Source organism: Nuphar pumila, chromosome 6 (genome assembly GCF_984573655.1).
Source record: "Nuphar pumila chromosome 6, dmNupPumi1.hap1.1, whole genome shotgun sequence".
NCBI lineage: Eukaryota > Viridiplantae > Streptophyta > Magnoliopsida > Nymphaeales > Nymphaeaceae > Nuphar > Nuphar pumila.
In genome coordinates, this window is record NC_143254.1 from 47,286,931 (window position 1) to 47,359,019 (window position 72,089).

Sequence of the window (72,089 nt, forward strand, 5' to 3'; positions counted from 1 at the left end):
TATTTTCTCAAACCCTGGATGATTTTCCCAAATATCCATTTTTTTTCAAAACTCCAGGTGTTTTTCCATTCTCCTGTTCCACTGGATCTCGAATTTCCAGCTGCATTTTTATCCTGCCTATAAATTTTTTTTAAATCATATGTTTTCTCTCATTGGATTTTCAATCCTTTTGTCTATTTGCAAAATCCTTCACCTTATTTTCCTCGTGCATACCTTGACTATTGCAGTGGAAATTGTTTACCCACTTACCTTATCCTTATCCTAAATCCGTTTGCGGATTGTTTTTCCAAGAGATATCTCTTTCTTTCAAAATGGTGTTTTCCTCATGGTTGACGACCTCGCCTAGGTAACAAGGCACATTTTCTATTGTCCATTTCTCTTGCAAAGAATGACAACACAATTGTCATGATTTCAGCAGCGACTCCATCCCTAGTAATGGGATATTCTTTCAATTGTCTACCATATCATTTTTCTCCTAATCCAAAATTTCCTCAAAGTCTAATCAAGACTTTGCCCTGCAGAGAGCCTTCTTTAAATTTTATTCCCTCTTCCCAGTTACACTGGGGCATCTTTTGAAAATTTGTTTTCAAACATTCTGTATGCAGGCAGGATAAACCAATCTCTCATTTTGCATGTATATGCACCCACTTGCATTAATTTTGCATTCATTTACATTTTATTTTGCGTTAATTCCGCATCCATTTTCTTCCCCTTCAGGTTAAGGGATAAACCTGAATCATTTTCCAGAATTCTTCAATTTCGACCCTCGGGTCATTCAATTCTTCAATTTCAACCTCCGAGTCACCCAATTTCCAATTTTTAAATTACCAAAATTCTCAATTTCGACCTCCAGGTCATCCAATTTCCATTCCCCGTTCAGGATAAGGGGATAATCCTGAAACCATTCATAGAAGCGATCCAACTCTCTATAATGGTCCATGTTCTTCATTGAACTGATAGTGTTCCCAAGTGAACTGATAGTTGTTCTTCATTGAACTGATAGTGTTCCCAAGTGAACTGATAGTCGTTCTTCATTGAATTGATAGTGTTCCAAGTGAACTGATAGTGTTCCAACTGAACTGATAGTGTTCCAAGTGAACTGATAGTTGTTCTTTATTAAACTGATAGCGTTCCCAAGTGAATTGATAGTTGTTCTTCATCGAACTGATAGTCGTTCTTCATTAAACTGATAGTGTTCTAAGTGAACTGATAGTCGTTTTTCATCGAACTGATAGTGTTCCAAAGAACTGATAGTCGTTCTTCATTGAACTGATATAGTTCCCAGCGAACCGATGATCGTTCTTCATTGAACTGATATTATTCCCAGCAATGGTCGTTCTTAATTGAACTGATATTGTTCTCAGCGAACTGATAGTCGTTCTTCATTGAACTGATAGTGTTCCCAAGTGAACTGATAGTCATTCTTCATTGAACTGATAGTGTTCCAAGTGAACTGATAGTCGTTCTTTATCGAACTGATATTGTTCCCAAGTGAACTGATAGTCGTTCTTAATCGAACTGATATTGTTCCCCCAAATGAACTGATAGTCGTTCTTCATTGAACTGATAGTGTTCCAAGTGAACTGATAGTCGTTCTTCATTGAACTGACAGTGTTCCAAGTGAACTGATAGTGTTCCAAGCAAACTGATAGTCGTTCTTCATTGAACTGATACTGTTCCAAGTGAACTGATAGTCGTTCTTTATTGAACTGATAGCATTTCCAAGTGAACTGATAGTCGTTCTTCATTGAACTGACAGTGTTCCAAGTGAACTGATAGTGTTCCAAGCAAACTGATAGTCGTTCTTCATTGAACTGATACTGTTCCAAGTGAACTGATAGTCGTTCTTTATTGAACTGATAGCATTTCCAAGTGAACTGATAGTCGTTCTTTATTGAACTGATAGCGTTCCCAAGTGAACTGATAGTCGTTCTTCATTGAACCGATATCGTTCTAAGTGAACTGATAGTTGTTCTTCATTGAACTGATAGTGTTCCAAGCGAACTGATAGTCGTTCTTCATCAAACTGATATTGTTCCCAAGTGAACTGATAGTCGTTCTTAATCGAACTGATATTGTTCCCCCAAATGAACTGATAGTCGTTCTTCATTGAACTATTATAGTTCCCAGCGAACCGATGATCGTTCTTCATTGAACTGATATTGTTCCCAGCGAACCGATGGACATTCTTAATTGAACTGATATTGTTTTCAACGAACCGATGGTCGTTCTTAATTGAACTGATATTGTTCCCAGTGAACTGATAGTCGCCTCCTTTGGGGAAAGGAGAGGATAATTTTCGTCACAAATTCGTTAAGCCAGACCTTAAGTTCTCTCTTTCACCAAGGATTTTAAGAATATGTTGTCAATTTGTCAATCAAATTATTTGTTGATTTCAGATTTTTTATTGCATAAATCTTTACCTCATTTCACCTTCAGCATTACTTCCAAAAAAGTGAAGATTTTCCAAAAAGAGATCCAAAACTCAAATTCTTTTTATTGGCCAACCAAAAGGATGAAGGATAAATCCTCGATATGGCCAGAAAAGAAGATTCAATATTATTGAAAAGCCATAGATGATTGATATTGATCGCAGTCAATGGCACATCTTTAAAGATTATTCTTGTAAAATGAGGCAGTGAAGATATCCTGAGTGCGAGAAAAGAGAGCATTTATCCAAGCCTTGTCCCCTCAAAATCATTTAAGCTGTAATTAAATATCCGCAAAAGGGATCTCTCAATTGTCGTCAAGATGAAGGCGAATTAAGCGAGTAGACCCCCGGGGCCAAAGAAGATTTGAAACATCTACAAGATGACGAAGTTTGTGACGGATCCTTCCAGGGAAAGCCCAAAGCACTGTCGAGATGAAGGCAGATGCGATGAACCTACCGACAATCCCTAAAAGATATTTAATTTCAGCTATCCTTCAAAGATCTCTAACCCATGAGCCAACATCGTCAAAGAAGGATCAAAACATCTCCAAGTTGAAGGAGTTTGTGACGTACTCTTCCCAAAAGAGAGCAAGAGAGGGAAATGAAAAAGAGAAAAAGTCAGAATATCTTCAAAATGAAGAAGAATGTAGCCAAAACCCAAGAAAGCCAAAAGAGTGCAGAAAGATTATCATGAGAGAAGCTCCTAGTATATCAAACTGCCAAATCTGTCAAGAATCCTCTTTAACTTTGTGAAATTTTATTATCAATATCCTTTCATCAATTGCTTTCATAATATCAAACTCTCTTTCATGTTCATATCAAGGAAATTGATAGCTTCCTTGAAGAAGGTCAATCATAAGTAATTTGGATTCCCAATCTTGATTCTACGAAGGGAATCTCGTTTGGAGGTAGTGCTTCAGGTAGAAAAGAAAGAATGTTTTTGCCAAAATATGCATCATTTTCAAATGAACAACAAAGTTCTCAACATTTTGACAATATTTTCTAGCTATCCGGATGCGAAGTGAGAGCGTGATGTCCGTCTTTGATACATCCAGACACCAATTTTAAATCCCTCTTAAAGACTTGATTCTCGCCCAATCAGGATAAGGGTACAAACCTGAGCCTCAATCAAAGAGGCATTCCATTTTCCGCCCAATCAGGATAATGATACAAACCTGAGCCTCCTTTGATGAGGTATTTCATTTTCCGCCCAATCAGGATAAGGGTACAAACCTGAGCCTCATTCAATGAGGTATTCCATTTTCCGCCCGATCAGGATAAGGGTACAAACCTGAGCCTCATTCAAGGATGTATTCCATTTTCCGCCCGATCAGGTTAAGGGTCAAAACCTGAGCTTCGTTCCATATGAAGCATTTTCTGTCCCATCCAGGTTAAGGGCAAAAACCTGAATTTCACTGTCACATAGTGAATCTTTCCTCTTCATTCTCCATTTCATATCTACCATGATCACCAGACTAATTTCTCCACACCCAGTCAGATCCTTCTAACTGAGGCATTTTATATAGCCCAAATTTGGTGTATTTTTCTTTGCCACTAAGTTCGGCCACAAGCCGGCTTAGTAGCAAAGAGGGGCATCTGTAAACACCCCAAATTTTCACTCACCTCCCCGACATTTTCACCCAGCATCATCATCCAGTTCCTGAGATTGTCGGAGGGCAAAATGGTCATTTTCTGAGCTCAGAACTTGCGAAAGTCTAGATTGCATCTACAACTCTCAAATTTTCTCTATTTTTAGCTCAGATGTTCAAAATTCAATTCCTGACAGGAGATGGAAATCTCCAAATTCTGATTCACGATTATATTTCATAAGACATGTCATTGCATAGCATTGCATGAGCATTTCATATCACTGCACTGCACAGCATGTCATTTCGAGGTCCAGAACTCTCAATTTTAAAATTTTCAATCTAGATTCGAATTTCAACTCTTTTCAAAATTGATTTCAAAACCCTGGGTCTTCAAAATTATCAATTCTTTCCATTTTACCCCCAGGACTCTGAATTTCAAAATATTTTATCAGGAAAACAATCTGGATAATTTTTAATAAATTTTATCTCAGATCTTCCCCCTTTATCAGCAATTTCCAATATCATTCTTTTACAAAATTTCCCTACAGGGGCCAACTCTTTTCAAAATTTCTGCTTTGTCAATTAGTTCAGATTTTATGAAAATTCCAAAAAAAAAAAGGATTTACCGTCTTGTCCTTATTTCAATAAAGAAGCAATGTGGGACCCACATTAAGGTGGTGTCACATAGGCTTCACTTTTGAAAAACCTGAATTTTGAAAAACCCAAAAATATAGGAGCCTTGTCCCTGGATTGGCGCCACTGGACCTTTTTCTCTCTCCTCCCATTGCTCTGCCATGTGTCAGCGTGGGGTTCACCTAGAGGTGGCGCCACATATCATTTTCTCTCTCCTTCCATCATCCGACACATGTTAGTGTGGGGCCACCTTAAGATGCTGCCACATATCATTAGACATCTTCTTCATTCCATGCCATGTGTCAATGTCCACCATCTTCACCCTGTGCCATGTGTCATTCCAAGGTCACCCTGAGATGCCACGTGTCATGTGTTGCCTTGTCCAGAAAAAGTAGAGTTGTCTCCTTCTGAGGTGGCGCCATCTGAGTTATTCTCTCCTGCAGCAGACACGTGTCATTCTCTGCTTTTCTCAGAAAAAGCAAGTGACACATGTCACTCCCTGCTTTTCTCAGAAAAAGCAAGTGACACATGTCATTCTCTACTCTTCTGAAAAAAAGCAAGTGACACATGTCACTCCCTGCTTTTCTTAGAAAAAGCAAGGACACATGTCACTTTCTGCTCTTCTCAGAAAAAGCAAGGGACACGTGTCTCTTTCTGCTTTCTTCAGAAAAAGCAAGTGACACATGTCACTTTCTGCCTCCTTCAGAAAAAGCAATAATTCAAATATTCAAACTCCAGGCTGAGGTGGCGCAAATCCTGAAGTCTCCTCCCTAAATTCATTTTTTGAGATGGTGCCATGTGTCCCTTTCCCTCCTTTTCCTCCTTCTTGCCACATGTCATTGTAGAAGCCACCCTGAGATGGCGCCACATGTCAGTCTCTCCTCCTTCCAGAATAAAGCAGAATTTGAATTTCAAACTCCAAGACAACACCCTATGAGATGGCGCCACATGAAGGGCTCAGATTAAGCCTCTTTTAATTTCAAAATTTTCCAAAAATTTCTATAAATACAAGGCCCCACGCCCAGCCTAGGGGAGCTCCTTTGGGATTTTGCATTTCAACTTAGATTTCCTCTAGTACACGATCTTGATTTTCTGAGTTCACGCCCCCCTTGGGCTCAGTTGAGAGGGTTCATTGAAGCACCAAGCTTGCTCGCATCAATTCCAACTCGATCTAAGCATGTGGATCGAATTTCGTGAACCTTCCGAAGCTCGGATCGAAGGATGAGAGAAGTCATTCATACCCACTCATTTTGGGAGTTTCAAAGCTGCGGGAAAACACAAGGTGCACTTCTATCCCTATTGATTTCATTATAGTAATATCTTTAGTCAATTTGTATTGTCGTTTTGTGAAAAGAGCTCATCCGAAGGATGGATCGAGCTATTCTCGTAAAATGACATATAGCAAACGAGTTTTTCATGCTTTCTTGATTCAAATTTTAGCATTTCATCACGTTCATGTATTAAAATAAGGTAGATTTATGTCTTATTTTATTAAAATAGCATCGTATAGGAATTTATTTGATGTTTCATGTATCCTGTGTTATTTCAGTGATTCTCTGTTTTTGTCAGTCAGTCTACTCGTCATTTCATGTATTTATTTTTCTTTAAAAATGTCAAAAAAATCACAGTACGCGTACCTCAGTGTCCTTAGAAATCTTCCAAAAAGTTGAAATGATTTGAATTTATTTACTGCAGTAAATGTTCGAAATGGTAGGTCGGGTTTTGCTACCTGGGATACGTTTTAAAAATTTATTTCCAACTTGTAAAATCGATATCTCTCTCATATGAGATCCAATTTTCGATCTGAAAAATGTCCTGAATATGGGATTATGTCTAGTATTTAATATGTTTTTCTCAGATTTTTCTGATTTTGTTCTATATCTAAAACAAATCTGAGAGTTCAGAACACGTGTCAGAGCCTGATTTGAGTGTCTTAGATTTTGGATCGACTTAGGGCGATGGGTTCTCTTTGGGTATTGCTCCAAATCTGAATCTATAAAAAGTGAATGTCATGCTCTGAATATTCTCTATTTTTACATAAAAGATTCTGATTTTTAGAATAGTTTTGATATCTATTTTGGATTTGTCTTGTCAGTCTTCTGTTTTGTCACATTTGTCTATTCTATTGATTTAGGCAAATAATGTCGTATTTTTATCTCTATTTCTGTTGATCAAATGCCAAAATCATGAACATAAAAGTTGTTTCCGTGTGTGTCGTTAGTTTGTCATTTAAATATCAGAAATTTCTATGGTCGGATGCTATTATTTATCGAATTTTAGATCGGATCAGGTTGATTTTGCCTCCGTCAGAACCAAATTCTCGTTACCGAACTCACCGTAGTTCAAATCCCGGGGCTGTAAAAAACAAAATTGCTTATTTTCATGTCATTTAGCAGTCTGAAAAATCTCAGATGTTTCTATGGTGAAATTCTTGTATTACTGCATTAAGTGTTGCATTTGGTTCGGGTCCATAGGCGAAATTCGCCCCTTTTAAGACTTTTTTTAAATTTCAGTATCTCAACCTTGTTATTTCTTGAATTTTAGCATTCTAGGCTGTTTATCAGAATAGGTAGATGCTCCATACCGAATTTGACAGCATTTGGAATTCGTTTGATGTTCGGTTTAACCGTATCATCAAAACAGGGCCCCGCGAGACCCTGATCCAAGCGAAAAACAAGCGAAATTCGTTATTTTGGATGAGTTGCAAAATGTCAAATTCTGATTTTACAGTCCTAAAGTATTTAGAAGCATGTCATCATGTCTCATCATGCATTTCATCATCATTTGGTCCAATTCAAATTTCAAAATCTCGATTTTACCAAAATTTCCTTCAAAAAACCCTGATTTTAAAGGTATAACTTTAATATTAGGGGTATTTTGGTCATTTTGACCACAATTTCGAGTTTCAAAAACATTTCTTATTGAATTTCTTGCATTTACATTATTTCAAATATCAAAAAAGCATGAGAATAGGGTTTATATCCAATTAAGTCCAATAATTTCAAAATATTATTAGAAAATCTTGGAAAAACCCACATATTTGAGCTAACCCCATTTCAAGTTTGGCAGGGACATTCAAAAGAAGGAACTGAAGTCTGCAATTTCTCTTTCTTTCATTTATTTAGTGATGTAATAATGTAAATTTTGTAATAAGAGATTTAATTTTCTGCTTAGACTAGGATGCATATCATATAGTTTAAATTCCTGCAATATCCTGTTTATGTGATTCATGCATTTTATTTCAAAAGCACTATGGATGTACACAAATGGCATGTGCACCAACTCTTAGGGAGTTGATGAACTCGGTGGAGTCCATATTTACGGCCCTAGTCAGAATATGGATGAAACCCAGATCCATCATCTTTCTACTAGTCACATTGAGCCTACACTCTTAGGCTATCTTAAAAATGGACATCATATTTCTAGTCTTTCAAAATATTGTGAATTAACTCAAATAAACTCTGAACATATTCATGGCCATAGTCAGAATATATGAAGGATTTACTTTGGTTTAATCCGCGTTTTTCCAACAACTTTTCAGAAATCTTCTCAAAGTGCATTCATTCACTCATATCATTTGCATCATGAAATCATTGGTTTTCTCATGATTTTCTCAAGAAAATTTCATTCTCAAGAAATCGATTTCTCAAGAAACTCTAAAATTTTCAAAGTTGGATTTTCCAAGTCAAGTTTTCCTGTGATTTTCCATGAAGAATATTCTTTCCTAAGATTTCAGAAGGAATTTCTCACCTTTCTCAAAATCAAAATCATTTTCCAAATATTTCTAGGACAATATTCTCAGGATTTCAATTTCCTAAGTTTGGATTTTCCTTCTCCCTAAGAGTTTTCTAATGGATTTCAATCACTTCCTTGAGAAACTTTTCAAAGTTGGAATTTTCCTTGACAAGCATTCTTCTTTTCAAATGTTCACCCTTTTCCTAAGAATTACTTACATTTTCTCAGGATTTTCAAACTATTCATGATTTTTCCACATCTTTATGAATTTTCTCGAGATTTCCAATCCTTTCCATCTGAGTTTTCTTGAGAAGTTGATTTCCATCATTTGCCTTAGAACTATTTCCAACTCCAAAGCATTTTCCAACCATGCATCATGTTTTTCAACTTGCATTTTACAAAATCTCATAGCACATGCCTGAATTCTCTGTGCATTTAGGATAGAACACAATTTTGATAATTTCACTAAGTCAAGCACAATTTTGGTCCTTGGTTCGATTACCTCTATTAAAGGCGACAGGAATGGTCGAACCTCGTATCGACAGGTCGAGCCCCATCCCATGGATTTTCCCATAATTTTCAAAACGGACGCGAGTATTTTAAAACAATTTCCAAAATCCGGTCAAGTTTGAATCGCGAAAGCATTTTCCTCTCTCTTCCGCAGGGAAGGAAAGACGGGAAAAAAATTTGCGACGATAACACCCCCCTCCTCTTTGTGTCTTCTGTCAAGGCAGGGGAGGGGTCGAGCCCTCCTCTCTGCCTCCTGTTACGGCAGAGGAGGGGCTCACCCCCTCCTCTCTATTCCCTCTGTTCGGTAGGGGAGGGGCACGACCCCTCCCTGCTTCTGTTATGGCAGAGGAGGGGTTGAGCCCCCTCCCTGCTCTTTGTTTTGACAGGGGAGGGGGTGGAGCCTCTCCCTGCTCCTTGTTGCGGCAGGGGAGCGGGTTGATCCCTCCCTGTGCCTCTTTTCTTGTTAGGCAGGGGCATCGCCCCTGCCTTCGCAGTTTTTCGACAGACCGGGGCAAGCCCCCTCGCCTCGCTCTTCCATGGCATCAGGCGGGCCTCTGTTCGTTGTTGAAAGGCAGAGTGCGGCCTTCTGCCTCCCGCTTAGTGACTTGCAGGGAAGGGCCTCGCTTCCTTGCTCTCTTGGCAGGCAGGGCGAAGCCTCCCTCGTTGTCTTCTTCGGGCAAGGGTGCGACCCCCTGCCTCCCCGTTGTTTGCTGACAGCATGTCGGCAGGGCTTGTGGCCTTGACCCTGCTCTTTGCGCTTATATCAGGTGCGCATGTGCACGATGCCCCTGCCTCTGCTTCCTTTACGTCAGGACGGCGACGGTGCCCCTGACCTTCTATTTTGGTGTTAGCTTGCTAAGATCGTCACTTTTGTAGCTCGTGCGACGAATCCTGCTCGCGCTCCACGACCTGAGCCATCCATCGCTTACACTCGCAGACGCCAGCAAGCTTGCAACTCTCAAACGTAGGGGAAGATTACACAGAAGACTTGGACAATTGAATTAAGTTCAATTAACTAAAAAAGATAATTAAATAAATATATATGCATATATATATCATATATATTTATACGAGTACACATTTAACTCAAGGACGCAGTTTCGTGATCCTTGTCCTTTACATTGCCGTCGTGCATCGCACAAAGGTTCTGTGTTGCACTCCTTCTTACGGTCTTTACTTTGTCGTCGCGCTTTGCGCTAGGCTCTTGCTTTTGCATATGTGTTGTTACTGGCTTGCTATTACAGATGACGCTCAGGTATTCGCTCATTGCATACGCGTTTGAGGCATCCTCGTGGAGGATGCAAGAGACATCTATCACTCCCTCTTGCGACAAGAGTTCAGTCGAGAGCTGGCGATACACCTTCGTCTAAGGAGAGGGATACCTCATAAGGATCCTGGCTCTTCGTGTGCGCAGTCCTACAGAGTCGACTTTAGATTTTAGGGAGTTGCGCAAAAGCATCAAATACTGCTCCAAATCGAAGCATTTGGAAGGATGTGACTGGCTGGTTCTGCTCGCCTTTTTGGCATATCTCGGGTGATCCCGAATTGGGGGTTCGAGCGAACTTCTTAGCGGGTGTTCTGTTAAGAAACCTGTATCCCGTCTATCGAGGTCGGTATCGAGTCATGCGAGACATGTAGATACCCCGATAGCAGATGTGATTCGAGATAATCACATGCATAATGTTGGCACAAGGTACTGTTGTTTCAAAAGATAAAGTAAAGTTGATAAACTTTACATCTTTGTGAAACACTCCTGTTGAGGCTTCTATTGAGGAGCTATACCCCCTTCATCCTAGAGTACTTGTAGTCGTGCACGACACGTCTAGTATTACGATGATCGGATGAGACGGTCGTGCGACCTCGAACAACGCTAAATGTAAAATGTTGTAATCACATAAATGGCCTCACATTCGCCTTCACAAGCAAGATGCTCGAGTGGTTTAAAGACCACAACATAGAATAGGTCGTTAGTTAAGCAATCCCTAATGTACCTATTCGCTTCTATGTGTCTTTCAAGGGAGAGGACAGAGCGGTACAAACTCCAATGGACAGGTTGTTAACAACCACCCTACAGACAACGATCTGGCCTCCCCAGTCATTGGAGTTAGGGGAAAGAGGCTACATTAGTTAGCTCAACACTTCTGCAGAAGTTGGATGTGTCCGTGGCACAACCTCCTTTGGGGAATCCTCTCTCGGCTAAAGTCGTCCCTTTGGAGCGAACTCAACTAGCTATTCAGGTTATTGAAAATACATAGAATAACAGACTCCCGAACTAGTCTTAGTTGGTTTTATGTTTTGCCTGCGCGTACCCGCAGGTTCGTAATTATCGAAACATAAGGTCTGTTCACACTGGTCGTTGAGTCGTGAGATTCGCTTACACTACTGCTTCGCTTGCACTACGGATTTGCTTGCACTATTGATTCACTTGCACTACTGCTTCGCTTGCACTACTGAATCACTTGCTTGCTTGGTAGTTCAGTATGCTACTCGTTGAGCTGTGCGCGCCTGTCAAGGCGTTACTCTAGTTGGTCAAACTGCTTACGTAGTTCTTTGCAGAGTAATAAGGAGTTTCTCATACTAGTTAAATGCTTATAATAATAGCATTATGCTAGTTGCTACATATTAACATGTGACTTGCTTTATCCCTTGGTCGAACTGTTTGATGCTTATTGTAGCGTAGCACTTGTTGACTTGCATCTCTTATGATTGATGTGATTGCATATAGCTCATAATCTACGAACTGGTGGCAACTAGGATTGATGTGGCCGCTTGTCTTATAAGTTGTTTACATGTGATATAACTGTTGTTGTACGATTGCTTATGAATGGCTTGTGATGAAATGGTTTATGGCTTACGATAAATTAAATTACTTGTTGATGGACTGAGTCATTTTATGGTAATTATATGTTTTACGAGCATTGTTATGAGTGCTTGTCTTATTCAGTTGTTTTGTTTGGCTGACGGGTAGAGTTAGTTACCCTTCGCCCATAGAATCAACTGGATTGCCATATCTGCGCGTTCTCATGTGTCGTTTACACATGCTCTGAGGGCCTAGTTGAGGATTGCAATATTCCTTGTGGCAATAACACGATGCGTAGGATTATATGCTTCTAGGTGAAGTGATGCATTACATATTGCTGATATGCATGCTTGTGCCCATATTGTGGCTACCGACCTCGAGGCGGTCAATGGTTCAGAGCAGTCGATTGTATAGATGCGTGTATCACTGAGTAGGGCGTCTGTCGAGGACCTGATCTCCAAAGGATTATCTGCGAGGGTGTGTATGATCAAGACCATGTACCCGGCTAGAGTGGTAGTGTGAACACCCCAAAATTTTCAAAATCTTTTAAATATTCCCTTCTTGCCCCTAAATTCATTTTTGAGCAAATAAGTCATTTTTTTTAATCTAAATTCCAGTTCATTTCTCAAGTTTTTACTAAAATTAAATTCATTCTATATGTTTAAATTGATTTCGGATCTGGATCCATTGTCTGGATCCAAATCTGAGTCTCATTATCCAAAATTTTAAATTATAGAAAATACCAAAATAGCCTTAAATAACTCAGACAGTCCATTCGACATCCGTTTGGATCCATCACATTGTGTTCCTCGATTTGAGTGTCAAAACTCGAACATTTTCTCAAAACCTGGGTCCAAACCCTCTTTTTGAAGAAATTTTCTCGAAATGGTCCGAAATTCTCAGGAAGATACTTTTGTAAATATTCTTTTTAGAAAAATACAAAAAAAATAGGGTTTAGTCTTTATTTTCTCGGATTTTCATTCCAAAAATACAAAAAAATTAAAATACTCAGAAAAGAAAAAAAAATAAAAAATAATGAAAAAAATTTGCAAAAAATAGAAATGGTTTTTTAGGAGAAACCCGTTTTTGGAAAAAAACTTTTTATAAGGAGGCCTCTTTTGGAAAAAGTAAAACCTCTTGCAAAGCTCACAAAATCGAGTTAGGGTTTCGGGGGGGGAGACCCTCTCGAGTTTTCCCTCTCACGTCTTCTCCTCTCCAAACAGCCGCACGCCCCCATGTGCGAGCTCCTCCATCGCCCTCCAATTTCCCCATCTTCGGCCCTCCATCACTAAAAAAATTCACTCTCCTCCACCCATCTTCAACCAACTTCTTCCTGAATCCTCCTCCTCCTTAAAAGAACATCTTCATCTTCTTCTTCGGGACCGCTTCTGACCCCCGCACCCTTCTTCATGCATGATCGTCTTCACCCCTCCCCTTTCCTGTACCTAGCCTCCCCTTCTTCTTCCAGCTTCACGATCCGTTTCATCCCCTCCACCTGCTTCTCCTTCAGGGATCCGCCCTCACCCCTCCATGTTCACGATTCTTCTTTCGCTTCTTACTATTTCTCTCGGTTTTCCCCAATCGACAGAGAAGACCACCTTCCCGTGCCATTGTGGGAACGATCAACTACAACTAGACCACAGAATCATCCTCCAGCAACACATATAGAAGATTCATTCCCTGGGTTCTTCATCTCCGTTAATTCAAGGTAAGAATTCCACCATTTCTCATCGGATTCTCTAAAAAAAATCGCCGTCCCAAGCTTTCTTTTCCATTTGTTATATTCCTTTTATTTCTTTTTTTTTACTCAATAGATGCATGATTTACAGGGTCGATCTTCATATAGCAAGATCGATCTGTATATTGCGACATCAACAGGATGAATATGTTCCTATATTTTTTTTATTATTATTTCTTCTTCCTTTTTTTTTTTCTCCTTTTGCGGTTCCTCTATGAATTCTTTTTATTACGTCGTTATTAGTTTTGACTCCCTTTCTGTTTTTCTTTCCCTTCCTCTGTTTGTAGCTTGATTTCTTTTCTTAGTATTGATCTTCTGTTTATATTTTGAATCTTTCTCTCGTAAGGTTTGATTCCTTATTTTCACTTTTTTTTTTAATTGTTCGTGTATTAATCCTCTGTTACATTCTTTATCCTTTTGAGAGGGGTAAATTGAAATTGCTGGCTCGTTTTAGCAATCAGCATCACCTAATACTGCATTTCTACTATTCTGTAATTTGAAGATGTATTCTCCTTGTTTTTTTCTCTAATCTATCACCTAGTGTCTTGTTTTGATGACATCTCAGTTATAATATGATGTGTTATCTGTTACAATCCTTGTTTAATTTTCATTCCATCCATTAAATGTCCATCATACGTTTCCTGCGTGTTCCTTTATGTTGTATTTTCTTCAGCTTATTGATCCATTACGCCTGCTAATGCACTGCACTCCCTGCGTTTGGCCTCAGGCAGGGCATAATGGTATGGATATCGTTCCCAAAACAAAAATATAAGCAATACCCTGGCTAATACTGGAGATTAGTTTGGGGATTTCATTTTTGGGTCTAGTGGGTTTCAAGATGTTCAGCTCAGGTAGAACGTAGATGGAAAATAAACCTGTAAGAATGATTTAGATACCATCCAAAGAAGTGGTTTTAGATTTGGGAATAAAGATGTAAATACCATTGTGTGGTTATCCACCTTCTCGTCAAAAGTTCTGCTATTTAGGTTTGCATAAGACTCATCGAATTCAAAAGATATATATGGGGATTTATCTATGTTAGTTCATTTTTTTTTGTTTGGGTAGTTAGTTTCATCACCTTTTATTTGAGCTTTTGCTTTATCTCTGGCTTTTAGAATTTATCAGGGTTGTGAGTGCTGAGTATTGTATAAGGTGCCATGTGCTTACGTTTCAATAGTCAGTGGTTTTGATTAAAAAGAAGAAGCATTTAAAATCTGTAGAAATATAGATGAGAAGCCGGTATCTGCTGGCCTGTCCATTCATTTTAAGGAAAGTGCTTAAAATGTTAAAGCCACATATTCAGAAGTTTGCAGACTTTGTAAACAACGTTGGCTGCTTGGCGATCATTCCATTGGCACCTTACAGCGCTGAAGCTATGGAAGGTTGGGGGAGATTCAAACTGGATGTTGAAGTCAATAATAGGAAGGTAAAGGTGCATCCACAGAGATCTCTATCAGCGTTTAGCCGCGTCCATGGAATAATCAGGGATCAGTGCAAATTGTGACCAGGCAAAACTGAGTTCAATGTTAGATCTGATTGATCTCGTTTGTATCTGCTGCGTTGATTCACATTCTCTGTGCTTATTATCCGACCCACTTGCTGCTGCTAGAGGTCTTGATTATCTGCGATCAGTTTTTGCAGGACCAAGGAGTTAAAGTGCCTAGACTCATTTGCAATTTGGTGGTGGTGGGCATTGTTTTCTTTCTTTTGTGTAAGCTGCAGATAATAATATATCATTGTAGGATGTGCTTAAAGTTGGAGAGGTATTTAAAAGCTACATGCATCTGGAAGCCATCCACTTCATCTTTTATTTGACAAGCTGATCAATCTGTGTATACCAATTTTCTACGCTCCTCCTATCACCACTGCTGAGTTGTTCCCAGTTGCCTTGGCTTGCCTCCATCTCTTTTCATTTCAGCTGTGCAGAGTGTTGCAGACATGGATACCAGAAAGACTGGAGTTCACTTTTGGTTGGGGATCAAATCAAAGTTATATGGTTTATGGAATAGTTTGTGTACAAAATATACATAAAAAAAAAATAGGAAAAAGAGCTGCACCAATACAAGGAATTTGCTGCCTATAAGAGACAATGAGAAAAGTATTGTATTTACGGATAGTTGATTCCCTTTGGATAAAGCTTATATATCTTATTTCATTCATTAATGAATGTTTCTAAATTATAATGTCATATTTTATGTGTTTGTGGATATAACTCATGCTTGTTTCGCAGGGAATTTCCATTGGTTAAGTTGCTTGCCTTTCTTCCTCCTAATTGTTGATCCCTTGTTTTGCTTTGGGTGCCCATTGACTGCGATGATAATTGGCGTCCTGATTTCCTAAGATCACTGTGATTCCTTCATCTTTCTTTATCATTACGAACATCTTAGAAGATTCGATGATCAGCAAATGCATGTGGCATGAGGATGCTATCTGTGATTTTGATATTTCAAACCCAAAGAAGTGGGAGAAGCTAGACTTCACTTCTCGTTGGTGTCTTGCCAATGTACCTGGCGTGGAAACATTAAAGCCTTTAAAACATTTGAACAAGGATAATTTTAGATCCCCTTATAAAATGCTGAAATTATTGTTCCATGTGTTTAACCAGACTAACAAGTTCCATCAATTGATATTTCAGGATCTGGAAATAAAGCAGGATGATGAACTCTCCAGCATTTCCATTTTTCCTTTAGCAAATCAAGCTCTTGATAATTGTCCGATGAAATGGTGGAGTCTTGCAACTCTGTCATCTGTTGATGACCATGCATTAGGGCAGGCACAGGGCTCTTTTGTCCAAAACAATTACTACCAAAACCTCATGGAGTGCTCTCTAACAATTGTAACTGGGGGATCTCAGGATGAAGATGCTGAGAAAGGGAAACATTTTCCCCAGGAAGTATCTTTATCTCACTCTGAAAATAATATCTCAATAGAGTTCATGTATGGGTTTGATCGTAAACAGGAACATAGTTTATACTGTGTAGAATTCGGCGACGATCTTATTGATGAAGCCAACAAAAGGGCGACTATAGCAGGGCCAGCAGAGTAGGAACAAGTCAAAGAAGTTACTGAAGTATTTTCCCCATTAGTGGAGGAGAGAATGGAGGGACTCCCATCATTAACGAATGCTGCTAACAGTTCTGATTCTTTATTCTATGACCATGGCTCTATTTGCAGTTTTAAAGTGGACGAAAGTGCTAAATTCTTCATGAAAATGAGTTCCTGAACAGTCAAATTGATGATCAGTCAAATTAACTGCCCAATGAAATGGATGTAACTGGTGTTTTCAGTTTCCCTTCTTGAATAAACTGGAAAAATCACGCTCGATTGAGTCAAAGGCCACAGCATCAACAAGTCTAATTCCTACAGCAGGCTTCACCTGTGCTGCACATCCTACCATGACAGGTAAGGTCCATACTCTGCTACCCAATAAGTCTTTACTTCCCCTTTGCATCTATTAGCCATCTTTGTGTATCTCATCAATAGTATACAAACCTTGCTCTTACCACATGCACTTCCATTCACATAGCTGAAACTCCCTTGTTGTACCCACCTGTGAATAGTTTTAGCATAGATGCCTACTTCAATCACCGTTATGAACCACTACTGCTGTAGTTATTCAATTCCTGCATTTACCCTCAGCATATATATTGTAACACTGTATCCATGTTCACATTGTTATGACTCAATATAGGTTTATACCAGCCTTTTCTATCTTTTCTTACATATTGCTTGCACAAATGTATATGAGTCATACAGTTTGCTCAATCATCATATATTTAGGCATATAAATCCATCCATATGTCACCCTTTTTCAATATATTAATATAATTTCAACAATATTTTCTGCAAAATCATGTGATATTTATAGGAGATAAATGTATTAATCTCATTCATTGTGCCCTTTACACATGCCATCTTCATTCCATTCCCCATTTCCTCTTTGTTAATGTTTTTAGTGTCTTAGTCCCATGTTATATGTGTTATGGTCTCATTCATTTAGTATAAGCATCATATTTAGATGGGATATTCGCGTTTTATTGTTATTAGCCTAGATGTGACCATATGTTTGGTCTTTCAAAATGATACCTCTTTTCCGTATTGCTTGGGTTAACTAGAATTTCGCAGAAAATATACAAAAATCGTTGAATTCCCTTTAGATTTAGAATTTCATCATTCTAATTTCAATTCCAAGTATGTAGTAATTGGATATAATAATAAAATTCCATTTCTTGCATTAGATTAGAATGTATGAACGTGCATATTTCTAGAAATGCTTGTTTCATATCATCTTTTCTCTTTCACTTCAAAATTTCACGAATGGGAACACAAATGGCACGTGCACCATTTCGTAGGAGGTAAATTAATCCTAAGTTGATGATTTACATCAATGGCCATAGTCAGGATGTAAACAAAACTTAGGATTTTTATCTTTTATAAAATAACATTGGATCCACACTGGGTCTTTTTCATCATATTTTCCTTAAATATTTTCCTCTTTTATCAGGGTTTAATTTAAAATTAATTAAATATATATATCAATGGCCATAGTCAGGGTATATTGAGAGTTGATGTCTTTTTGTAATCGTTGTAAATTTTGAAAAGATTTTTATATGAAAAACATGTGAAAACCAGACATCAAATAATAAAAACCGGTTCTCACTAGTGGATGAGACCGAGTCGAACTCAGGGAACGGGAATATTTTGTATTCAAGCACACAATTCTAAACTATTCTTTATTGCTGAATTATTGAAATGTAAACTGTTTTAAGAAAAGTAAAAACAACTAGCTATTACAACAAATGAATACCCTTCGCAGAGGGCGTAAAGTGCAATATTTACAAACCCAATTAAAATTCTAAGTCTAAACTGAAAAGTAAAAATCTTCTATCTTCGTACTTCGTGTCATGTAGTCTCTTTAGCTCCAATCTCGTGCAATCCTGCACAAGTCAAAAGGACACGAGCAGTACCAGAAATAGAAATATACTTGCTAAATGATCTAATGAAATCACAATTCGCTAAGAAATGCTAAACAAGTAACTACTTAATCTACTGGCAAAGCACTTAACAACACCTAATTATATCTAGCTAATTATTTACTAACATCTAACAATTAACTAATATTCAATTAACTAATGTCGAACCAAAAACAAGGAATGGACAAAATAAGAGATTTATATAAGGAAAAGCAAAACAGTTATTGAAACAGGAACAAAATAGTGAAATTCAACAACAAATGAAAAAATACTAAACAAGGAAAATGATTGAACTAAGTAATTTGAAAAAGATATGAATCATAAAAAAAAAACATTGAAAACAAAGAATGCAAACAATCGGAAAATGAATAGTAACAGCTATTAAACTTTGAATAACGGATTGAGTTCAATTGATCAATCGCCAGCTTCTATCAGACACTTTAAGAAAATCATAGTTCAGCTTTGAATAGTTTCAAATTGAACAGAATTTTACATTGCTGAACAAAATTTCTGCATATTAGTGAAATACAGTCAATTCAAATATTCAACAACTCCAATGGATGCCTGGATTCACTCATGCGATCAATTTCAGTTTGATCGAATGCATATGTAATGTATATAAACACTGGAGATGCAACAGTTTCAGGAAATCACTGTAAATTTAAAGCTCAACAACAACTTCAATTCACCAGAAAGATCAGATGATCTATTACCGGAAAAAAAACAGAGATGCCGGAAAGAGAAAAAAAAATAGAAACAAACATATCGATTTGCATTTTAATCACTTGGAAATATCTCAATCCGATTTCTTCAGTTGATCAAATAATGCTCACTCATACTGAAATTTCTTAAACATCATTCAGTTGATCAATCCATATTTTCATTATCCAAGATTTACTCACCGGAAAACAACAACCGCACGGTGATCAGAATTCCAGAATTTATCTTTCATCGAAAAATGCAAATATCGATCCAGATGATCGATAATGCTTAGAACAGAATTTTTTTTTTATTTTCTGATAACAATAAACGAATTCACTAAATCTGAATCAAGAATTTGATCAGATTATTAAGATTTATTCATCAGAACATCATTCCGGCAGAATAATTGTCAATCACCGGAGTTCTTCACAGAATTTTTTTTTCGTTTTATGTTTCTTGTTTTTTTTATTTTCCAATTTGAAATTCAAACATTATGATTCAGAAAGAATTAAACTGAAGAAGAAGAAGATGACTTACAGGGAATGAGGGAGAAGATGGCTTCCAACTCGTGCGCTGCAATCGATCGAAGAACTCCTTGCCACCGGATGAAGAATCTTTGTTGCTGCTGGAAGAAAAAGAAGAAGAAGAAGAAGAAGAAGAAGAAGAAGAAGAAGAAGAAGAAGAAGAAGAAGAAGAAGAAGAAGAAGAAGAAGAAGTAGAAGGAATCCGGCAACTGGGAAACAGAAGGAATAGGTGAAAAGCAGAGAGGGAAAAGAAAATTTTGGCGCACAAAAATGGAGCCCCCTCCGATCTGTTGTACGCCCCTTTTTAAAAGGGTTAAAACCGGTTGGAACCGGTTTGAAACAACCCCTTTTTATTTTCAAAACTTCCAAACCGGTTCCAGCCGGTTTGGTTTTTACTTGCTACTTTTTTTTTTAAAAAAAAAATACAAACCGGTTCTACCTGGTTTGTATGTTTATATATATATATATATATTTTTTTTATTATTATTTTTTTTTCTTTTCGAAAGTAAAGAAAACTGTGAAACTTTTCAAAAACAAAACTATTTATAAAAGAACTTCAAAACTAATCTACTATATTTTTTCTTTTCTTTTCTAAAAAAAAAAAACACTTAAATTGAATAAAACTATTTTTCTAATTTTTTTCTTTTTAATAAAAACTAAAACCAACTAAAACTAAAATAGGCATAAGAATGTAAAATAAAACTATTTTTTATTCATTTTCTAATTTTAAATTATTTTAGCACATTTACTCAAAAACTAACATAAAATTGGGTTTTTGAAACATTATTTCATAAAATCATGCATATTTAAATGTTAATAAACCCTGAATTATATGCATGATCAAATACCCCCATGCTTATGTTTTGCTAGTCCTCGAGCAAACTAGAAAAATGCAAGAAATCAAACTATCACCTAACTCACTTTCGTAGGAATCACGGTTGCATTTAGCTCATGCAACAAGCCCTTTCACCCCCTGGGTTACCCCAGTGGACGAGTAAGGTCTCGTGAGGGTTTGCAGTGATGCTACCCACAAACATCTCTGTCATGTATGCATAATATTACACATCCTCATAATCAGTAGGTAATCAAAGACTTTATTTTTACAAATATTTCCTGTTATTTCAAAATCAAAATATAATTAGAGTCTTTTATGTACCACCATAGAAAAAGAATTTCTTTCACTTTTCTAAAAATCACAATTATTTATGTTTTATTCTTAGAAAATCCAATAAAAACATATTATTATTTACTTATCCTCACTCATATGTTTTCTACACAGGTTTTCTCAATCACACTTCTAAACATTGAACTTTTCTTTTTAAGCTCTTTCCTTTCTTTTTTTCTTTTCACGCTTTTTCTTTTTGCGCACTTATTTTTCTCTTATAGCTTGCGTGTGGTCTGCTTTTATACCTTGTGCAATGTCAATATCTTCTATATTTTTTTTTTCTTCATACCAAAAGATATCAACTAAGACATAAAAGTGACTTCCTTCATTCACCCTTATAACATGAGAGTCAAACATTTCAACTTGTATCTGTTCTCAGTTACTTAGGATCACGAAGTTTTCCACTCTCCCTTATGCAAATGGACTTAAAAGTTTCAACTTACATCTAAGTTCCATCTATTAAGGATTGTGGAATTATCCAAACAACCTAACGCATGCTTTTTCTCACTTTTTGAGCTCATTTTTATGCTTTTGTTCATTTGCTTAGTTTTTCAAAAATAAAACTGTGCATATTCATATTTATGACTCAAAATAAATTCTAACATGTATCTATCATCATTTCCTCGAAATCCACATAAACAACCATAATTTTTAGATCTATGTCAGAAAAAAATTTCGTGGGGCTTAAAAATCCTCTAAAAACATCAGATTTGAAATAACATTCATATAAGTTCAAACTCTTTCTTTAAAAATCTACTTTTTATGAGAGATGTGTAAACATGTGCAAGAACGTAGACAAAAATATTCTGGTGAGCTACTACACCCTCCCCCATGCTTGAATTACACTGTCCCAGTGGCATTCCCCCATGCTTATGTGAAACTAAGTGAATGCACATGAGATAAAATCAATGAGGGAAAGAAAGTAAACTCAATGAAATCTAAAATGTGAAAATATGCCTACCATGATTATGGTTTATGAATTATGCACATGAACTATATGAAAGTACTCTTAAAAAAATTGTTTTTCTATGAATATTTACAAAAATTTTAAAATATATACAAACATGTGTGAGTCCTAAACTTCTAAAAGATCAACATCCTCAATGTCTTGTCCTGTCACAATATCTGAGATATAAGGCTTCAGCCGTTGCCCATTTACTTTAAAAATAGCACCCGTACGAGGGTCAAAAAGATCTATCGCTCCATATGGAAACACCCTATGCACAACAAATGGACCATTCCATCTTGACTTCAACTTACCTGGAAAAAGATGAAGACGTGAATGATAAAGCCATACCTTTTGCCCAGGCTCGAACTGTTTCCTAACAATATATCGATCATGAAAATGCTTAGTTCGAGCTTTGTAAATCTTTGCACTCTCATAGGCTTCATTACGCAATTCCTCTAGCTCACTCAACTGTAATTTTTTCTCGACTCCAGCTTGGGTCATGTTGAAATTGAATTTTTTTATAGCCCAATATGCTCTATGTTCTAACTCAACAGGAAGATGGCAAGGTTTCCCAAAAATTAATCGAAATGGTGACATACCAATCGGGGTCTTGAAAGCAGTCCTATAAGCCCACAAGGCATCATCAAGGCGCTGAGACCAATCCTTGCGGTCTGGTCTGACTGTCTTTTCAAGAATCCTCTTTATCTCCCTGTTAGATACCTCAACTTGGCCATTGGTTTGTGGGTGGTAAGGTGTAGCAATCCGATGATGCACAGAATATTTCCTAAGTAAGGAAGCTACCTGCACATTACGAAAATGCGTACCACCATCACTGATGATTGCTCTAGGAACTCCGAACCGACTAAAAATGTTGTGCTTGATAAACCGAAGCACCTCTTTATGATCATTGGTCCGGGTGGCCACAGCCTCGACCCATTTTGAAACATAATCAACCGCCACTAAAATATATGTAAATCCAAATGATGGCGGAAAAGGACCCATGAAATCAATGCCCCAAACATCAAAAATTTCCACAATCAGAATAGGTAAAAGAGGCATCATGTCGCGCTTGGTAATGCGACCTGTTTGCTGACATCGCAAACACTTCCTACAGAATTCGTGAGCATCTCTATGAAGTGTGGGCCACCAAAATCCAGACTGAAGGACCTTTGCAGCGGTCTTCCGACTAGAAAAATGACCTCCACAAGCTAAAGAATGACAAAATGATAAAATGGAATGATACTCTTCTTCGGGCACACATCTCCGAATCATCTGGTCCGGGCATGATCTAAATAATTCTGGTTCCTCCCAAAAATAATGTTTCACCTGCGCAAAAAATCTATCTTTTTCATTCCGGTTCCAGTGCGCAGGATACTTTCTAGTAACCAGAAAATTTACAATATCCGCAAACCAAGGTAAACGCTTGACATGAAATAACTACTCATCCAGAAAAGAATCAACAATCTGTCCTTGATCAATAGATGAATCTATAGTCAGTCTAGACAGATGATCTGCTACAAGATTCTTACATCCACTCTTATCTCGAATCTCAATATCAAATTCTTGTAACAGAAGAATCCAATAAATGAGACGCGGTTTAGCATCCTTTTTACTCATCAAATATCTCAATGCAGCATGATCTGAGTAAATGATAACTTTGGAGCCTAACAAATATGATCGAAACTTCTCAAGTGCAAATACAACAGCTAGTAATTCCTTCTTAGTGGTAGTATAATGCATTTGTGTGTCAGAAAGAGTCCTACTAGCATAATGAATAACATGAGATCGTTTCTCAATTTTCTGTCCTAAAATAGCTCCAACCGCATAATCTGAAGCTTCACACATAATCTCAAAAGGCACTGACCACTCAGGAGATCTGAGAATAGGAGCAGTGGTCAATGCTTCCTTTAGGGCTAAAAATGCCTTCAGACAGGCATCATCAAACACAAACGACTGATCTTTCGACAACAGGTTACACAACGGTCTAGAAATCTGACTAAAATCCTTAATGAACCGTCTATAAAAACCTGCATGCCCTAAAAATGAACGCACTTGCCTCACAGAAGTCGGTGGAGCTAATTTGACAATGGTCTCCACTTTGGCCTTATCGACCTCAATACCTTTCTCAGACACAATATGTCCAAGAACAATCCCCTGCTGTACCATGAAATGACTCTTTTCCCAACTCAACACTAGATTTGTCTCCCTACAGCGCTGAAGTACACGAGATAATTTTTGGAGACAATTATCAAAAGAAGAGCCATAAACCGAGAAATCGTCCATGAAAATCTCAAGGACATCATCCATCATGTCAGAGAAAATCGCCACCATACATCTCTGAAATGTAGCCGGGGCATTACAAAGCCCAAACAGCATCCTCCTATACGCAAATGTACCATAGGGACAGGTAAATGTCGTCTTATCCTGATCCTCGGGATGAACGGCCACCTGGTTATATCCGGAATATCCATCTAAAAAGCAATAATATTGCTGGCCTGCAAGTCTTTCTAAAATTTGGTCGATGAACGGTAACGGGAAATGATCTTTCCTAGTTGCACTGTTCAACTTCCTATAGTCAATACATACTCGCCATCCCGTAGTAATCCTCATGGGAATGCTCTCTCCTTTCTCATTCTTTTCTACAGTGAGCCCAGACTTTTTGGGAACAACCTGGGTAGGACTCACCCACTGACTATCGGAGATAGGATAAATAATCCCAGCATCTAACAATTTAACTACTTCCTTCTTCACCACTTCTTTCATGTGAGGATTTAATCTCCTTTGTGATTCTCTTGAAGGTTTAGCTCCCTCATCCATAATGATCCGATGCATACAAAAGGAGGGGTCAATCCCCTTTAAATTCGCCACAGACCATCCAATAGCTTCCTTGTGCTCATGCAAAACCTGTAACAACTGATGCTCCTGTGAATCTGTCAGGTTTGCAGAAATAATAACTGGGAGAGTCTGCTCTTTTCCTAAAAAGACATACTTGAGTGAAGCTGGTAAAGGCTTCAACTCCAACTCTGGGGGATTCTCTATTGATGGCTTTGCAAGCTTCTCAGCTAATTCTGGAAGTGGTTCAGGATGCCAAATCCCACTGACATTATCTGCCTCACTATCTATCATATCAAGGCGATCCTCTTTGAATGATTCATCAATCTCCTCTTGAGGTGGATCACTCAACAACCAATCATGTTCAGCTTCTATAATATCTTGAATGATATCAACCTCAAAAGAAGCTTCTTCAGTATCAGACTCCATCGATGCACAAAAAATGTTCATCCTCATTTTCCTATTTCCAAATGAAACATCCATTTCACCAGTGCGGCAATTAATGCACGCATTGGCGGTAGCTAGGAAAGGGCGACCAAGAATAATAGGAGTCTGTCTGATGCTATCAACTCCCTCCATATCTAATATCACGAAGTCGACAGGGAAATAACAATCCTCCACCTTGACTAACACATCTTCAAGTATCCCTCTCGGGACCTTAATCGATCTATCCGCTAATTGAAGCGTCATAGGTGTAGATTTCATCTCTTTCAATCCAAATTTGTCATAGAAGAAACCCGGCAAAATGTTAACACTTGCCCCAAGGTCAAGCAAAGCACGCTCAACAGTAATGTTTCCTATGACACATGATATGATAGGGGTCCCTGGGTCCTTAAGTTTGGGTGGAGTCTGGTGTTGCAATACTGCACTGATCTGCTCCGTCAAATATATTTTCTTCTGCGCATGGGACCTCAACTTCCTTTTCTGCGTACAAAGCTCTTTGAGGAACTTTGCATATGCAGGGACTTGCTGGATGGCATCTAGTAAGGGAAGGTTTATATGGACGTGCTTGAATATCTCAAGCATCTCTTGCATGTTTACTCCTGACTTACCTAATGCTCTCGGTTTCTCTAACGCCTCAGGAAAGGGGGCTTTAGGAAAATGGGTTGTGGAAGGCTCAAATGGAAGAACCTTCTCGCTTTCCTGAGGTACAACATTAGGGACAGGCTGCTTCTTACTTATCTTCTCTCTTTCTTCTGCAGCCTCCCTCGAATGGTACTGCTTCCCACTTCTAAGGGTTACTACTGTCTGAGCTTGCTCTTGATGTGTATCTGTCATATGCAAACTCTGCAGAGGTTCTTTACCCCTAGGGTTAACTATAGGCTGACTAGGCAATGCTCCCTCAGTTCTCCTGCTAAGTGCTTCAGCGAGCTGCCCCATTTGAGTTTCTAATTTTGAAATTGACTGGGTATGTGAGCTCAAATTCGCCTTAATATCTGAAAATGCTTGTAGCATTTTATCCTCGAAGGACTGACTATGTGAAGGCTCCTGAAAATGGATTTGATTATACGCAGGTTGGGTTGAAGGATCATTGGATCTATGAAATCCAGGTGTATAACCACCTTGCCTGGATTGATTCTGGGAAGGGTTAGGAGCTTGGGCTTGTGAGTTACGCCATGAGAAATTTGGATGGTTTCGCCAGCCCGAGTTGTAAGTATTGGCAAATGGATTGGGTGCGGGCCTAGCGAAGTTTTGAGCCATCTGAGCTTGCTCTTGGACAAACTCAGGATACTGTGGCGCAGCTGGACACTGGAGAACATGGTGTGCAGGACTCGCACACAACGCACACACCTGCATGGCAGGAGAGGGACCCAACAACAATTGATCTAATTTCTGGGACAGTTGGTCTACCTTGTTGCTCAACTCAAGGTTCATCCCTATTTCGAAAATACCTGCCTTCTTAGCACTATCCTGTACAGGTGTAACTCTATCAGACCGTGAAGCTGTCGCGTGGTGCATCGAATTCTCGCTTAATGTCTCAAAGAGCAACCACGCTTCATCCTCACTCTTGAGCATGAAAGTGCCCCCACATGCAGCATCAACCATTTGACGATTCTTCTCAGTAAGACCGTCATAGAAATATTGCACCAGTTGCCATCGAGGCACCTGGTGGTGGGGACACTTGCGGAGAAGATCCTTCATCCTCTCCCAAGTCTCATGAAACAGTTCCCCCTCTATTTGCGTAAAACTGGTGATGACTTTTCGATACTGATTCGTCTTACCGATTGAGAAATATTTTTTTAAAAATTCTCTTTGCATATGTTCCCACGTGGTAATTCTAACTGTATCTAATGCCTTCAGCCAGTGTTTGGCTTTATCTTTCAGAGAGAAGGGAAACAAGGTCAACCTCATAGCATCATCTCCAAAATTGTTTATTCTCACTGTAGAACAAATCTCTAAGAATTCGTCGAGATGACGATATGGGTCTTCATTGCTAAGGCCATAAAATGAGGGTAGCATTTGGATTACACTGGCCTTAATCTCAAACTGATTTGCTCCTACATCAGGTCTTGTGATGCAGGAGGCGGGAGTATAGGTGTTAGGCATGAAGTACTCCCTAAGGGGACGAGTAATCTGCTGATTCTCAGCCATGGTTGCAGATCTTTGGGCTCTCCTAATAAGGGACTCGGGGTCCTCAATCGGCTCTACCAGCTCAGGGTCAAGTGAGTGTCGCCCTTGCATACACCTTGTAGTAGACTGGTGTAGCTCACGTCCTAACTTTGGGTTTTCTACCTAACTAACGCACTAAGCGGCCAAACCACGCAAACCACAAAGCGAGTAAACTAAAAACAACAAAAACTAAACAAACACCACACAGTTACACATAACATAGATTATGCAAAGAAATATAAAATCTATGTGTACGGTACCAATCGTACACAGTCACCTCTAAGGGAATCCTAATAGGTGGGTTGTGCAGAAAAGTAAGCTCTTCTCTAAGATATGCACATACGTAGTTCTAAACCTAAATGCAAAGCAAACACTAGGCAATAAAGTGAATACTAATATTACGCCGTTCCCCGGCAACGGCGTCAAAAATTTGATGTCTTTTTGTAATCGTTGTAAATTTTGAAAAGATTTTTATATGAAAAACATGTGAAAACCAGACATCAAATAATAAAAACCGGTTCTCACTAGTGGATGAGACCGAGTCGAACTCAGGGAACGGGAATATTTTGTATTCAAGCACACAATTCTAAACTATTCTTTATTGCTGAATTATTGAAATGTAAACTGTTTTAAGAAAAGTAAAAACAACTAGCTATTACAACAAATGAATACCCTTCGCAGAGGGCGTAAAGTGCAATATTTACAAACCCAATTAAAATTCTAAGTCTAAACTGAAAAGTAAAAATCTTCTATCTTCGTACTTCGTGTCACGTAGTCTCTTTAGCTCCAATCTCGTGCAATCCTGCACAAGTCAAAAGGACACGAGCAGTACCAGAAATAGAAATATACTTGCTAAATGATCTAATGAAATCACAATTCGCTAAGAAATGCTAAACAAGTAACTACTTAATCTACTGGCAAAGCACTTAACAACAACTAATTATATCTAGCTAATTATTTACTAACATCTAACAATTAACTAATATTCAATTAACTAATGTCGAACCAAAAACAAGGAATGGACAAAATAAGAGATTTATATAAGGAAAAGCAAAACAGTTATTGAAACAGGAACAAAATAGTGAAATTCAACAACAAATGAAAAAATACTAAACAAGGAAAATGATTGAACTAAGTAATTTGAAAAAGATATGAATCATAAAAAAAAACATTGAAAACAAAGAATGCAAACAATCGGAAAATGAATAGTAACAGCTATTAAACTTTGAATAACGGATTGAGTTCAATTGATCAATCGCCAGCTTCTATCAGACACTTTAAGAAAATCATAGTTCAGCTTTGAATAGTTTCAAATTGAACAGAATTTTACATTGCTGAACAAAATTTCTGCATATTAGTGAAATACAGTCAATTCAAATATTCAACAACTCCAATGGATGCCTGGATTCACTCATGCGATCAATTTCAGTTTGATCGAATGCATATGTAATGTATATAAACACTGGAGATGCAACAGTTTCAGGAAATCACTGTAAATTTAAAGCTCAACAACAACTTCAATTCACCAGAAAGATCAGATGATCTATTACCGGAAAAAAAATAGAGATGCCGGAAAGAGAAAAAAAAATAGAAACAAACATATCGATTTGCATTTTAATCACTTGGAAATATCTCAATCCGATTTCTTCAGTTGATCAAATAATGCTCACTCATACTGAAATTTCTTAAACATCATTCAGTTGATCAATCCAGATTTTCATTATCCAAGATTTACTCACCGGAAAACAACAACCGCACGGTGATCAGAATTCCAGAATTTATCTTTCACCGAAAAATGCAAATATCGATCCAGATGATCGATAATGCTTAGAACAGATTTTTTATTTTTATTTTCTGATAACAATAAACGAATTCACTAAATCTGAATCAAGAATTTGATCAGATTATTAAGATTTATTCATCAGAACATCATTCCGGCAGAATAATTGTCAATCACCGGAGTTCTTCACAGAATTTTTTTTTCGTTTTATGTTTCTTGTTTTTATTTATTTTCCAATTTGAAATTCAAACATTATGATTCAGAAAGAATTAAACTGAAGAAGAAGAAGAAGAAGAAGATGACTTACAGGGAATGAGGGAGAAGATGGCTTCCAACTCGTGCGCTGCAATCGATCGAAGAACTCCTTGCCACCGGATGAAGAATCTTTGTTGCTGCTGGAAGAAAAAGAAGAAGTAGAAGAAGAAGTAGAAGGAATCCGGCAACTGGGAAACGGAAGGAATAGGTGAAAAGCAGAGAGGGAAAAGAAAATTTTGGCGCACAAAAATAGAGCCCCCTCTGATCTGTTGTACGCCCCTTTTTAAAAGGGTTAAAACCGGTTGGAACCGGTTTGAAACAACCCCTTTTTATTTTCAAAACTTCCAAACCGGTTCCAGCCGGTTTGGTTTTTACTTGCTACTTTTTTTCTTTTTTTTTAAATACAAACCGGTTCTACCTGGTTTGTATTTTTATATATATTTATTTTTTATTATTATTATTTTTATTTTTTTTTCTTTTCGAAAGTAAAGAAAACTGTGAAACTTTTCAAAAACAAAACTATTTATAAAAGAACTTCAAAACTAATCTACTATATTTTTTCTTTTCTTTTCTAAAAAAAAAAAACACTTAAATTGAATAAAACTATTTTTCTAATTTTTTTCTTTTTAATAAAAACTAAAACCAACTAAAACTAAAATAGGCATAAGAATGTAAAATAAAACTATTTTTTATTCATTTTCTAATTTTAAATTATTTTAGCACATTTACTCAAAAACTAACATAAAATTGGGTTTTTGAAACATTATTTCATAAAATCATGCATATTTAAATGTTAATAAACCCTGAATTATATGCATGATCAAGAGTTAATTTCATTTTAAACTCTATAAAAGCACAAAAAAATATATTTTATTCTTCTTTTGAATTTAAATATAGATTATTATATAATACATTCAATGACCATAGTCAGGGATGTATTATATCTTCAATCTTATTTTAATTCATTTAAAGAATGAAATAGCTTTTCAAAATCCAATTCCAAGATTCTTTAAATTCATTCATCATTTAGGATAGAATTGCATCATACTTGCGAAAATTCCTTTTACAAAACCCAAGTGATATTAATATCTTCTTCAATCAATCTTCAATTCTTGTAAAATCCTATTCATCTTTTTCAATTCTATTTTATTTTCAATCTCAAAGTTCAATTTAACTTTGGGATTTCAAATTCATTTTTTATATTCAAAAACTCCAATTCAAATCAGATTTCAAAGTTCGAATTTGACTTTGAAATTCTAAATTCGTTTTATATTCAAAAATAAAAATTCAAAATTCAATTTAACTTTGAAACTTCTTATTCATCTTCAAACTCAAAACCAAAGTATGAGATTAATTCTGAATCTCAAAATTCAAATCCTTTTCTAAAGTTTAAATTCAATCTGGGTTTTTTAAAACCCAGATCTATCTTCAAAAGTCCCATTTGGACTTTCAAAGTCCAAAATCCAAAATTAGATCAACTTGGATCCCGTTTTCTAAATACAATTCTACTCTTTTGGATCTTAGACTCCAGATCCAAATTACATCATGGATTCCAGACCTCGGATCCAAAATCCATTCTAGGATCCAGAATCCAATTCTACTTTGGATCTCAGACTTCTGATCCAAATCCATTCTAGGATCCAGAATCCAATTCTACTTTGGATCTCAGACTTTAGATCCAAATCCATTCTAGGATCCATAACCCAATTCTACCTTGGATCTTCGATTTCAGATCCAAGTCCATTCTAGGATCCAGAATTCAAATTCCACTTTGGATTTCAGACTTCAAATCCAAATCCATTTTTAGGACCCAGAACCAAATTCTACATCGGATCCCAGATTTCAGATCTTAAATCCATTTTAAAATCCAATTCCACTCCAAATTCTATACTTCAAATCCAATTTCATTTTCAGATCTCATCTGAACTTCCTAAATCCATTTCTATTTTTAAATACCATGTGATTTTCTCAGATCCATTCTAAGATTTGAATTCAATATCACTTCAAAATTTCATCTTCTTCTCCTAAATCCATGATTAAATTCAAAGTCTATTTCTGATTTTGAAACTTCATTTCCTTTCATTTCAAAGCTTCAAATCATTCTTTCTCAAAATCAAGATTTATTCTTTCAACTCTGATTTACTTCAAAGACTTAAAACTTCTCTGATCTATCTTAAAGTTCTAAGTTAGATTCAATCATTTCTTCACTCCCTTATCAAGTTCATCTCAGAATACTTGGGAATTTTCAAAACATCTTTCAAAAGGAGCATATATTCTTGCATTGCACAAGCATGATTCTTTGTGCATTTAGAGTTAGAATAAATTCTTAGATTATATTTAAGCAAAGCAAAAGGCATAGATTCGATCCTTGGTTCGATTACCCCTGGTAAACGCACCAGGAACGGTCGAACCTCGTACCGACGAGCGAATCCCGTCTCTCCATTTTCCCGTAATATTTTAAAAAACGGAGGCGAGTTAAATTTCTAAATGTTTTCAATTTAAGGTCAAGTGAGACCGCGCAAAATAGTTCATTTTCTCCCTCTCTTTCTTTCTTTTCTCTTCTCTCTTTCTTTTCTTTCTTTTATTTTCTTCCCTTCAAAAAGGAGGAAAATAGAGGTTAGAAAAGGGAAAGAGAAGGAAGAGAGAGAAACCACAAGAGAGGAAAAATTTTGCGATGATCACAGGTAGATTCTCTGTGAGGATGTACATTGTCCACGAACGGGTAGCCGCAAAGGCGGTGAACTCCTGTGAGGAAGTGTATGGTCCAAGACCAGGTATACCATCTAGGGAGGAATTCCTTGTGAGGTTATACGTTTCCCAGACCAGGTGATCCGGCGTTGATCTTGTTGTTTGTATTAGTGGCTATCGACCCTGAGAACGGTCATTTGTGTTGATGCGTGTATCACAATGATTTTCATTGGATATGGCATTTGTTGGGGACCCGCTTCCCAAAGGTTTCGCTGTGAGGTTATACATTTCCCAGATCGGGTGACCTGGCTAGAGTGGGAAATCTCTGTGAGAATGTACACTGTCCACGAACGGGTAGCCTCAAAGACGGTGAACTCCTGTGAGGAAGTGTAGGGTTCAAGACCAGGTATACCCTCTAAGACGGTAATTCTTTGTCCGGTCGTATATCTCTCGGACCGAACGATCCGACGTGGATCTTGTGTTTTTGTTTACCATAAAAAGTTATGGTGAGCTGTGACGATCTTCTGAGATTGTTTGTGATATTCAACTATGAATTCATAGTTTCGGCTTTTTGTTTTTGCATGATTACATGCAAGACTCAGATGTGAGAGTCAGATCGTTAGCGATTTGACTTAGTGTTTATGTTTTGGACCTTCTACGGAAGGGTGAGCTTTTCTGAGAAGGTATGATGCCTTAGTGAGTCATAACTTGTGGCAGTTGGCCGCGTAAGGTTTTGAGAGATGAGAATAGATTAAGGTTGTTCAGGACATCGCGTTTGTTAGAAGTAGTGAGCGACAAATGATGTCCTGATGGTGATTAGATGATGTGATCTTGTTCTAGGAACGAGAATAAGCTAGTTGCGTGGTGGTTCACAGCCTACGATCAATTGAATCGTATGTTGCATTTGTCAGTTGCACTGATTACTTGCTTTGAACTTCTTACTTGCTTTGAACTACTTATTCGCTTGTACTACTTACGCGTTTGCACTATTCACTTGCTTGCATTGCTTACCTGTTTAACTGCATATCTGCTTTAAACTGCGTAGCCTACTGAATTAAATGTACTTAATTCAGTTTCCTGTTAGTCTCTCTTGTGCACCTACTAGTTTTTCGCGAAACTAACCCATTCTATGGGTACAGGTGATGATTAGGTACTCTACGGGCGATGGCGCGATTGCAAGATGGCTTCAAGACTTCTTCTTCCTTCTCTTAGCTCGCGTCCTGGACACTATGGGTTTGTATCGGATTTTCCTTAGGATATCCGAATCTTGCGAGTTTTGGTTCTTTTAGCTAACGTGCCCAAAGTTGTCAGCTTGCCTTCTGATTTATCAAAGAAAAATCTTTCGCTGATTTCATAAACAAACTCTGAAGGAAATAGATATTTTTAGTCTCTTGCCTATTTTTCTGAAAAGGTTCGCAAGTTTGAAATTTAGGGCGTTACAAAAATCCTTGTTTAGCCATTTAATGGGCAACCAAATTCTCAAATCCTGTTGTAAAATAGACATGAAAAGACTGAAATTTGTTCTAGCTTCCTTGAATACCCTCTTATTCCTCTCCAGCCAAATCTGCCAAACAAAATGCCATTTTGGCCCATGCACCGGCAAGCCCTTTGCAATAATGACCTCCATCTTAATGTAGGATCTGTCACATGGGCACTTCACTTAGCATGCATATCATAGACACAGTCAAACATGCATAGTCAACATTGTATCATTAACTTTTTCCATTTTTGTTACGATCTTATTTACTTATTTCATATTAACTTGAGTTTTTTTTTCTTTTAAAATTTGTCATCAATTACATTATATTTCAATTTTTTATATTCTGAATTATAGTGATTTAAAATTGTTTTCATACAAAATGCACACACATATACATTTATTTGTGTATACAGCTATGTCCATGTATTCCAATATTTTGAAAATGATCTAATTGTGCCAAGTGTGTCTGCATTGTATCCGGCTCCCACATCTGTATCCATGTGACATAGGATAGGATTCTAAAAGGCCCATTTACTTGCCTTCTTTAACTTGATAATCAAGGTGATCAAGAACTACTATCATTTTCTCTTTCACATCTGAGGTTCATTTTAGAAGCATTTCAACCCCTGCTAATCATTTTGAAGAGATATTCTGCAGATCATGTGGTATGTTAGTAGAAGTGCAATACTTCAGTTTTTTTTCTCTCATGCTAAATGAATGCCCAATTTTTAGTTGGATCATTCACAAGTATTCTCGACAGTGTTTTTTTAATTGTTTTGCATGGATGCAATCTTGGAGATCAATCTAGAAAAAACTAAGATTGACTAGTTGGGTGTGTAAACTTGGTATGATTCAGCAAAGTCATGGATTAATTTCTATTTAAGTTATTTAAAAATCATACAAATTATACAATTTCAGTTAGAATTCTATCTATACTCCAGCGTGGGAAGATTTAGATCTAACTAGTTATGAGTCTCATGACTTCACCTAATATATCTGAAAAATCCTTGCCTTTTCCTTTTTAAACATGTCAATGAGTTGGACTTAGGTGGTTTATATCTCAAGTTTGATCTAGTTATGATTGTAGGTGCAACAATTGCATCAAGGCATCAACTGTTCGAACCATCACTTTGCATGCCACACTAAGTTGATCCGGAACAACAACATTTAGAGTGAATTTCATTGCAGGGAATATGTTTTATAATTGTTGGGCAGCCCAACAGGTATACAAAATTTAATATCCAAAATTTCTTGGATCTTAATAAATAGTAAATTACTGAAATTTGAGGGGAAATTGGACTTCAATGGTGTGAAAATAACCCTATTAATAGAAGACCCCATATCATTCTACAAGTGCACCTAGTCTCGGCAAGATCATCATCATCATCATTAGACGAAGAAGCTTGCTAGAATCTCAAGCAGAGGACCCGACAGTGACTTTCAAGAAAAGAGAGTGTTTTTCAAAACTACTTGCATTGAAGTCTTATTGGGAGAATCTGTGTGTGCTTGTGTTTTCATGAGAAAATGATATGATTGAGCTCTTTAAATGGATATACCTATTTTTCATAAGCAGAGCTGGGGGAGAAGGACCTCTTAAATGTGTACACCTTATAGTGATAAAACCTGAGAGAGTGGACCAACCTATAGTATTGCTCTATACCAGTCACCGTTTTGATCTAAACAGGAATCAAACTCATGACATTTGAGGTCTCTAAACATCTTAACGATCACACAACCAATTGGAAAACCCTTTAGGCATTGGATCAAGGTATTGGATCCAACAAAAGGAATCCAATGAACCACTAAAGTAATAGATCCTTAAAGTGCAATTAAGAAGTTAAAGTAATGGAAAAGGAAAAACATAATTAAAAAATAAAAAAGATCTCTGAAAGGAGATTAAGGGGATCACCACATGAAGAAGGGGTTGAAATAGCTCAAAGAAAGAGTATATGTAGTCATATTGATGGAGGTTTGATTCCTCCTTTTTGGCTCACATGCCCCACTGTCTGTCACCACTTCCTAAACCAGTTTTAGGAATCATCTGGGGTTCCAACAATGGTATCAAAGCTTCCTTGACAATCTCATTCCTATTCCTGGGTGGGTGGTTGAACACCAAGATCTTCATATCTAGGAGGATGCTACATGTGCACATTATTTGATTCATTGAAGTATCATTATTTGAATAAAACATGATAATGCAGTTCTAGATCTAACATTTGACTATGGATTAAAAAGCTTAGAATGAGTTTTTTTTATTTGTTAAACCTGGTTGCATATGTTTTTCATTTATTTAGTATCAAATAATAAAAACTTGCTCTAAAGTGGGAGTAAGATTATACACCTTTATGAGCAAGTGGGAGAATGTCAATAATATGCCTATAAAGTTAGTGATTAATTATGGATTATTGTAAATTTAATTATTATTAGGGTTAGAACTCTTGGACATTTTGGTTCATATTAAAAGTATGAGTTCTAAGAATATTTTATTATGTTCTATGATATGTTTGACAGATAGTTCATTTTTTAACTTACTCATACATGGCACTAATTTGATATAGATTTGCTAATAGATCTACAGATTTGCATTTTGACCCACATGAATACAATGAATTTGAATATAGATCTATGATTGAACTCAGATTCATAATGATTGTAACTTGGTATTTACTTCAAATTGCATGTGTATTGATGTATATGTATACATTGTTTGATCTTTATGTAAAAGTTCTTGTAATTTGTATGATAATACATATAATATTGCTACAAAACATGTTTACCATGCTATATGAATGTTTAATGATACTTATGTTGCACAAGGTTTATTATGTTTCATTGTGCATATCTTTTGCCATTAAGAATTTGAGTAGTGACACATTTTTTGTCAAAGTTTGTCATAAAAGCATGATAATTGATAAATATGATCATGAAATCATAGTCTCTCACTAATATACATGTAAAAACATGTTTTATGGATAGTCTCATATCATATAGCTCTTAAAATTACATAATTCATGAATATGTTGTGGTTGGATAAGTAGATGTTAATGTACTAGATCTAAAATAAAGACCAGGATCTAGGTTTATTTCAACAATTTGATGAGACATATATGAAATGAAATATGTTTGATTGATTTAAGAGCTATATCAGGTTAGGACATGTATGATTCTTTTTTTTTTAAGACCAAACATGATCATCTTGAATTTTTTTATATGGATCTTGATTATCTTATCCAAATTTATATCATGAAATAGTCCAAATGTATAAGTTCAAATTGGACTAAACACCAAGGCTTTAAAATTAAAATGACACTAATGTGGGTTAAGCTTTCAGTATTACTTTATTTGACACATTATGAATATAAAAGGCCTTGGTTTTATGCTTGAAAGTGCATGACATGATTAAATCATAAAATGCTCTATTGAATCATATCAACTATTATAAAAGTGAAAGCAACATTTTTTTTACTTGGAATGCTTCCAAAATAAGCTAATTGCATAATAACATGATTGCATGATTTTAACGTATTTTGAATACTACATAGCATGCACTCACGGTAAATGAATTTTGAGATATATATCCAAAGTTGATATGTTGATGTAGTGAATCACTTTGTGAAATTAGAGCATGACTCTAAATGTATATGTTTGAAAAGAAATATATTCAAGTTTATCATTATATACAAAAGAAGTGAGTGAAATTATGATTGTTAGTGTTTTCACTTGAAATATTACTTGAATGAATAATTTGGATGGGAACATGATTGAACATTTTTTACATGCTTAATGCATAACTTTTGTAACGACCACAATCCATACCCTTTAAAAATGCGGAATATTTTTTTTTCAATGCGGAAACCTTCACAGAGATCTGGGGTCCTCACAGTTCCAATTTCCATTGGATAGCCCAACCACCACAAACGAAGTTGCAATCATCATCCATAACAACCAACTAAAACTCTTTTATTAATGAACCAATAAGAGTCTCATACACAACTCAAAAGTGAAGTAACAACTGCAGAAATTTAAAAGAACTAAAAGAAGCAAAAATAGAGTCACTATGTCCCCTGCTGAAACTGACAAGCGCAAGTATGACTCTCATCCATCCCCAGTAGTCAGTCCAGCCTCACTGTTCACCATGTCCTGTGAAAAACCAACAAAGTAGGATGTCAGAACCGAAATTCTGAGCACAACTACTTCTAAAGAAACCACGTGAGACAATGAACATGGATAAGATTTCATGCAATGATTTGAGTGAGTGCAAATATAAAATTTACAGCATTCAAATATTCATACCTACCATCATTTACATATGCTCACCAGTCAAGAACAGTAAAGCAGTACCATATATCAAGAATTAAATAACCAAACCTTGCAGCATGATTTCAGTAAGTAAATCCTATGCTACCACCAAATCATGTCATGATATAGAGAATGATTCAAACATGCATGATCTAATGCATAACAGAAAAATGCATGATTATGTGCAATGCATGATTTCTTCTGTTATCTTTCATTTAAGTTTCATCTTTCCATATGCATGCCCTATTAAATGCACGCAGCTTTAAGTTCCTCTTTTTAATTACCGTTGTCTGCGAATACACCAAACGGGTACAATCCCTGAGGTCAAGTAGGTTCCCAGAGTAGCTTAACACACAATTTGTATTTTATTACTGGGTTCCAACTTAGCACTCGACCAAATCACTTCGGAACATTAGACCTCCACATCTAATGTCAGGGACACCCCACGCCCACAAGTGTCACTTCCTTGGTACCATAACAACAGTTGTGTCAAACACACCACTCCCGGGTAAAGTGGCGGACTCTCCCTAAAACCGTGGCCAGGAGAAAGAACCTCAATATCGGGTTCAGGGGACCAAATTATAGCACACGGAGTTTTTGTATCCTCACAGTCTCCCCAAGACCGGATCTCTAAGATTCTCATACTCTAGATGAGATATCCCAGAATGTATATTACATTGTTCTTATTATATTTGTATTAAAGTTAATTCTTTAAGTTTGCAACACCATATGCAAAAGTAAAGTGAAAACCCGCATCCTCCCTTGCGGGGACCCATTCGGGACTCCAGCCCGTATAAACCACTAGAACAGTGTAGTAATGTGTCAAACCATCTTATGTGGTTCAAGTGATGCAGTTAAAAACATATGTGAAAGGAAACCAACCCATGGCTCTCCAGGCCGATGATGGTCCATTTAGGCCATTGATGCATCGTATGCAAAAATCATAACAACTTGCAATGTATGCAATAATACCAACATACTTCCAAATGCACATTCATTCATACCATTTTAACAATGTGCATGAACTTCCACAGTCATATACATGTGTGACCATTCATGTGTAAGTGCTTTCATGTAATCACTTAACACACATGCATTCATCCATAGTTTCATAAGTTAATGAGAATATTTATGCATGATAATTAAACATGTCCCATCATGTAGATACATTAAACCTTCCATTCATAGCATGAGTTATCATCCACACACAAGCACATAAACCGGATCTAGAAATTTATATGTCAGGGCTGCACGCATTCACATCATGTATGCACCTCCACCAAACAAACTTTGCAATCATATTAATAGTACAAGACATTCAAGAGAAGTTATATCAAATATTCATAAGTAGGAAAAAGTAAACGATCTGATGTAACCTAATACAAAATCCAATAGTCAATGTTATTTTAATCAAGTGAAGTCAATTCCTACTGTTTCAAGAAAATCAGAGCTGTGAAAGAAATTCATAATGGTGCAATAAAAATCAGTATGGCGAAAGCAGGCCATACTGTTGCAATACGGTTCAACTACAGAGGATAACAGGGTATGCTAGAAAATGAGGTATGATAATCAGAATGTCACAGGGTATACAATTCTATTAACTGGTCAGCATACACCAAGGTATTCAATTGACACAAACTGTATAGAGGCATGCTGTTAACATTAAAAGACTATTTAATTAACACAAATTGTTCATAACATAATAGTGTAGGCAATTAACACTAACCGATATTTATCTTAGCAAATATACTTCTAATGATTACTCAATTTTTGAACCTAACACTATACATGATTAGGTCACAAATGGTCATACCTTTGCATTAAGAGTTTACAACCCATTGAGTAATTGCATAAACAGAAAGTACAAAGTTCAAATGTGCAGATTCAATGTTTTTTATATTAAACCTATATTCGGTATATACATATTAAAGCCCCTTGGTGTTATAAAATGAAAACAAAATGTGAATCATACACCAAGCAACAAGGAACGTGTCGTTTATACTGTCTTGCACCAGCCTGGGGCATGGCCAGGATTCCCCTTCTTTTTTTTCCTTTCAATAGCCTAACAGAGAAACCTTTGGATACAGAGATTTCCAAGAGATAGGGATTTTAGCATAACAACATGCTGAAAATAAAAGTTACATATAAATCCCAACAGATCCCACATTATAATCGAAAATCCCCAAAAAGGAATTTCGAACAACAACACAAGGCATACTTGAAATCGATATTTATGTAAAAGCACAAACACCTTACTACCAAAGGTTCACGGTTTGGGGCTCCCCAAGCACTTAAACCCCAGATCCTCCCCTCACGGTGGATTTCCAGCAACCATTCAGCCGAAATAACAAAAATAAAACCCCCAAAACAAAATTTTTGTTTTCCTACTCACGGTAACCCCCCCCCCCCCACACACACACACGTGTTCGAACCACTCATCAGGAAAGATCTGAAACCCTCAAATCATAGATTTGGGGTTTTAGGTTTAGGGTTGACATAAACCCCAAATCCTACCCTCAAACCCTCACATGGAATCGAACCCCTGTTCGATCCCTCACCCCAAATTCGTTAGAAGCACCATACCTATTTTCGCTGGTTTTTCGGCGATCTTTCCGGTGATAGAAGGCTGTCGTGGCAGAAGTATCGAGCTGGCTGGAGTCGCCCTTTCTGCTGCCGTGACAGGGAGTGTGGCTGCTGTTTGTCGCGGCCCTCGGTGGTTGTTGGTGGCCAAAGCTCGCCGGCGACAAGACCCTCCTTTCGGCGTGCGCACACTGACAGGGAGAGAGAGAGACCGAGTGAAGAGGGCAAGAACCCCCTCTCCACTCCCCCTTTATCGGCCCCAAGCCCTCCTTTCTTGCTGAGGGGCGCAGGGTCGGTTACGCTCTGCGTAACCCCTCCCTCGCCCCCCCTTCTGTTTTCGGCTCCAGAAATATCAGGCAACCCTTATCGGGTTGCCCCTTTCTTTTAAAAGGGTTGCTACAAGGCGTAGCTCGGGTCCAGACCCGAGACTCGTAACCTGGCCCCAACCGATATGGATCCACAAGTTGGATCCAAATGGATCCAACTGTGGATCCTTGGATTAATAAAAATAAATAAATTTTATAATTAAAATTTTATCTATTTATTATTATTAATGTTATTAAATTATGTTTGATATTATGTATTCCTAATTACCCCTTTATGGGTCCTAGATTTGAAATGTGGATCTAGGCCCAATTTGCATATTTTAAAATATTTTGTAATAAAAAATTTCGGGTTTTATATCCCTACCCCCTTAAAAGAATTTTGTCCGCAAAGTTAGAACATACTAAATGTGAGTAGTACTAAAATCAATTATCACACGAGCCTAATGATTAACAACTAAGAGATACCTTAGATCAGATCAGTCTGATCGTCCTGAGTAGAAGTCGTAACGGCATAAACCCTCCCGTTAGTCCTCCGCTGACCTTGTTGCGGCTGAGGTATCTGCAGTGGTTGTTGTGGTGGTGGTTGTTGTTTTTCCTGAGCCACTGGCTTGTGCGGACAAAAAGGAGCAATGTGCTCTGGCTGTCGGCACTGATAGCAATTTCCCTTGAACAACGGGCAAAAACCTAGTGGATGGTTCTTGCCGCACTTACGACATGCTAGCTGGGCCTTTTCTTGTTGTTGCCCATTATAGGTTTGTTGCTTCTTGCCACCCTGAGTTATTCTGTCTATAGGTGGGTCCTTCCTCTTTCCGCCCGAAGCATCCCCTCCATTTGTGCCTCCCTTTTGTGATACATTCCTAGACCTCTCTCAGTCCTTGGTCAGAACAGTGGCTGACTCAATCGCATCGGCCAAAGTAGGAGGCCGACCTGACAGGACGCGAGTCCGTAACCCATCTTTTAGTTCGTGCACATACTTTTCCTTCCTTGCTTTCTCATTTATGAAGAGGGTCGGGCAGTACCTCTCGAGATTCCGAAACTTGGTAGTGTAATCTACCAGACTCATGGTTCCCTGGGTCAAATTAAGGAACTTCTGTTGCATCTGTTCCTTGGCGTATGCGGGGAAATACGTGTCCAGAAACTCCCCCCTGAAGGTCTCCTAGAGAATCTCATCCCAATCGGCAAACTTCACTCTTCGCATGGGGCCCCACCACTTCTTGGCATCGCCCTTCAGACGGTACGTGCCAAACGATGTCTTTCTGTCCTTAGGGACAGGTAAGATGTCACACGCTCTGTCCATTTCTTCGACCCAACTCTCGGCTGCCTCTGGGTTGGTCTTCTCTGAAAAGGTAGGCGGGTCCAACTTCAGGAACCTTTCGAAGGAAACGCCACCCGCGTTTGGAACAATATCGACAGGAGGGTCACGAGCTGCTGCTTGTGCGGCTGCCTGCGCAGCTGCATGGGCAGCCTGGGCCGCCTATATAGCCTGAGCCGCTTGCATTGCCTGTGTTGTCTGAGTTGCCTGAGCCATCATAGTCTTAGTCAGGGTATGAATGGCTTCCATCATGAAATCTATTTGCTCCTGCCAGTTTGCGAGAGCAGCAGTATAGGACGAAGCACCTCCGCGGGTATAATGCTACATCTACAACGCATATCCTTTCTACAAATTAGACTCTTACTTGTCCTACCCCCTTAGGGTTGATCACAAACAATAATCGTTCACGTAATCACACCAAGACTTATTAAACTATAATTTCAATCAATCACACAAAATTCACATATTTTAAGTAAAAGTATTAAATAGTCATACCAGTGAAGAAGACTGCTCTGAAGGACAAGTCACACTTGTCGACGCTTCAGGACAGGGCTCATATATCAAAATAAAAATTTTAATACTCAAAAGATGACAAGATTGCAAGTCTTTGTGGTGGGCTTTGATATCAAACCTGTAACGACCCCAATTCATACCCTTTAAAAATGCGGAATATTTTTTTTTCAATGCGGAAACCTTCTGTGATCATCGCAAAAATTTTCCTCTTTCGTTGTTTCTCTCTCTTCCTTCTCTTTCCCTTTTCTGACCTCCATTCTCCTCCTTTTTGAAGGGAGAAGAACAAAAGAAAGAGAGAAGAGAAGAGAAAAAGAAAGAAAAGAGAAAAAGAGGAACTCTTTTGCGGGTTTTCACTTGACCTTGATTTGAAAAATATTTAGAAAATTACTCGCCTCCGTTTTGAAAATATTGCGGGGAAAATGGAGAGACGGGATTCGCTCGTCGGTACGAGATTCGACCGTTCCTGGCGCCTTTACCAGGGGTAATCGAACCAAGGATCGAATCTGTGCCTTTTGCTTTGCCTAAATATAATCTAAGAATTTATTCTAACTCTAAATACATAATGAATCATGCTTGTGCAATGCAAAAATGTATGCTCCTTTTAAAAGATGTTTTGAAAATTTCCAAGTATTCTGAGATGAACTTGGTAAAGGAGTGAAGAAATGATTGAATCTAACTTTAGAACTTGAGATAGATCAGAGAAGTTCTAAGTCTTTGAAATAAATCAAGATTTGGAAGAATAAATGAGAAGGAATGACTTGAAGTTTTAAAATAAAAGGACATGAAGTTTCAAAGTCAGGAATGGACTTTGAATTTGAACTCTGAATTTAGGAAAGGAAAGGAATACTTGAGATGGAATTGAATCTAGATTTTGAAATTGGAAATCTTAAATTTAGAATGGATCTGAGAAATCTAAATGGTGTAGAAATGAATTCCAGATATGATCTGTAAGTGGATTTAGATTTGAAATCTGGAAATGAAATGGAATTGGATCTAAGATGGATTTAAGATCTGAGATCTGAGATCCGAGATAAAATTGGGTTCTGGATCCTAAGATGGATTTGGATCAGAAGTCTAAGATCCAACAGTGGAATTGGGTTCTGGACCCTAAGATGGATTTTGGATCCTAAATGGATTGTGGATCTGAAATCTGAGATGTGGAATTGGACTCTGGATCCTAAAGAGACATTGGATCTGAAGTCTGAGATCCAATATGGGTGTTGAATCCTGGATCCTAAAATGGATTTGGGGTTAAATTCAGAAGATGAGTCAAGAACTTCCAAGTTTAATTTGAACTTGGAAAATGAATTTTAGAAATTGAATCTTTGAATATACAAATGAATTTTAAAGTCAAATTAGACCTTGAATTTGAAGTTTAGAAGACGAATCAAGAATCTCAAAGTTAAATTGAACTTGGAGATTGGATTAGAGTTTTGAATGAATTTGGAATTTCAGAGTCAAATTTGATTTTCTGATTTGAATATGAATATAAAATGAATTTGAAATCTCAAAGTTAAATTGGACTTTGAGATTGAACATAGAATTTTGAAAAATGAAAGGATGAATCGGATTTGATAAGGATTGAAGATATTTACATTTACTTGGAGTTTTTGAAAAATGAATTTTTGAAAGCATGATGTAATTCTATCCTAAATGATGAATGAGTTTGAAGAATTTGAAATTGGATTTTGAAAAGCTATTCCATTCTTTAAATGAATTAAAAGAAGATTGAAGATATAATACATCCTTGACTATGGTCATTGAATGTATTATATAATAATCTGTATTTAAATTCAGGTGAAGAATGAAACACATTTGGTGCTTTTATAGAATTTAAAATGAAATTAACTCTCAACATACCCTGACTATGGCCATTGGTATGTATTTTGAGTTGATTTTAAGTTAAATTCTGATAAAAGAAAAAAAATATTTTAAGGAAAATATGATGAATTTTAAAAATGGATCCAGTGTGGATCCAGTGTTATTTCGTAAAAGATAAAAATCCTAAGTTTTGTCCATACCCTGACTATGGCCATTGATGTGGATCATCAACTTAAGATCAATTACCTTTTACGAAAATGGTGCACGTGCCATTCGTGTTTCGCCATTGTGAATTTTTTAAAATAAAAGAGAAAATATGAGAACAAGTATTTCATGATATTTATAATGCTCATTCATTCTAATCTAAAGCGGAAAATGTAAGTTCTCATTAAGACCTAACTATTACAATGCATAAAATTGAATTTACAACTCCCAACGATGACATTTTCCACACATTCCCTGCAAGATAGAATTAGCACAAAAAAAAAAAGAAAGAAAAGGAAATTTGAAAATGTGAGTGTAAATGACTATTCCAAGTCTTACACAAGATGCTTTACCAATATTTGAAACGAGAAAGGCATATGGCCTACCCTGCACTTATTAGAAAATGTACACACATATATAAGTATATATATATATATGTGTATATATATATATAGACAATGCCCAGGTTAAGTGAATATATACATGCGATGAGTGGAGGCAAAGGTGTATTAGTGAAAAGGCAATATGTTGATGCAGATGATAGCTGAAGAAGCTGTGTTGTAATAGGGGTTAGGTGCTGGAGGGGTTCTAAGGGGCGAAGTGGGTGTTGTTACCAGTAGTGGTGGTGTGCAACAGTGGACTGTTGTGGAGATTGCTGCCATATGAATGACCATGGTATGTTGTTGATGCGAGCAGCAAGAAGGGGGTTATGCAGTGAATAGCTACTATGTGATGGTGGGATGAATAGGCAAATGCAGCTAATGAACTAATGCCATGAACTGAGTAATGAGGTGCTAATCTTACAACTGACTGAGTTCCATTTGATTTTCTGTGTCTATACAGAGTTGGCTTAAACACATATGAAATGTGAATGCTTATATTTGCTTAAATGAGAAATGCCTAGACTACTAACAATAAAAGAAAAGGTGTATATCTACAGATGCAGCATTCATGACAAGATGGTAACACGTGTGAATCACGGTGTAAGTACTTGTAACATGCGAATGCATACACAGATATCTACCCAACTGCAAGTGTGGCAATAATGAAGTGAGCAATGTATGTGCATTGTGAGGTCAAGAATGGGGTGACTAGCACACAGTGAATAGTGGCTTTTGCACAATGCTTTCTGTGGAAACACAATTAGAATGTAAGCATGATAATACTGGAAATGTAAAATATGTAACAGCCGTAGGCTATCGTGGAGATTTACAGCAGATGGGAATGTAGCTGCAACATGGCTGATAGCAGTAAAACTAATGCTGAATACTAAGCATGCCACTAAGAAAGCAGGGTAGCGCAACAAATAGAGTTAAAATGAAGACAACTACTCAGGCTAATGCTGCTATATGCAAATGGTGATAATTTTCATGGAATGTAACTATTATACAACTACTGATTTAAAACAAAGCAAAATTTTGTACAGTGATCAATTTTTGTAGCCTAAACATTCAGTCATCGATTTTCTGCAAAGGGCAGCCCTTACCTCAACCCCAAATGCTAAAATTAATTCACATGCCTTGGGAATCTCAGAACAGTCCTAAACAACCAGCCTCTTAGCATCAGCCAACATATCGCAGGGGAAATCTTCACTCCAAGACCCACACCACAATTCCTCGGATAAATATACATACAGTGAGATGTAACCGAGATATTCTTTTTATATATCACAACTCATAATACCAGGGGATGAATCCCTTGTGCTTCTATAAACAACAAATCCTTTCATACATACCATTGAGGTAAAACTTGTAATGCCAAAACGCCAAAACGGCTCGTCTTCTGCACCATGCTTTACCTTGGAAGCTCTCTTGAAAAAGCGTAAAGAAATTTGCCAGGGGGTTTATGATGATGGAAGCATAATGAAATAAGAACACACAACTGTCTAAGGAAATAAGCATCCTGCTATGAGTGATACATCCATGATAAAATATAGAGCCGATACTGGAGTGCTGCCTTATAAAGAAATGTGATAAAGAGACAAAACAGTAAAAGGAAAGAGAAAAAAAGAAGAAAAGAAAAAAAAATCTTTTTAGAATGAAAAAAATTGCAGGATGATAAAGGAAATACCACGAAGATAAATGTTTGTAATAAATGCCTTAACTGATCTCTACTCGATTGACTAAATTCAGGGATTGATCTCAGCTCTTGAACGGATCAAATCCCCACAGCCCACCTGGCTATAGATCTCACCTTTCATGGGGCTCTACTGTATCCAGACCCCTGACGAAATCCTCAAAATTCTAAAAGAAAAGTACAGAATTGGCGATAAAGAGAATATGAATTCAGTGCAGTTCAATAACACAAGAAAACTATAGTGAAGAGAGTGCTGCATTGTGAATGGGTGAAATTCCTGGTATGATGATGTTAGCACTAATTAACAAAGTATTTGTAAAGTCATGATGCGGCAAACCCACACGCAGATGAGAGGTTACCAAGATATAAAAAAAAAAAAAATGATGACAGTATATGGATTCTGCAAGAGAACGAGATGGATGAACAAAATATAATTGAAAAGTCGATCAAGCACAGTTCAAAGCAGGAAATTAAAGATATCAACAAGAAATCGGAGTATAATGAACAACCCATATCACCAAACACAAATATGAAGGATGGGTACGACGCGATGTCCAATTGCTGTAAGGCATTATGACCCAAAAATCCTAATAAAATAGGGAAAAATGAATGAAACTTGATTACAGAGCAAACCCTATTATAAGGATACGATAGGGAATCAACAAGTAACTGAATCTCAATGCATACAGAAAAAGGAAATTTATGAATGCCAATCGATTATTCACAAAACAAAACAAAGCAAAGATTAAATAGGAACTCAAAAATCATAACCAACGAATAAGGAGAAGGAGTAACATGAGTCATGGATTATGAAAATTAAATACAAAGAGGGATATCATGAGGGCAGCGGTATTATAATGCATCAGGAATATAATGACTAATGAAGCACCATGCCCTTAGATGGAACGAAATTACAAATAAAATGAGAATAAATGTTGGAGCAGAAATACTCCATTGTTGTGGCAATAGGCGGGTCGACATTGCAATATGCAGGTCGACTCTGCCCTTTATGCTCAAACCAAAGACAAAGGGGAATGAAATCAGGAGACAGAAAATATTGTAAACCAGGGAAGATTTATACAGAAAATCAAAGAAGTGGAGAAGTGATAGCTCTTACCTTGGCTCTCTTGGATGGTGGTCGCAGATGATCGATCCTTTAGAAATCCAATCCGATTATGAGAATTAGTGGATGTTTGGCTTGGCAGGAAGCTGCTGATGGGGGGAATCAACCCGATCCTTTACAATCGATCGAAAGAGGCAAGGTGATTGAGTCCTTTGCTACAGGATCTTCTGGCTATGTTGGGGTCCGGATGATGAGAAGCGAAGAATCGATGGACTCTAGTGGACGATAAGGGAAATTCTGCGTGAAAGTGGATGGAGCCGATGAAGAGGGATGGAGTCGAAGATCGATAGTGGATGCCCCCAAGTGTGGGGAATGGTTCCCTTTTTAAAGAAGCTGGAGAAAACTCCAGAAGTGCTTCCGTTAACGATGGAGGGTTTTTGAGAGAAGAAGGTGGATTTGTTGCAGATCGAGGGTGGAGAGATGAAGCCGGATCTTTAAAATAATGATATATAAAATGGGAACGATATATAAAAAGGAAAAACCCGAGTCGGAACCCGGATCTTTAAAATAATGATAAAAATGGAAGAACCCGAGTTTTGAAAAACTCGAATCTTCAAGGGCACGATCGGTTTCAACACGGGCATTGAATCTGATAGGAAGTCCGAGTCGGAACTCGAAACTTCAAACGATATATAAAAAGGAAAAACCCGAGTCGAAACCCGGATCTTTAAAATAATGATAAAAATGGAAGAACCCGAGTTTTGAAAAACTCGAATCTTCAAGGGCACGATCGGTTTCAACACGAGCATTGAATCCGATAGGAAGTCCGAGTCGGAACTCGAAACTTCAAACGATATATAAAAAGAAAAAACCCGAGTCGGAACCCGGATCTTTAAAATAATGATAAAAATGGAAGAACCCGAGTTTTGAAAAAAACTCGAATCTTCAAGGGTACGATCGGTTCCAACACGAGCGTTGAATCCGATAAGAAGTCCGAGTCGGAACTCGAAACTTCAAACAATATATAAAAAGGAAAACCCGAGTCGGAACCCGGATCTTTAAAATAATGATAAAAATGGAAGAACTCGAGTTTTGAGAAACTCGAATCTTCAAGGGTACGATCGGTTCCAACACGAGCGTTGAATCCGATAGGAAGTTCGAGTCGGAATTCGAAACTTCAAACGATATATAAAAAGGAAAACCCGAGTCGGAACCCGGATCTTTTAAAATAATGATAAAAATGGAAGAACCCGAGTTTTGAAAAAAACTTGAATCTTCAAGGGTACGATCGGTTCCAACACGAGAGTTGAATCCGATAGGAAGTCCGAGTCGGAACTCGAAACTTCAAACGATATATAAAAAGGAAAACCCGAGTCGGAACCCGGATCTTTAAAATAATGATAAAAATGGAAGAACTCGAGTTTTGAGAAACTCGAATCTTCAAGGTACGATCGGTTCCAACACGAGCGTTGAATCCGATAGGAAGTCCGAGTCGGAACTCGAAACTTCAAACGATATATAAAAAGGAAAACCCGAGTCGGAACCCGGATCTTTAAAATAATGATAAAAATGGAAGAACCCGAGTTTTGAAAAAAAACTCGAATCTTCAAGGGTACGATCGGTTCCAACACGAGCGTTGAATCCGATAGGAAGTCTGAGTCGGAACTCGAAACTTCAAACGATATATAAAAAGGAAAACCCAAGTCGGAACCCTGATCTTTAAAATAATGATAAAAATGGAAGAACCCGAGTTTTGAAAAAAACTCGAATCTTCAAGGGCACGATCGGTTTCAACACGAGCATTGAATCCGATAGGAAGTCCGAGTCGGAACTCGAAACCTCAAACGATATATAAAAAGGAAAAACCTGAGTTGGAACCCGGATCTTTAAAATAATGATAAAAATGGAAGAACCCGAGTTTTGAAAAAAACTCGAATCTTCAAGGGTACGATCGGTTCCAACACGAGCGTTGAATCTGATAGGAAGTTCGAGTCGGAACTCGAAGCTTCAAACGATATATAAAAAGGAAAACCCGAGTCGGAACCCGGATCTTTAAAATAATGATAAAAATGGAAGAACTCGAGTTTTGAGAAACTCGAATCTTCAAGGGTACGATCGGTTCCAACACGAGCGTTGAATCCGATAGGAAGTTCGAGTCGGAACTCGAAACTTCAAACGATATATAAAAAGGAAAACCCGAGTTGGAACCCGGATCTTTTAAACAACAAATGAAAACAAAAACAAAAACTGAAACCTGAGTCGGAACCCATATGGGAAGGAAATAATTCCTACCCAAGAGTCGGATTTTTGACAAAATGTATGAATAGATTCTGACAATGAAGAGGATGGGAGATTCATTCGATACCCCTGACCCAAGATGGCCTAAGATCCGAATCTATTTATGACAGCTTCGAGATTTTCCCTTATCCAGAAGGAGTATAGAATAAAATTTGATGTGAATTGAGGGATTTACGAAGAATAATTCAGGTTTATCCCTTAACCCGAGAGGGAAGAAGAATAAAATTTAAAGAAGTTAAAGGTATTTATTTGAAATTTTATTTTGAAAAGGAATTATCACGGGTAGCGTCGGTGCTTCTATGAGGGGTATCAGGATTGTCCCTTATCCTGAATGGGAAAAAGAATAGAATTTAAGGAAAATAAATGAAGAGAAATTAATATAAATTCAGAAAAATCAATAAAGGTTGATGAAACTTGTATTTACAAAAGAATCCTCATAGGTAGTGTTATTGCTCCTATGAGGGGTTTCAGGATTATCCCTTATCCTGAATGGGAGCACCTCGGACAACGAGGGTCAGGTTTATCCCTTAACCTGAAAGGGTAAAACACCTCGGATAACGAGGGTCAGGTTTATCCCTTAACCTGAAAGGGCCAAAAAAGAAGATTTAGAAAATACCTCATGGGAAAGAGGCATCAGGTTTATCCCTTAACCTGAAAGGGTTAAAGAATAAAAATTGATAGAATTTAATGAAATTGATGAAAACTTGACAAAAAATTGAAAAAAATAATAAACTGACGAAAATTTGATTAAATTGAAGATGAAATGAATGCAACTAATAAAGATAACAAGATTAACTGAAAAATTGAGAAGATTTTTTGAAAAAGAGTTTGTCTGATCCTGCCTGCACGTGGGATCTTTAAAGGAAAATGTTTATTTAAGTGAAAAATCATTTTTGGGAAGAAAATCCACCGTAAAAAGAATGATCAGTGCGAGGACTGATCCTTCAAATCAACATGAGAGATCATCATGAGGGTCAATTTTTGAAGAAAATGGTTTGAAATCTAATTTTCGAAAAAGAATATCAATAATAGATCTGATTTCTGAAAGTAATAGTTTGAAACTGATAATAAGATCAACACAAGGGTTGATCTTTTGAATATAATGTTTTTGAAACCAATTTTTAGAAGATAAGACCAACACAAGGGTTGATCTTTGGATATAATGATTTACAACCAAATCTTGGAAAACAAAATCAACACAAGGATTGATCTCTGAATATAGTGTTTCGAAACTATTTTTTTTTGAAAAAAATAAGGTCAACACGAGGGTTGATGATGGCTCAAAAACCTATTTTTGGCAAATATGATCAACACGAGGGTTGATAATGGTTCGAAACCCATTTTGGAAATATGATCGACACGAGAGTTGATAATGGTTTGAAACCCATCTTTTAAAAACATGATCAATACGAGGGTTGATAATGGTTTGAAACCCATCTTTTAAAAACATGATCAATACGAGGGTTGATAATGGTTCACAACCCATCAACACAAGGTTTGGTTTTTGAAGAAGGTTGGACCAAAGAATATTTGAACTCTTTGGTTATGAAGACTTTCAAAATTTCATGATTTTTGAAAAACCCTCATAGGCAATATCATTTCTCTCATGAATGATGTCAGGATTGTCTCGCATTCTGAAAAGGACAGAAATTTAAATGCCCCAGTATGGCAAAAGTATTTGAATATCAAAGGTATAAAGAAAACTTGACACTTCATTGATAAGCAAAGGCTTGATGACAAAAACTGAATATTTACAAGAACTTTAAAATTAAAAGATCCATAGAAGGCTGAACTGACTTGTCCCTACAAGATAACTAACAAAAAGAGATGAAAGTAGGAAACTTTGGCTTTATCAATTCTTTGGGTGATCCAGAAGAGTCTAGGTTGGAACTGCAGGTTGCTCCCCTCCTTCATCTGGTACCAAAATTTCTTTGTCGATGAAATCCTGTATGATGTTTTTGAGGTCGAAGCAATGCTCTGCATCGTGCCCCCTTACTTGATGAAATTTGCAGAAACACTCTTTCCATTTTTCCATGGTGACCAAAGGATCAACTCTCCTGGGAAGTTTGATCATATCTTCTGCGAGCAGGTATTCGAGAACCACCTCGACTGGCTGACCTAAAGGGGAAAACTCGCGATCGTAACTCCAGCCATCATGTTTCGTCTCCTTTGGCTTGCCTGATTTTTGTCGAGAGTTGTTCCTTTCCTGAGAGCTAGACTGAGCATGCTTGGTTAGGGGAATCGGGCACTTTTCTTCTTCGTTTTCAACAAAAAGATTCTTATCAATGCAGTCTTGAATAATATTTTTGAAGACAAAGCAATGATCAGTGTCATGTCCTGTCGTCCGATGGAATTTGCAGAATTGGTTCTTGTACTTTCCCAAGACAGTGGAAGGACTCGTGGATTTTGGGAGCCTGACTAATCTCTTGGTTAACATGTATTCAAGAACTTTATCCAGCGGCTCATCCAAGGGAGTGAAATCTCGGTTATTACTCCAATCTTTACGCTTTAGCTTTTCTTGATTCTTCTCCTTCTGTGGAGGACTAGATTGAAGTGGTTTATCTTGGTTTCTGCTGAACTTTCCCTTCTGGTTTGTAGATGACCCCAAATTGCTGTTTTGATTGCCCGGGTCGCCTTTGTAGCTGCCCCTGCTGGTTTTAGAACTTCCTGCACTATCATCGTTGTGCTTGCTCATTGGGAAGGTGACAGGTGCCTCTTCCTTGGTGGGAGCTTTTCCAAAACTGGCTTCAGCCTGCTCGGATAATATCTCAACCATCATCTTTTTGAACAACCGATATATAGCAGGATCAATCTCATTCTGGTTGTCCTGAACTCCTTCTTTGGCAAACCTCTGAGAGTCCATTTCTCAATTCTTGCTTCTAACTGGTGCGGTCTTTGATCTTAGTCCGAACCACCCGTTAATACCAAATGCTCTCTCTGTAGGGCAAAATGGGACCTCTTTTAGAAAGATTTCGGAGGAAACTTTGATAAAGGAAGAAATCAAATTGACAAAGAGATATCTCACTACCAGGGATTGAGCCCGTACGAGAGGCACGACAATCGTATTATCTTCCCGTGAGAAGAAATAAACAATTTAGAATATGATTAAAGGACATCTCTTGATGAAAGAGATTTTTGTTACAAAATAGATTTATGTAGAAGAAAAATTTAGAATAATAGATGGTAAATTTTAAGAAATTGGAAATATTGCAGGCAGGATCAGAAAAGAATTTAAAGAAATCAAGAAAAGAAGAAGAAAGAAAATACATCTGGGGTTTTAAAAGAGGAAATTTTGAATATTATATACCCAGGGTTTTGGAAAATATAAGGAAGATATATATATATATATATATATATATATATATATATATATAATATCATTTAATCACAGACATACAAGCAAGGATGCACAAATAGCACTCCCTAAAGCTGACTCTATATGCAATATTTGAAAATAGCTTGTAGGACCTTAATCCTAACTCTATGGTTCAGATCATCTGATTCCACTCAAGGTATGCCGATATACTCAAGCCGAAGCTCGAAGTACGTGGCATAAAAAAAATTCTCTGGTTCTAAGGTAAAGGCTTTCCAACATCCTTGAGCACCTACCGATATACCTCGGACTATGGCCCTTAGGTACGTGGTAGGGGGGCGCGAACCCAAATAAGTGGTACAGTTGTGAGGCTCTCTCCCGAACTATGGTTCAGTGAGACAGCCCAGCAACGTGAAGACCGGGACAATATAGGTAGGGATGTTTTTCAAAATATGCTCATCATGCAAGAAATCAGAAGGCTCTAATGCAAGTCCTAAAGAGATAGATTTAAATGAAAAGAAGCATACACTTGTATACATTGTTTGCATTCAATCCCTAAAATTGAGGAGAGTTGTATTTCAGACCTAAGTCTAATGTGAACATGGATAATCTCCTCAATATGGTCCTACCAAACCATACATAGATCCTATATGCAATGATGTCAGCTTTAGGACAGAGTCTAGACTCCTAAGGTCTTCATGGAAAATGTAGCTGACATATGTTAGAATAAAGACTTAGATCATATAAAAGCAAAGCAAAGGCATAGATTCAACTGGACGAAGACGAGTCCCATCACGGTTGCCAAAACTGTGATCATCGCAAAATTTTTCCTCTTTCGTTGTTTCTCTCTCTTCCTTCTCTTTCCCTTTTCTGACCTCCATTCTCCTCCTTTTTGAAGGGAGAAGAACAAAAGAAAGAAAAGAAAGAGAGAAGAGAAGAGAAAAAGAAAGAAAAGAGAAAAAGAGGAACTCTTTTGCGGGTTTTCACTTGACCTTGATTTAAAAAATATTTAGAAAATTACTCGCCGCCGTTTTGAAAATATTGCGGGAAAAATGGAGAGACGGGATTCGCTCATCGGTACGAGGTTCGACCGTTCCCGGCGCCTTTACCAGAGGTAATCGAACCAAGGATCAAATCTGTGCCTTTTGCTTTGCCTAAATATAATCTAAGAATTTATTCTAACTCTAAATGCACAATGAATCATGCTTATGCAATGCAAGAATGTATGCTCCTTTTAAAAGATGTTTTGAAAATTTCCAAGTATTCTGAGATGAACTTGGTAAAGGAGTGAAGAAATGATTGAATCTAACTTTAGAACTTGAGATAGATCAGAGAAGTTCTAAGTCTTTGAAATAAATCAGGATTTGGAAGAATAAATGAGAAGGAATGACTTGAAGTTTTAAAATAAAAGGAAATGAAGTTTCAAAGTCAGGAATGGACTTTGAATTTGAACTCTGAATTTAGGAAAGGAAAGGAATACTTGAGATGGAATTGAATCTAGATTTTGAAATTGGAAATCTTAAATTTAGAATGGATCTGAGAAATCTAAATGGTGTAGAAATGAATTCTAGATATGATCTGTAAGTGGATTTAGATTTGAAATCTGGAAATGAAATAGAATTGGATCTAAGATGGATTTAAGATCTGAGATCTGAGATCCGAGATAAAATTGGGTTCTGGATCCTAAGATGGATTTGGATCAGAAGTCTAAGATCCAACAGTGGAATTGGGTTCTGGACCCTAAGATGGATTTTGGATCCTAAATGGATTGTGGATCTGAAATCTGAGATGTGGAATTGGACTCTGGATCCTAAAGAGACATTGGATCTGAAGTCTGAGATCCAATATGGGTGTTGAATCCTGGATCCTAAAATGGATTTGGGGTTAAATTCAGAAGATGAGTCAAGAACTTCCAAGTTTAATTTGAACTTGGAAAATGAATTTTAGAAATTGAATCTTTGAATATACAAATGAATTTTAAAGTCAAATTAGACCTTGAATTTGAAGTTTAGAAGACGAATCAAGAATCTCAAAGTTAAATTGAACTTGGAGATTGGATTAGAGTTTTGAATGAATTTGGAATTTCAGAGTCAAATTTGATTTTCTGATTTGAATATGAATATAAAATGAATTTGAAATCTCAAAGTTAAATTGGACTTTGAGATTGAACATAGAATTTTGAAAAATGAAAGGATGAATCGGATTTGATAAGGATTGAAGATATTTACATTTACTTGGAGTTTTTGAAAAATGAATTTTTGAAAGCATGATGTAATTCTATCCTAAATGATGAATGAGTTTGAAGAATTTGAAATTGGATTTTGAAAAGCTATTCCATTCTTTAAATGAATTAAAAGAAGATTGAAGATATAATACATCCTTGACTATGGTCATTGAATGTATTATATAATAATCTGTATTTAAATTCAGGTGAAGAATGAAACACATTTGGTGCTTTTATAGAATTTAAAATGAAATTAACTCTCAACATACCCTGACTATGGCCATTGGTATGTATTTTGAGTTGATTTTAAGTTAAATTCTGATAAAAGAAAAAAAATATTTTAAGGAAAATATGATGAATTTTAAAAATGGATCCAGTGTGGATCTAGTGTTATTTCGTAAAAGATAAAAATCCTAAGTTTTGTCCATACCCTGACTATGGCCATTGATGTGGATCATCAACTTAAGATCAATTACCTTTTACGAAAATGGTGCACGTGCCATTCGTGTTTCGCCATTGTGAATTTTTTAAAATAAAGGAGAAAATATGAGAACAAGTATTTCATGATATTTATAATGCTCATTCATTCTAATCTAAAGCGGAAAATGTAAGTTCTCATTAAGACCTAACTATTACAATGCATAAAATTGAATTTACAACTCCCAACGATGACATTTTCCACACATTCCCTGCAAGATAGAATTAGCAAAAAAAAAAAAAAAAAGAAAAGGAAATTTGAAAATGTGAGTGTAAATGACTATTCCAAGTCTTACACAAGATGCTTTACCAATATTTGAAACGAGAAAGGCATATGGCCTACCCTGCACTTATTAGAAAATGTACACACATATATAAGTATATATATATATATGTGTATATATATATATAGACAATGCCCAGGTTAAGTGAATATATACATGCGATGAGTGGAGGCAAAGGTGTATTAGTGAAAAGGCAATATGTTGATGCAGATGATAGCTGAAGAAGCTGTGTTGTAACAGGGGTTAGGTGCTGGAGGGGTTCTAAGGGGCGAAGTGGGTGTTGTTACCAGTAGTGGTGGTGTGCAACAGTGGACTGTTGTGGAGATTGCTGCCATATGAATGACCATGGTATGTTGTTGATGCGAGCAGCAAGAAGGGGGTTATGCAGTGAATAGCTACTATGTGATGGTGGGATGAATAGGCAAATGCAGCTAATGAACTAATGCCATGAAATGAGTAATGAGGTGCTAATCTTACAACTGAATGAGTTCCATTTGATTTTCTGTGTCTATACAGAGTTGGCTTAAACACATATGAAATGTGAATGCTTATATTTGCTTAAATGAGAAATGCCTAGACTACTAACAATAAAAGAAAAGGTGTATATCTACAGATGCAGCATTCATGACAAGATGGTAACACGTGTGAATCACGGTGTAAGTACTTGTAACATGCGAATGCATACACAGATATCAACCCAACTGCAAGTGTGGCAATAATGAAGTGAGCAATATATGTGCATCGTGAGGTCAAGAATGGGGTGACTAGCACACAGTGAATAGTGGCTTTTGCACAATGCTTTCTGTGGAAACACAATTAGAATGTAAACATGATAATACTGGAAATGTAAAATATGTAACAGTCGTAGGCTATCGTGGAGATTTACAGCAGATGGGAATGTAGCTGCAACATGGCTGATAGCAGTAAAACTAATGCTGAATACTAAGCATGCCACTAAGAAAGCAGGGTAGCGCAACAAATAGAGTTAAAATGAAGACAATTACTCAAGCTAATGCTGCTATATGCAAATGGTGATAATTTTCATGGAATGTAACTATTATACAACTACTGATTTATAACAAAGCAAAATTTTGTACAGTGATCAATTTTTGTAGCCTAAACATTCAGTCATCGATTTTCTGCAAAGGGCAGCCCTTACCTCAAACCCAAATGCTAAAATTAATTCACATGCCTTGGGAATCTCAGAACAGTCCTAAACAACCATCCTCTTAGCATCAGCCAACATATCGCAGGGGAAATCTTCACTCCAAGACCCACACCACAACTCCTCGGATAAATATACATACAGTGAGATTTAACCGAGATATTTTTTTTATATATCACAACTCATAATACCAGGGGATGAATCCCTTGTGCTTCTATAAACAAAAAATCCTTTCATACATACCATTGAGGTAAAACTTGTAATGCCAAAACGCCAAAACGGCTCGTCTTCTGCGCCATGCTTTACCTTGGAAGCTCTCTTGAAAAAGCGTAAAGAAATTTGCCAGGGGGTTTATGATGATGGAAGCATAATGAAATAAGAACACACAACTGTCTAAGGAAATAAGCATCCAGCTATGAGTGATATATCCATGATAAAATATAGAGCCGATACTGGAGTGCTGCCTCATAAAGAAATGTGATAAAGAGACAAAACAGTAAAAGGAAAGAGAAAAAAAGAAGAAAAGAAAAAAAAAATCTTTTTAGAATGAAATAAATTGCAGGATGATAAAGGAAATACCACGAAGATAAATGTTTGTAACAAATGCCTTAACTGATCTCTACTCGATTGACTAAATTCAGGGATTGATCTCAGCTCTTGAACGGATCAAATCCCCACAGCCCACCTGGCTATAGATCTCACCTTTCATGGGGCTCTACTGTATCCAGACCCCTGACGGAATCCTCAAAATTCTAAAAGAAAAGTACAGAATTGGCGATAAAGAGAATATGAATTCAGTGCAGTTCAATAACACAAGAAAACTATAGTGAAGAGAGTGCTGCATTGTGAATGGGTGAAATTCCTTGTATGATGATGTTAGCACTAATTAACAAAGTATTTCTAAAGTCATGATGTGGCAAACCCACACGCAGATGAGAGGTTACCAAGATATAAAAAAAAAAAAAAAAACGATGACAGTATATCGATTCTGCAAGAGAACGAGATGGATGAACAGAATATAATTGAAAAGTCGATCAAGCACAGTTCAAAGCAGGAAATTAAAGATATCAACAAGAAATCGGAGTATAATGAACAACCCATATCACCAAACACAAATATGAAGGATGGGTACGACGCGATGTCCAATTGCTGTAAGGCATTATGACCCAAAAATCCTAATAAAACAGGGAAAAATGAATGAAACTTGATTACAGAGCAAACCCTATTATAAGGATACGATAGGGAATCAACAAGTAACCGAATCTCAATGCATACAGAAAAAGGAAATTTACGAATGCCAATCGATTATTCACAAAACAAAACAAAGCAAAGATTAAACAGGAACTCGGAAATCATAACCAACGAATAAGGAGAAGGTGTAACATGAGTCATGGATTATGAAAATTAAATACAAAGAGGGATATCATGAGGGCAGCGGTATTATAATGCATCAGGAATATAATGACTAATGAAGCACCATGCCCTTAGATGGAACGAAATTACAAATAAAATGAGAATAAATGTTGGAGCAGAAATACTCCATTGCTGTGGCAATAGGCGGGTCGACTTTGCTATATGCAGGTCGACCCTGCCCTTTATGCTCAAACCAAAGACAAAGGGGAATGAAATCAGGAGACAAAAAATATTGTAAACCAGGGAAGATTTATACAGAAAATCAAAGAAGTGGAGAAGTGATAGCTCTTACCTTGGCTCTCTTGGATGGTGGTCGCAGATGATCGATCCTTTAGAAATCCAATCTGATTATGAGAATTAGTGGATGTTTGGCTTGGCAGGAAGCTGTTGATGGGGGGAATCAACCCGATCCTTTACAATCGATCGGAAGAGGCAAGGTGATTGAGTCCTTTTCTACAGGATCTTCTAGCTATGTTGGGGTCCGAATGATGAGAAGCGAAGAATCGATGGACTCTGGTGGACGATAAGGGAAATTCTGCGTGAAGGTGGATGGAGCCGATGAAGAGGGATGGAGTCGAAGATCGATAGTGGATGCCCCCAAGTGTGGGGAATGGTTCCCTTTTTAAAGAAGCCGGAGAAAACTCCAGAAGAGCTTCCGTTAACGATGGAGGGTTTTTTAGAGAAGAAGGTGGATTTGTTGCAGATCGAGGGTGGAGAGATGAAGCCTGCCAAGCTGTTGGCGATCGAGGGTTTTTGAATGGGGGTGACAGCCATCGGAGGGTGGATGGAGAGAAGATTGCACATGGGGGGGGCTTGGGAGCAAAAGGGTGAAGGTTTCGCACATGGGGCTGGCCGGCAGAAGCTTCGTGAAGGAAATTTCGAGAGAGAGAGAACCGGGACAAAGAGAGCGAACCGGGACAGAGAGGGTGAGACGATGAGAGAGAAAAATTGTGAGTCAAAAAGAAAAACGAGACAGAGAGAGAAAACGCGAGTTTTCAAAAAAAAGAGTTTTTCAAAATCCGATTTTTGTTTCTCTTTTTTTTTTGTTCTTTTCTTCATTTTCTAATTTTTTTGTTATTTTTTGGAAATAAGATTCTAAAACCTAAGCAGTATGAGAGATGAAACTATTTTTTTTTTGCATTTTTTGATAAAAATTTACAAAAGAGAAGTTTTTGAAAGTTTGGGTTTGATTTCTTCAGAAAATGGGTTTTGGACCCAAGTTTTCAAAAAAATATTCGAGTTTTAAACCTCGAATTGAGAAATACAATTCAATGGATCCAAACAGATACCAGACGAAGTGTCTGAGCTTTTCAAAAGTTATTTTGGTAATTTTTAGAAATTGATTAAAAAATTGGATAATGAAGCTCAGATTTGGATTTTGATCTAGATCCGAAATTGAGTCATATAAGTAAAATGAATTTAATTTCAAAAAAATTTGAGAAATAAAATGGAATTTAGATTTTAAACCGACTCAACTACCCAAAGAATGGGGGAAAAGGGCAAAAAGGGGATATTTACAACATTTTGAAAAATTTGGGGTGTTCAGAGATGCCCCTCTTTGCTACTAAGCCGGTTGAAAGCCGAGCTTAGTGGCAAAGAAACACTCCAAATTTTGAAAAATGCCCCAGTCAGCCAATCTGAACTGGATGTGGAAGACTTTATTTTGAAAACACGGCTTTTCGGGCTTAAAACCTTATCCTGAATGGTCCTGGGGGGATGAAATCCTCGACAATGATACGACTGAATGATAGAAATGAGGAAATCGTGATGGGACTTTGGGTGAAAATCCTAGGGATGGTGAAAAGATAAGAATTTTGATCAAGTCTCATGGGTGAGACAAGATCAGCCCTTTGGAATGACTCAGGTTTAGCCCTTAACCTGGATGGGACGAAGATAGATCAAGATAATTTGGATGGGGGAAAGGAAATATAATCGGACCTCGATGGGACATTTTGAGAGAAATACCTCGTGAGATGAAACTCAAGGACGATCCTTTCCTGGATGGATGTACAAAGAGCACGGATTCCTTTGTGGGAAAAAACATGATGGGACGGGAAGGATTACCTCGTCTAAACGAGGCTCAGGTTTAACCCAAACCTGAAAGGAAGGTACCTCGCGGAGCGAGGTTCAGGCTTCACCCTTATCCTGAGAGGGACGACCATACAGAATCTTCGAGTGAAGAAACCATGATGGGACAACAAATGCATCGCCGAAGCGAGATTCAGGTTTAACCCTTGACCTGAGTGGGAGATGATGAGGAATCTTCGAATGGAGAAACTGTGATGGGACTAGAAAGGATATCTAGTCGGAAATGGGACTCAGGTTTAACCCTAACCTGAACGAAAGGTACCTCGTGAAGTGAGGTTCAGGCTTAACCCTTAACCTGAAAGGGATGACCATACGGAATCCTCGGATGAAGAAACCATGATGGGACCTTCAGAATTTGGACGAACAAATCCGGAAGGGGTTTGCGAGAAGAGAAAAATAAGGGATTCCCTAAAGCTTGGAAAGGGGATGATCTTGGGCACCTCATTGCTGAGACTAAAAATCAGCTTTCTAAAATAGACGACCTCTCGCAGAAGGTTTGGGTGATACCTCGAAGAGCGAGGTAACAGGTTTAATCCTTAGCCTGAATGGATACAGAATCCTCGAGGAGAGAGGAAAACTGTGATGGGCCTCTAGACTTTACACGACAAGTCCACGAGGGGTTTTTTGCAAAAGAATGAAAATGGGGGTCCCTAAAGCTTGAAAAGGGGTTGTTCTTGGGCGCCTCATTGCTGAGACTGAAAATAGCTTTTGACAATAACAGATCTTTTGCAAAAAGTTCAGGTTTAACCCTTATCCTGAGCGGGAAGGTACCTCGTGAAGTGAGGTTCAGGCTTAACGCTTAACCTGAAAGGGATGACCATACGGAATCCTCGGATGAAGAAACCATGATAGGACCTTCAGAATTTGGACGAACAAATCCGGAAGGGGTTTGCGAGAAGAGAAAAACAAGGGATTCCCTAAAGCTTTGAAAGGGGATGATCTTGGGCGCCTCATTGCTAAGACTAAAAATCAGCTTTCTAAAACAGACGACCTCTCGCAGAAGGTTTGGGTGATACCTCGATGAGCGAGGTAACAGGTTTAATCCTTAGCCTGAATGGATACAGAATCCTCGAGGAGCGAGGAAAACTGCGATGGGCCTCTAGACTTTGCACGACAAGTCCACGAGCGGTTTTTTGCAAAAGAATGAAAATGGGGGTCCCTAAAGCTTGAAAAGGGGTTGTTCTTGGGCGCCTCATTGCTGAGACTGAAAATAGCTTTTGACAATAACAGATCTTTTGCAAAAAGTTCAGGTTTAACGCTTATCCTGAGCGGGAACTGTCTATGTCGGGACAGTGGGGAACACAGGAAAGTGTGCAGATCCGAGAGCGCTCAGATCAGACGGAAGGAAAGGACTTTTCAGTCCTAAGGAGGGATGACGTCAGGATACGTCAAAATGGACATCAAGTTCACACTTCATGTTGGGATAACTAGAAAATATTGCCAATAAGATGCCAAAATTGTAGTTGATTCAGAATGATTGAATCGTGTTCATATGTGAAAATATCACCTCTTTCTACCTAGAGTATTAGCTCCAGTTGGGCTAACTCTGTAAAATTGAGAATCAAACTCAAACTTGTTGCTGTTGAGTTTCTTCAAGGAAGATATCAATTTCCTTGATATGAACGGAGAGGAAATATTCTTAGCTTCATAAAAGCAATTAAGTGGAAAGATATTGATAAAGAATTTCGCATAGATAAAGATGATTCTTGACAATCTCAGGCAATCTGATATCCTGGGCATTTCCCATGATGATCTTTTTGCACTCTTTTGAACCATGGACCTTTTCTGGGTTCTTTTACATCATCCTTCATTTTGGAGATGTCCTGACTTTTCTCTCTTTTCCGAGGAAGGGTACGTCACAAACTCCTTCATCTTGGAGATGCTCTGATCCTTCTTTTTCTTTCTCAGGAATTATGACATTGGTTCTTGGGTTGAAATCTCTAAATGATAGCAGAAATCAAATATCTTTTAGGGTTTGTCGGTAGGTTCATCGCATACGCCTTTATCTCGACGGTGATCTGAACTTTCCCTGGAAGGATCCGTCACAAACTCCGTCATCTTGGAGATGTTTCAAATCTTCTTTGGCCCCGGGGGTCTACTCGCTTAATTCGCATTCATCTTGATGACAATTGAGAGATCCCTTTTGCGGATATTTGAATGCAGCTTAGCTTGGATGACTGAGGAGATATGGATTGAGTAGGTTCTTTTCTTATTGCCCAGGATATTTCCACTGTCTTACTGCCAGAAGAATAATCTTTAAGAATGCGCCACAGCTATGATCAATATCAGTTCACTTATGGCTTTTTAACATCATTGAATTTTCCTTTGCCGGTCATATCGAAGATTTTTCTTCATCCTCTTGGTTGACCAACAGAAAAAGCTTGAATTTAGTTCTTATTTCGCAAGAGTTTTGCTCTTTTGAAGATGATACTAAAGGTAGTTTGAGATAATTCTTTGTGCGATGAAAGCCTTGAGACCAACAAATGGCTTTTGATAGCAGATTGGCAATGTATTCTAGTAATCCTTGATGAAAGAAATTGCTCGATATCGAATTGACATGTCCGTGACAAAATTCTCCTCTCTTTTTCCCCAAAAAGAGAGACTCAGGCTTAGCCCTTACCTGAATGGGAAGTTGGAAATACTCCTCTCTTCCCCAAAGAGGAGGTGTTTGCAAAACGGAACTTTCGAAGAGAAATTAAGTTTTCGTCAAAACTCCCTATCTCTAGGCTTCTCTTATGAAAAGGCGGCCGAAAAACAAAGTTGAGAAAGTATCACAGAGGAACGAGTCCATCACACTCTACCTAGAAGAGGGTCCTCTGTGAAGGGGTTGACCAAAGATGATAAAAACAGGGGTCACAAAAGAAACGAGCTTCCGTCGAAGCTCTCCCTGGAAAAAGGGTTTTTCTTGTGTAAAGTTGGTTGTTGTTTTGCAAAATGTTTGCGAAGAAAATGAGTTCCTTCAAACTCTCCCTGGAAGAGGGTTCTTGCGAACGGAAGATGGTTGCATGCGAAAGGAACGAGCTCCCTCGAACTCTCCCTGAAGAGGGTCCTTCGCAAGAAAAGATTGATTTTTGATAAAATGATAACCCGAAGGTTGAAATTGAGAATTTAAGACTTGAGTTGTTGTTTGGTTAGTACAAAGACTGAACCTGGAGGGCTAACTGATCAGTCAGCCAAACACTAGCACGAGCGCTGGATTTCAAAGAAATGCCCTAGCACGAGCGCTGGGTTTTTGAAAATGCATACCAATACGAACACTGGGTTTTCGAAAATGCACACAAGCACGAGTACTGGGTGCTTCAACAGGAGAATTGGAAAATGAGACCGACATTCGAAGACACTCGAGAATTAAGCGAGAAGTGATTGCCGGTGTTTCAGGATTATCCCTTATCCTGAAGGGGAAGAAATGAGTGAGTGTGAAAACTCGAATTCACAATAATTTGTCCAATACGAGCATTGGAAAAAGGAAGTTCAAGTCGGAACTTAAGACTTCAGAAATAAGAATATACAAAAGGGAAAATCCGAGTCGGAACCCGGTTTTTAAATATAAGAAAAGGAGTGAGAATTGAGTCTAAAAACTCGAATTCTCAAAACAACGATTTGTCCAACACGAGCATTGGATTCAAAAGGAAGTTCAAGTCGGAACTTGAGACTTCAAAAATAAGAATATACAAAGAGAAAAATCCAAGTCGGAACCCGTTTTAAACATAAGAAATGAGTGAGAATTGAGTTTGGAAACTCGAATTCTCAACACAACAATTTGTCCAATACGAGCACTGGATTCAAAAGGAAGTTCAAGTCGGAACTTGAGACTTCAAAAATAAGAATATACAAAGAGAAAAATCCGAGTCGGAACCCGTTTTAAACATAAGAAAGAAAGTGAGAATCGGGTTTGAAAACTCGAATTCTCAAAACAATGAATTGTCCAACACGAGCATTGGATTCAAAAGGAAGTTCAAGTCGGAACTTGAGACTTCAAACATCATATAAAAGGGAAAAACCCGAGTCGGAACCCGAATCTTTTAAAATAATGAAAAAAATGGAAGAACCCGAGTTTTGAAAAACTCAAATTTTCAAGGGCACGATCGGTTCCAACACGAGCGTTGAATCCGATAGGAAGTCCGAGTCGGAACTCGAAACTTTAAACGATATATAAAAAGGAAAAACCCGAGTCGGAACTCATTTTAAACATAAGAAAGAAAGTGAGAATCGGGTTTGAAAACTCGAATTCTCAAAACAATGAATTGTCCAACACGAGCATTGGATTCAAAAGGAAGTTCAAGCCGGAACTTGAGACTTTAAACATCATATAAAAGGGAAAAACCCGAGTCGGAACCCGAATCTTTTAAAATAATGAAAAAAATGGAAGAACCCGAGTTTTGAAAAACTCAAATTTTCAAAGGCACGATCGGTTCCAACACGAGCGTTGAATCCGATAGGAAGTCCGAGTCGGAACTCGAAACTTCAAACGATATATAAAAAGGAAAAACCGGAGTCGGAACCCGGATCTTTAAAATAATGATAAAAATGGAAGAACCCGAGTTTTGAAAAACTCGAATCTTCAAGGGCACGATCGGTTTCAACACGAGCATTGAATCCGATAGGAAGTCCGAGTCGGAACTCGAAACTTCAAACGATATATAAAAAGGAAAAACCCGAGTCGGAACCCGGATCTTTAAAATAATGATAAAAATGGAAGAACCCGAGTTTTGAAAAAAACTCGAATCTTCAAGGGTACGATCGGTTCCAACACGAGCGTTGAATCCGATAGGAAGTCCGAGTCGGAACTCGAAACTTCAAACGATATATAAAAAGGAAAACCCGAGTCGGAACCCGGATCTTTAAAATAATGATAAAAATGGAAGAACCCGAGTTTTGAAAAACTCGAATCTTCAAGGGCACGATCGGTTTCAACACGAGCATTGAATCCGATAGGAAGTCCGAGTCGGAACTCGAAACTTCAAACGATATATAAAAAGGAAAAACCCGAGTCGGAACCCGGATCTTTAAAATAATGATAAAAATGGAAGAACCCGAGTTTTGAAAAAAACTCGAATCTTCAAGGGTACGATCGGTTCCAACACGAGCGTTGAATCCGATAGGAAGTCCGAGTCGGAACTCGAAACTTCAAACGATATATAAAAAGGAAAACCCGAGTCGGAACCCGGATCTTTAAAATAATGATAAAAATGGAAGAACCCGAGTTTTGAAAAAAACTCGAATCTTCAAGGGTACGATCGGTTCCAACACGATCGTTGAATCCGATAGGAAGTCCGAGTCGGAACTCGAAACTTCAAACGATATATAAAAAGGAAAACCCGAGTCGGAACCCGGATCTTTAAAATAATGATAAAAATGGAAGAACTCGAGTTTTGAGAAACTCGAATCTTCAAGGGTACGATCGGTTCCAACACGAGCGTTGAATCCGATAGGAAGTCCGAGTCAGAACTCGAAACTTTAAACGATATATAAAAAGGAAAACCCGAGTCGGAACCCGAATCTTTTAAAATAATGATAAAAATGGAAGAACCCGAGTTTTGAAAAACTCGAATCTTCAAGGGCACGATCGGTTTCAACACGAGCATTAAATCCGATAGGAAGTCTGAGTCGGAACTCGAAACTTCAAACGATATATAAAAAGGAAAAACCCGAGTCGGAACCCTGATCTTTAAAATAATGATAAAAATGGAAGAACCCGAGTTTTGAAAAAAACTCGAATCTTCAAGGGTACGATCGGTTCCAACACGAGCGTTGAATCCGATAGGAAGTCCGAGTCGGAACTCAAAACTTCAAACGATATATAAAAAGGAAAACCCGAGTCGGAACCCGGATCTTCAAAATAATGATAAAAATGGAAGAACTCAAGTTTTGAGAAACTCGAATCTTCAAGGGTACGATCGGTTCCAACACGAGCGTTGAATCCGATAGGAAGTCCGAGTCGAAACTCGAAACTTCAAACGATATATAAAAAGGAAAACCCGAGTCGGAACCCGGATCTTTTAAACAACAAATGAAAACAAAAACAAAAACCGAAACCTGAGTCGGAACCCATATGGAAAGGAAATAATTCCTACCCAAGAGTCGGATTTTTGACAAAATGTATGAATAGATTCCGACAATGAAGAGGATGGGAGATTCATTCGATACCTCTGACCCAAGATGGCCTAAGATCCGAATCTATTTATGACAGCTTCGAGATTTTCCCTTATCCAGAAGGAGTATAGAATAAAATTTGATGTGAATTGAGGGATTTACGAAGAATAATTCAGGTTTATCCCTTAACCCGAGAGGGAAGAAGAATAAAATTTAAAGAAATTAAAGGTATTTATTTGAAATTTTATTTTGAAAAGGAATTATCATGGGTAGCGTTGGTGCTTCTATGAGGGGTATCAGGATTGTCCCTTATCCTGAATGGGAAAAAGAATAGAATTTAAGGAAAATAAATGAAGAGAAATTAATATAAATTCAGAAAAATCAATAAAGGTTGATGAAACTTGTATTTACAAAAGAATCCTCATAGGTAGTGTTATTGCTCCTATGAGGGGTTTCAGGATTATCCCTTATCCTGAATGGGAGCACCTCGGACAACGAGGGTCAGGTTTATCCCTTAACCTGAAAGGGTAAAACACCTCGGACAACGAGGGTCAGGTTTATCCCTTAACCTGAAAGGGCCAAAAAAGAAGATTTAGAAAATACCTCATGGGAAAGAGGCATCAGGTTTATCCCTTAACCTGAAAGGGTTAAAGAATAAAAATTGATAGAATTTAATGAAATTGATGAAAACTTGACAAAAAATTGAAAAAAATAATAAACTGACGAAAATTTGATTAAATTGAAGATGAAATGAATGCAACTAATAAAGATAACAAGATTAACTGAAAAATTGAGAAGATTTTTTGAAAAAGAGTTTGTCTGATCCTGACTGCACGTGGGATCTTTAAAGGAAAATGTTTATTTAAGTGAAAAATCATTTTTGGGAAGAAAATCCACCGTAAGAAGAATGATCAGTGCGAGGACTGATCCTTCAAATCAACATGAGAGATCATCATGAGGGTCAATTTTTGAAGAAAATGGTTTGAAATCTAATTTTCGAAAAAGAATATCAATAATAGATCTGATTTCTGAAAGTAATAGTTTGAAACTGATAATAAGATCAACACAAGGGTTGATCTTTTGAATATAATGTTTTTGAAACCAATTTTTAGAAGATAAGACCAACACAAGGGTTGATCTTTGGATATAATGATTTACAACCAAATCTTGGAAGACAAAATCAACACAAGGATTGATCTCTGAATATAGTGTTTCGAAACTATTTTTTTTTTTAAAAAATAAGGTCAACACGAGGGTTGATGATGGTTCAAAAACCTATTTTTGGCAAATATGATCAACACGAGGGTTGATAATGGTTTGAAACCCAACTTTTAAAAACATGATCAATACGAGGGTTGATAATGGTTTGAAACCCATCTTTTAAAAACATGATCAATACGAGGGTTGATAATGGTTCACAACCCATCAACACAAGGTTTGGTTTTTGAAGAAGATTGGACCAAAGAATATTTGAACTCTTTGGTTATGAAGACTTTCAAAATTTCATGATTTTTGAAATACCCTCATAGGCAATATCATTTCTCTCATGAATGATGTCAGGATTGTCTCGCATTCTGAAAAGGACAGAAATTTAAATGCCCCAGTATGGCAAAAGTATTTGAATATCAAAGGTATAAAGAAAACTTGACACTTCATTGATAAGCAAAGGCTTGATGACAAAAACTGAATATTTACAAGAACTTTAAAAGGAAAAGATCCATAGAAGGCTGAACTGACTTGTCCCTACAAGATAACTAACAAAAAGAGACGAAAGCAGGAAACTTTTGCTTTATCAATTCTTCGGGTGATCCGGAAGAGTCTAGGTTGGAACTGTAGGTTGCTCCCCTCCTTCATCTGGTACCAAAATTTCTTTGTCGATGAAATCCTGTATGATGTTTTTGAGGACGAAGCAATGCTCTGCATCGTGCCCCCTTACTTGATGAAATTTGCAGAAACACTCTTTCCATTTTCCCATGGTGACCAAAGGATCAACTCTCCTGGGAAGTTTGATCATATCTTCTGCGAGCAGGTATTCGAGAACCACCTCGACTGGCTGACCTAAAGGGGAAAACTCGCGATCGTAACTCCAGCCATCATGCTTCGTCTCCTTTGGCTTGCCTGATTTTTTTTTAGAGTTGTTCCTTTTCTGAGAGCTAGACTGAGCACGCTTGGTTAGGGGAATCGGACACTTTTCTTCTTCGTCTTCAACAAAAAGATTCTTATCAATGCAGTCTTGAATAATATTTTTGAAGACAAAGCAATGATCAGTGTCATGTCTTGTCGTCCGATGGAATTTGCAGAATTGGTTCTTGTACTTTCCCAAGACAGTGGAAGGACTCGTGGATTTTGGGAGCCTGACTAATCTCTTGGTTAACATGTATTCAAGAACTTTATCCAGCGGCTCATCCAAGGGAGTGAAATCTCGGTTATTACTCCAATCTTTACGCTTTAGCTTTTCCTGATTCTTCTCCTTCTGCGGAGGACTGGATTGATATGGTTTATCTTGGTTTCTACTGAACTTTCCCTTCTGGTTTGTAGATGACCCCAAATTGCTGTTTTGATTGCCCGGGTCGCCTTTGTAGCTGCCCCTGCTGGTTTTAGAACTTCCTGCACTGTCATCGTTGTGCTTGCTCATTGGGAAGGTGACAGGTGCCTCTTCCTTGGTGGGAGCTTTTCCAAAACTGGCTTCAGCCTGCTTGGATAATATCTCAACCATCATCTTTTTGAACAACCGATATATAGCAGGATCAATCTCATTTTGGTTGTCCTGAACTCCTTCTTTGGCAAACCTCTGAGAGTCCATTTCTCAATTCTTGCTTCTAACTGGTGCGGTCTTTGATCTTAGTCTGAACCACCCGTTAATACCAAATGCTCTCTTTGTAGGGCAGAATGGGACCTCTTTTAGAAAGATTTCGGAGGAAACTTTGATAAAGGAAGAAATCAAATTGACAAAGAGATATCTCACTACCAGGGATTGAGCCCGTACGAGAGGCACGACAATCGTATTATCTTCCCGTGAGAAGAAATAAACAATTTAGAATATGATTAAAGGACATCTCTTGATGAAAGAGATTTTTGTTACAAAATAGATTTATGTAGAAGAAAAATTTAGAATAATAGATGGTAAATTTTGAGAAATTGGAAATATTGCAGGCAGGATCAGAAAAGAATTTAAAGAAATCAAGAAAAGAAGAAAGAAAATACACCTGGGGTTTTAAAAGAGGAAATTTTGAATAATATATACCCAGGGTTTTGGAAAATATAAGGAAGATATATATATATATATATATATATATATATATATATATATATATATATATATATATATATATATATATATATATATATATAATCATTTAATCACAGACATACAAGCAAGGATACACAAATAGCACTCCCTAAAGCTGACTCTATATGCAATATTTGAAAATAGCTTGTAGGACCTTAATCCTAACTCTATGGTTCAGATCATCTGATTCCACTCAAGGTATGCCGATATACTCAAGCCGAAGCTCGAAGTACGTGGCATAAAAATAATTCTCCGGTTCTAAGGTAATGGCTTCCCAACATCCTTGAGCACCTACCGATATACCTCGGACTATGGCCCTTAGGTACGTGGTTGGGGGGCGCGAAACCAAATAAGTGGTCCAGTTGTGAGGCTCTCTCCCGAACTATGGTTCAGTGAGACAGCCCAGCAACGTGAAGACCGGGACAATATAGGTAGGGATGTTTTTCAAAATATGCTCATCATGCAAGAAATCAGAAGGCTCTAATGCAAGTCCTAAAGAGATAGATTTAAATGAAAAGAAGCATACACTTGTATACATTGTCTGCATTCAATCCCTAAAATTGAGGATCATCTGATTCCACTCAAGGTATGCCGATATACTCAAGCCGAAGCTCGAAGTACGTGGCATAAAAATAATTCTCCGGTTCTAAGGTAATGGCTTCCCAACATCCTTGAGCACCTACCGATATACCTCGGACTATGGCCCTTAGGTACGTGGTTGGGGGGCGCGAAACCAAATAAGTGGTCCAGTTGTGAGGCTCTCTCCCGAACTATGGTTCAGTGAGACAGCCCAGCAACGTGAAGACCGGGACAATATAGGTAGGGATGTTTTTCAAAATATGCTCATCATGCAAGAAATCAGAAGGCTCTAATGCAAGTCCTAAAGAGATAGATTTAAATGAAAAGAAGCATACACTTGTATACATTGTCTGCATTCAATCCCTAAAATTGAGGAGAGTTGTATTTAAGACCTAAGTCTAATGTGAGCATGGATAATCTCCTCAATATGGTCCTACCAAACCATACATAGATCCTATATGCAATGATGTCAGCTTTAGGACAGAGTCTAGACTCCTAAGGTCTTCATGGAAAATGTAGCTGACATATGTTAGAATAAAGACTTAGATCATATAAAAGCAAAGCAAAGGCATAGATTCAACCGGACGAAGACGAGTCCCATCACGGTCGCCAAAACTGTGATCATCGCAAAAATTTTCCTCTTTCGTTGTTTCTCTCTCTTCCTTCTCTTTCCCTTTTATGATCTTCATTCTCCTCCTTTTTGAAGGGAGAAGAACAAAAGAAAGAAAAGAAAGAGAGAAGAGAAGAGAAAAAGAAAGAAAAGAGAAAAAGAGGAACTCTTTTGTGGGTTTTCACTTGACCTTGATTTGAAAAATATTTAGAAAATTACTCGCCTCCGTTTTGAAAATATTGCGGGAAAAATGGAGAGACGGGATTCGCTCGTCGGTACGAGGTTCGACCGTTCCTGGCGCCTTTACCAGGGGTAATCGAACCAAGGATCGAATCTGTGCCTTTTGCTTTGCCTAAATATAATCTAAGAATTTATTCTAACTCTAAATGCACAATGAATCATGCTTGTGCAATGCAAGAATGTATGCTCCTTTTAAAAGATGTTTTGAAAATTTCCAAGTATTCTGAGATAAACTTGGTAAAGGAGTGAAGAAATGATTGAATCTAACTTTAGAACTTGAGATAGATCAGAGAAGTTCTAAGTCTTTGAAATAAATCAGGATTTGGAAGAATAAATGAGAAGGAATGACTTGAAGTTTTAAAATAAAAGGAAATGAAGTTTCAAAGTCAGGAATGGACTTTGAATTTGAACTCTGAATTTAGGAAAGG